The sequence below is a fragment of the Strongylocentrotus purpuratus genome, unplaced genomic scaffold, assembly GCF_000002235.5.
Source record: "Strongylocentrotus purpuratus isolate Spur 01 unplaced genomic scaffold, Spur_5.0 spur5_contig_855, whole genome shotgun sequence".
Classification (NCBI taxonomy): Eukaryota; Metazoa; Echinodermata; class Echinoidea; order Camarodonta; family Strongylocentrotidae; genus Strongylocentrotus; species Strongylocentrotus purpuratus.
In genome coordinates this window covers 619,114-691,202 of record NW_022145563.1, presented here as the reverse complement: position 1 = coordinate 691,202, position 72,089 = coordinate 619,114, and the positions used below count along the sequence as shown (strand labels likewise).

General features: G+C 37.5%; 3 protein-coding genes and 1 long non-coding RNA gene across 5 annotated transcripts; 2 read left to right on the top strand and 2 right to left on the bottom strand.

Moving 5' to 3' along the window:
• Positions 1-20,268: 20,268 nt before the first annotated feature.
• Positions 20,269-44,783, bottom strand: LOC100891383 (proline-rich receptor-like protein kinase PERK10). Its single transcript, XM_030996423.1, has 4 exons — positions 44,510-44,783; positions 22,596-22,634; positions 20,893-21,745; positions 20,269-20,517 (listed from the first exon to the last, which is right to left on the bottom strand). The coding sequence occupies exons 2-4, from the start codon at positions 22,596-22,598 to the stop codon at positions 20,291-20,293; spliced, it is 1,083 nt and encodes a 360-aa protein (XP_030852283.1). The 5' UTR covers positions 22,599-22,634; positions 44,510-44,783; the 3' UTR covers positions 20,269-20,290.
• LOC100891453 lies at positions 25,529-32,934 on the top strand. 2 transcript variants are annotated; one of them, XM_011675683.2, is made up of 3 exons: positions 25,529-26,389; positions 28,349-31,359; positions 31,727-32,934. In XM_011675683.2, the coding sequence occupies exons 2-3, from the start codon at positions 28,363-28,365 to the stop codon at positions 31,922-31,924; spliced, it is 3,195 nt and encodes a 1,064-aa protein (XP_011673985.1). In that variant the 5' UTR covers positions 25,529-26,389; positions 28,349-28,362; the 3' UTR covers positions 31,925-32,934. The 2 variants fall into 2 exon arrangements, with proteins under 2 accessions (XP_011673985.1, XP_003723310.2); XM_003723262.3 differs by lacking the exon at positions 25,529-26,389 and having other exon boundaries at positions 28,013-31,359.
• Positions 36,738-39,803, top strand: LOC115928682. Its single transcript, XR_004066170.1, has 2 exons — positions 36,738-37,621; positions 39,342-39,803. It is a non-coding gene; the product is annotated as an uncharacterized LOC115928682 (long non-coding RNA).
• A 15,531-nt stretch (positions 44,784-60,314) lies between the features above and the next one.
• On the bottom strand, positions 60,315-61,298 carry LOC585187 (dopamine receptor 1-like). The gene has a single exon (XM_011675747.1). The coding sequence runs from the start codon at positions 61,296-61,298 to the stop codon at positions 60,315-60,317; it is 984 nt and encodes a 327-aa protein (XP_011674049.1).
• Between the last annotated feature and the right edge of the window lie 10,791 nt (positions 61,299-72,089).

Here is a 72,089-nt window from a genome sequence, read left to right as displayed (position 1 = left end):
CAGAGTTACAGTGAATTAAGGCAACTGACTTCTTCGATACTGTTTATTCTATACAAGTTTTCTTTATAAATACATTGTTGTAACATACCATTTACCATGTGTGTATATCTTTACATTGTACAATGAGTCTTTATACGTTTCTTTAAACGTTACTTTATACGTATCTTTATGCGAGTTTTTTTCATATAAATTTGCTCTACCGGTAGTCTAAAAAACTACCCAACTTGAAATATTTGTAAACTTGTTTGTTTGGTAATGTACAGTTAATGATTATCTAATCGTTTTACAGGAAGGTAGGTCAAAGTCCATAATCACCTTATCTACAATTGTTGGCCGACATCCTGGATCAAAGAAAAACAAATAATATTTCCAAACGTGCAAGTATGGGATTGGCAGAATATCCATGTTTATAAAGAACAAACACTGCAAGGTACATCTTTAGTACACCTCCCCTCCCACCTCCCCCCCCCCCCCTCCCCCAAACATCAGTGAAATTTTGGCAGGCGTTTCAAAACACTACACTCCAGAGGTATTTTTTTAAAATTTCAATTTGTTGTTGTGTTTGCCAGTAGTTACTAAACTACCGGCGAAACATTGGAATGTGAGAAAAATTGATGATTTTTAGTTGCAGTGTAATTAATGCAGCTTCTTTTTCCAACGATTACCCTCATCTCTTTCTATGAGATCCGAAAAACAAAAAAACTATAGAAAGTTTGCAAATATGTATGGGATGGACAGTTAATTACTTCAAAAGAAAATTGTTTTGGGGTACATGATTTGTATACCTTTCAAAGGATTTCATCTCTGTTTTATGATAAACAATGTATACAAAACACATTCAGTCAGATGATAAACTTTTTGGTTTGGTTTCATTGAGTTCGTTAGGTGCACTCTTTGTGTATATAAAACTACCTGTTTGGATTATTGGAAGATTGTGTTTGTCATTTTTCATCAAATGCAAAGTGCTTACAATTGTATTTGTGAGTCCATGCAAAAACTGTCTGTAAATAAAGGCCTATTAAAGTAAGGTATCGTGGGTGGTACTACCAAAACATTACCTAATAACCATTCAACACACTTTTTTCCTGATTTTTCCCCTTTTTTTCCTTCAATTCCAAGGACTCCATTTGTTTATACTGGCAGCACAGGAAAATTCATTTCTAATGTTATTATATTATAATTTCTTATGTTATAATCTTATGTTTTTGTTATACACTTCTTCACCAAAAGCCTACATTGCGTGGTAATTGATATCCTTTTATGCTTGAGAAAAGAATAATGAAATTATATCTTTTGGAAAGACAGAGTATATGTTGGGGGAACAGTAATGCAATTTCATCTTTTGGTTAATGATAATGAAATTGTATCTCATCAGGGCAGTGTAATGAAGAAATTTTACATTAAATTTCCTACAGTTTTGTTTAAATTGTTACAACATGCTGTCAACAAGTTTGTTTCTTTTGTTTTGTTTTACAAGCATACATTTGCTTTCTTAGCATGCTAAGAAAGCAAATGTATGCTTGTAGCAACCAGGGGACCAGGGATTAATGCCAATACCAAGGGGCACTATAGCGCTTCGACTTGGCTTTGAACCTGGGACCTCCCGGTTACAAGACCACGACTCTACCACTGAGCCATTGCACCTAGCACCCTAGTGCATTTCATATGGTACATGTACATGAGCAGATACCATGTTTCCATTCAATAAAACATATCTTTCAATGCTACATTCACACCTATTCACAATTTATTTATAAAACGTGTTACTGAACTGACCATAAGTGATTAACTGCATTAAACCTAATTCAACTTGTCATGCTTCATGACCGGCCATATCAATTGGATATTTTGTACCGTATAAAAAGGGAATGTGCTTTGTATCTAATGAAGAGGTGCTTTATAAATGTAAAATTATTATCAATATTATGATGAAACTTTCAATGAACAAAACACTTCCACGTTCGGCAGCTATTAAAGGGGACTCAAAGGTATAACAAAAATGATTTTAATTCGGAGAAATGAAAGAGAAACAGACAGAAAAGAAAAGAAACAGGTGAATATCACATTCAAGGGTTAAAAGATAGACTAGATCAATTGTTCAGTGCCAGAAGGGCGTTAACCCTGTGTTAAAGGTATAGACCAGTTTGGGAAACGCCCCCTCTCAAAAAATGAAATGGAAACTCTTATTACCAATCATGTGAAAGAATATGTTTTGACTAGTAATATCATCGCTGTTTTCACGAAGTGACGGTAGTAAAAAAAATTGCATTCACTTTGCGTTACGATTTTCCTCACTACCGTCACTTCGTGAAAACAGGGACGATATGTGACCATACAAATTTTGCCGGGAAACTGCCTACTAATTGATATATTTGGTAAGTTATTATATCTATTTGGACTTGATAGATATAACACACGTGTCGCGCAAGTGTGCGTAGTCCCATATACATATTTCTGTGTACAAAGTTGTAACTTTACCAAGACTGGGCCAAATTTCTTATCATTTTGATGATTCCAGAACCTTGCAGTACACACCAATACTTATAGAGGATCAACCTTTTCTGATCGATTCCACAACGTTTCTTTCACGATGCAATCGCATGACCAGAACTGGTCTTTATCTTTAAACATATGATATGAGTATCACCCTTCTGGCTCCAAACAGAGAGAGAAGATGTCTAGACGTAGCACAGAGAGAGATCCCCCTCCCCCTCCCCTTCCATTTGAAGAATCACATTGAGGGAAATTCCCCAAAATAAGAATCAGTAACATCTGTATATCTTTAACAAAGCAATAAAAAGCTCATCAATAAAAAAAAATAACATTCACAAAAACAGAAAAAGCTGGGAAAGGAAAGTAGGAAATGAAACAAAGAGAAAAGAATATATCGTGGGCAGAAAAAAAATCTACAGTAAAATCCCTGGAAAATCCCCAATTTTCACACTTTGACCTTACAATTGTAGCCAGGAAATCCTGTTCTGTGCATAACAAAAGAGGACTGTTTGACTTTATCAATAGAGAACACATGAAAGAAACCATAGAGAAGTCATTGGGAAAGGCTGATTAAGGTATATAAACATGTTTGATGTAGTACATCTATTGTGTATTCTGAGGTTTAGAAATCATCTAAATGATCTCAAATATCTCAAATTGACCAAATCTCTTTGAAAAGTTATTGTAGGATACTGTGAAAAGCACCACAAACCTCATATATCACTGCACACATGACGACTAGTGGTATCAAAAATAAAAAATTGTTTGAAGATTAATATTGTTAAAAGAATAAGTAATTTGGGTTGAGCGCAGAAAACCAAAATTTTGTATTATTTCATCGATATTCGACTTCAAACATTTGTTTTGAAAATCCTTGCATAAATGTGTCTTAAATGACATCCACTTTCACATTATGATAAATGTACAATCTACCAGGGTTAGTGAAATTTTGCCATCAAAACTATTTGTAATGCAACAGTATAGACAAGGAAATCCTTATTTTGTGAGAAAAATATACAGCTCTCGTTTTTACTTCCCTGATCACAGATTGAGATAAGGATAATGATTAATACATGAATGACATGTTTAGAAACATATATTTGAATTACGTTGGATAGAGACAAAAGTAATAATGAGGCACAATTTATACATGTGAAATATCAAATTTCAGTCAAAGCTGCCTTAAAGGTTCTATGTCCCATTTGCAGGCCAAAAAAATGAAAAAGTTAAATTCCAACTGCATTTGAAAGATAATACTAATTTAGAACTTCCCTAAAAAAGGTGGGGCTTGAAAATGTCTTCAAGTGGGAAAATAGCGACTATTAGTAGTCAAATCGACTTTAGGGCTATAGAGCACAAAAGTAATAGTCTTGATTTTCAGACAATTGTACCGAATGGTCATACGTTTTATGCTGCGCAAAGATTCAATCAGTTTAATCTTGGCCATCACAAGAAGTGGGTTATTGATGTAGACAAATGCGCATGTACCCTTTACAACTCTTTTCATGTATGTTATTACCAAAGAAGAAAAAAGCCAGTCAGTCACTCAATAGTGTCTGACAGTGAAGTCTAGCAAGTAAACGGGTTTCCTTGCATAATTTGAATATGAGGACACTGCTAAGGTTTAAATTTCACAGATAGGACATACATGACATATTCATAATTCCTGGAAAGTTCTACAGCATTTGAGGTTGGCTGCAAAAGGGACATAGTACCTTTAATGTCTTATCTCTTTCAATCAAAATCATTTATATACAGTTAATTAACAACTAAATTATTCATACCCTTACAAAGTTTTATAATTTTCAAAGTATGTGAAAAGTTTATTTGTCCCAAGTTTATTTTTTTTGAGAATGTGACATATTAAAGCTTATACATCTAAAATGATTCAACAAAGGCCCTAAATACACCTAGTCCACCTTTCATTCTTGAGTTACAACAAAATAATTAAGTAGTTAAAGAGAAGGTTGAGTTCTAGGAAGAGGTGAAAAATAATTTGTGAACTTTATCATTCTTATTTTGCAAGTGTGGAAGAACATCAGTTAAGACATGTTTCCTGAAAAGCATGGCTCTTCAAATGCCTTCATATTCTAAATATGTCATGTAAATCGTAAAAATCGGGGGTAGGTTTTTTACGCCACGTGTTCGTGTAGTCCCATATATCTTTCTGTGTACAGTGTTTGTAACTTGACCAAGACTTGGCCAAATTTCTTATCATTTTGATGATTCCAGAACCTTGCAATACACACAAATTCTTATATGCTAGATGATCAACCTTTTCTGGTCGATTCCACACTGTTTCTTTCACAATGCAATCGCATGACCAGAACTCAACTTCATCTTTAACTATGTACTGTTCATCATTATTTTCCATTGTTTGATGACTTCAGATCCACTACACATCGTCCTAGTTTTCACGAAGTGACGGTAGTGAGGAAAATCGTCACGCAAAGTGAATGCAATTTTTTCACTACCGTCACCAAAAGGCAGAATAAGAGATTCACGTAACATCTACCGTATTTGTCCACAAAGACACATACAATTTTGTAATATGTGCTATATAAGAACGAACTGAATAACACTATTTATATCTGATACAAGTAATAAGACACATTATATACCTCACTTAAGAAATCCAGCCATCTGATTGGTCGAATTGCATTCATAAACTTCAACTGTTCCTGTAAAATTCCCGGTAACCATGCATAAAACATTTAATATTTTTAATAACCATGGTTATTAAAAAAATAGGTCAGCCTCCATGGTTACCCCATAGGTTTACATGTTAAAAAATGGTTTGAGCGATCGAGGATACCGTATGTGTGCGAAGGATTGGTCGGTAATTTCAATACAATTGAATCTCGATCGATCTTACCGACAATTTTATCTTGCATTGTTGACATGAAGACGAAAATAAACTTCCAAAAACAAAAAAACAACATCTGCCGATAGATCTTGATCTAAGTTCGTGCCAATATGCATTGCAAAAGTAAAAGAAGGGTGCTTTTGCGAAGCATTCATCACGCCGAAGCCGGTTTCAATCCATTTTAATGTATATATTGTACAAAACTGCCAAGCATGTGAACAGCGCGCGATGGCCGAGTGGTGTAAGGCGTTGGTGTAAGATTCATCACTCATTGTACGCAAGGGTTCGACTCTCACCTTCGACAAAAAAAAAAAAAAAAAATTATTTTTTATTTTTTAGTCTATTTTTTTTCGGCATATAAAAGTATTAATGACTGCTTTAATATTCGAGAAATAGTTGTTTTCATACGCTCTCGGGAAGGTTACAATTGGGCTATTCCCCTCGGCAAGCCTCGGGGAATAGCACAATTCTAACCTTCCCTTGAGCGTAATAAAACAACTATTTCTCTCAAAGCAGTCATTAATACTATACCATCACCTTTAAACAATGTTCTTTCATATATTTCTCAAATTACCATGAGAGACTGAAACTATATTGTGTTTCTTTATTAGTTTCTTGTCAAACAATAGTCATATCTTCAACAATTAATTTAATCGTTTTTAATTCAACTTCTGGGACAATTCTATAGGTCATAAAAATGGTATACAGCCTTTTTCTCTTTTTTATACAGATCATATTAAGAACATTAATAATGATTTCCAATTAAACACATCTATACAACAGATCTATAAGCCATGTAATGTTAATTGTTAAGTGATGTTACACAGATACAGTATATTTTCAAATAGTGCTTTAAAATGTAGATTTCATTGAATACCATCATCTTGATCCAGGGCGCGACAAACCCGCTTGCCCGACGTCCCGGGGCAACCAAATTGAGCCGTCGGGCAAGTAAATCAAATTATCACTTGCCCGATTCGGGCAAGTGATACTTTTACAGTAATTTCCTAGTGTCCAAGAACTCTACCATTCACCCGTCAACTTCTTACCCGTCGTCAAAATCCAGAAGCAAAAAAGCGATCGTTCCGATTTCGAAAAAACTTCACAGACAGCTAGCCAGCTCAGCTAGCTCAGCGCGCATGCAACAGTGACACTTCAAGCCATGAATGCCGCTCCGCCTCCACGCACGGCCGGTGTGGTAGGCGATTTGTTCCGGGTTCCGCGGAACAGATCGGCGCGCCGATTTGTTCCTCGGAACGAATCTACTGGATCGACTCGTTCGCAGATACGTTCGAAAGCCGCCGTTCTTATCCGACATTGGCCGAACGTTTCTGCTTATATAATCGCGTATATTTTTATTACTTGTGTCGAATAAACATGGTAAAAATAAATTTTAGCTTTATCTTGATACTTTTGTATTTATTGTTGCAATGAAAACCAATATTATTTATTTTTTGTCGGCTAGTACCAAGGGTTGAAAATTCAACAAAATATGTCGGGTTTTTCTTTTATTTCTTTTTTTTTTATTCTGCCGGACACGTCTTTTACTTGAGGAATTTTCTTTCTCTTCATTTCTTTTTTTTAATTTTTATTGGTCCTTCTTAATTATCAGCTCGACCACTCATTTCTTTTTGTGTTGAACCCGGCCCCCCCCCCCCACCCCACCCCGCATCTCTTTCATTTAAACTAGAGTCTACATGTACATCATGCATGCAGCCCACATGCATAATTAGATTCTGTGATGATCGAAGCCCGGTAATAGGTGGTTGACGTAACACGATGAGCAGCATTCAAACCAAATTAGAAGGCCTGATTAGAAAACACCCCGACATCTGCTTTTACAGGCAAACTAAGCCTATGGCAACAACTGCCCTTTTTGCTAGACCACCCAGTCCCCGTCGCTTCGCGACGACGCTGTTTGTGGTCAATCATTGGCCGCAATTATCAACATATTTGAACAACGGGAATCTGCATTTCTATACAAAGTTCTCAAATTGGCAATCGTTGGCGTAGCTAATTTGGAGAAGTTTGATTGGTTGCAAAGGCCGACCAGAATAGTTCATTTTGCTTTAGGGGTGTACCATGGCGTGTATTCAATAATACGTGAGCACGCACGCTCTCCGATGAGATTCGGAACGGATCGCCTGGCCGGAACCGATCGCCTGTGACTAGCGGAACGAATCTACGAATCCGGAACAAATCGGCGGGTACATATCCAGGCGATCAGTTCCGGAGGAACCGATCGCCTGCACGGAACAAATCGCCTATGACACCGGCCGTGAGCTAGCTAGAGACAGCTAGCGCGATCGTACCAGCTGCGAGCTTATTCGCGCTCTCTCTCTCTAGCTCTGCAGGCCGCACCGACAGGCCTTTGCTATTCTCTGATTGCCGATTGGTTGAATCACGCCAAATATGACGTCATTATTCTAGGGAAATGAACACGTGCGAATCGGAATGGAATAAACAACAGGGATTTTCTAGTAAGTACAAAAAGTCAAATGTTTGATATTTATTCATAATGACTGTTAATGATTGTGAACATATTATTTAAAACTCGCTGCTCATATAAATCAGATGAATGTTTTTGTCTCGTTTTCAATTTATTACTGCGGTCTCAAGATCCGACCGAGCGAGTCATTTTGATAATAGTATCGAGACCCCCAGAATATAAGCCGTTGTTGTTTTGTTTTCATGGTTTTAGCGACGTTGTTTAGTCTAGTTTTCGCATACTTATCCGAGATTTATCGTAAAATATCTTCAATATTATTATTTAGTAAGAATTTACAAATTTTGGCATGATATTTATAGCAGTGAATGATGAAATAAAAATGTCCGTACTTTATTTAAAATAGTTGATTACCCATTATTTACATGACGTTTCTTGATGGAAGAGTTGACCCAAATTATTAACAGCTGAAAATTAGCCTACGTTTCCAAATGACAGCGGCTTGCACAGACACACATGTGATGTTGCACCATGGTACATGTGGCTACCATTAATGACATGTTTGTATCATATTTTTTACAACAGGGTCATTATGCTTTTTTACATGACTGAATATTAAAAACTTAAACCTGCTTGAACCATTCTACCTTGCCGAGATTCATGTGAATCTGATTATTTATGGAGAATCAATAAAATGCGTTTTTTAAACCTTCAACCATCCTTTGTTGACCATTTTCTTTGACATATTAGGTTATTATTCAGTACAGTTACACTGTACATGTCTGTGCATTAATTTGCTATCTAAAACACTAACTTATCATTACGAGATAATAAATGCTTTAACCTCGAGTCCTTTTTCGCTTTAAAGTTTTGGGCAAGTGGAAATATTGTTTGGGCAAGTAAATTGAAAACCCACTTGCCCGACAGGGCAAGTGGTGAAAAAAATTCTTGTAGCACCCTGTGATCATGACATTTTTCACTGTTAATTATGTCATAACAAAAAAACTTTTTTTACCATTTGATGAATCACAAAACCAAATGGATAAAATCAAAGTTATGAACTCAGGTCTTGGGATACTTCAGAATTGGGTCAATTTTCATACTTGTCCTTAGTTTTACCATTTATGATAAATAATAGATCACTCACTCTCACAGGTATGAAGTTATATACTAGGATTACTGAGATCTCATGGGATTTCCTATTTGGTTCTTCAAGGGCACTCCAACTCCTTGGTGTAGGAGATGAGCTTTTCCTGTACTTGAACATTTTAAGCAATCAGAGATGTTTACTTTACTCTCGAGTCTGTCAACTACATTCCTTCTCCCTTTACATGGCTTTTTTTTATCCATCTTCTTGCTTTTCTTCTCCATGTTCTTCTTCTTCTTCTCCTACTTCTCCTTTTTTTTCCTTCTCCTTTTTTCCTTCTTCTTTTTCCCTTCTTCTTTTTTTCCTTCTCCTTTTCTCCTTCTCCTACTTCTTCTCCTTTTTTTTCTTCTTCTTCTCCTTCTCCTTCTTCTCTCTCTCTCTCTCTCTCCTTCCCCTCACTAACTTTCTCCCATTCCCAACTTGTCCCCTTTCATATTTTTGTTAATCTTGTGACCTAGTAAGTGCGCATTTAATTTCCGCATAGTTTGTATTACTTAACAAAGTTTCAAGCACAATATTAAGATTGTAACTTTTTAGTTTCTTAAAAAACGATTTGTCCTCTTTCACCCCTATTTCTGGTGTCAAATAGGCATATTTCATCGCCTGGCTGGCAGAAGGGCGTTAGCTTGAATTTCATGTAAAAAATGAAGTGTTAAGCAGAAGAGCGTTAGCACTAAATTGCCTCAAACTTTTATAAAACTGACTTATTTCCGAAAACAAATTGTGGCCGTGTTCTAATATAACATTTCTATTAGTCTTTTAAGTTTTAAACCAATTTTCGGGACGGAAAGCAGTTCAAATATAAAACAAATCTTTAAATGCTAAGCTAACGCCCTTCTGCCAGCCAGCCAACGATATATGCACAAAGAAATCCAGCCCGCAAGTCATAATCCATAACTCTTTGGATAATGTTTTGAGGAAGTATTTTCATAATAACAAAATGGGCAAAATGATGAGTTTGGAACAATAAATGCATATAATGTTGTTTATACAACACCTACGTGGATCCTTGTCATTTGATTGGAGGATTGTTGGTCACATGATATTCAATAGATGTTATATTGCACGGTCGTGCATTTTTGGTTATATTCGCCGTGCATTTATGGTTATAATTTATGCAGACTGCGTACCTCTTTGTCGTATGCGCGCGTATCCTTGCGTGTATCTGACGCGAAGGCAATCTGAATGTAATCGAGAAGGCTTAACTCCAACTTTAATTTATCTTTAATATAAGGAGTAAAGCATAATTTGTTGATTAACGTTCTATTAGATCTTCTTCGATGTTGTATAAAACAAATACTGAATGTTTTTCATTTGTTCAACTCATAACCATTCATTATTTGTATAATATAATATATTTAATGTGAATAGGAAGCCCAATAGTATACCTGTACGGGTACCTGTTTTGAGCTGATGTGAGGGTGATAACCCTATGTTAAAATAATGAGTTAAAGGCCTTGTAACTCTCAACTATGTGTTCCTCTGGATTTCATGTAGCCAAAGTAAATGTTATCGTTGGCTCTGGGAAAAGGTGTGATTTTTTCATGGAACTTCCCTTTTCTATTTTACTGTGGACATATTCACTGAACATGTGTTATCAACTACCTACATCACCTTGAATAACAAATACAATGGATGATTTTGGGAGGAATTTCCTCCTTTAATTGTTCTGTTTATTGATAAAATATTGCTGAAGCATGTGCTTAACATAGTGACCTAACCTTGTAAAGAATGGGTCGATTAAAGTTAATTTCCTGCAATTTTATTTCCTTCTCTCTAGGCCCGTCTTCACTATCTCGAGATCGCCAAATATCCAGCTATTTGAACTATCCTGATCGCAAACTATCCAGCTAATTTGCGTCTTCATTAGACCGAAGTAGCAAATTAGCTGGATAGTTGGTCGGGACAATATCCCAAGATATTTTGGGAAAGTTTGCAAAATATCCTTTTTATTAGCAAAATATCCAGCTATTTGTCCCGTGCGTCTTCACTAGACCGAAGATTCACAATACACGCTAACGCTGAGCAAAATATCTCGAGCTAATTTCTCAAGGTCGAGTTTCGAGTTTCGAGGTTGAATCTCGAGATAGTGAAAACGCGATTTGTTACTTCGGGATTATTTCCCAAATAGCGGGCTATTTGGCAATCTCGAGATGATGAAGACGCGCCTTCTGAATACAATCTTTTACAATTGTTTCATTTTCTGTCACTAATAAATAAGCCATTACAAAATATAATCCATTCACATAATAGCTCCCCCAAAAAATTGTTTCAATAAAAAGTAATAATTGGTTAGCTGCTATTTTGGGGGAGCCTGGTCGACCTACATGTAGCCTACTGAAGGAAAGGCATCAATTTCATTAATTCAAAACTTGAAGTATGAATTATTTCGATTATATTCACCATATTGTCACTTGCACTATTATCATGGTGCAGCTGAAATAAAAATATCAAAGCAAATAATGGAAACAAAAAACATCAAGTGCAACTGCTAAATCAAATAGGCCTGGAGACTTGATAATTAATTTGTGATGAGAGCACAGGAGAAGTCATTTCCTTCCTTTGCCACTCTGGCAATGTCAAGTTCTCAATTAGTGATTTCAATTACATGCTAATAATTACTTTTAGAAGTATTCTGTGGTTGTGTTATTGGTGGTTGGTGGTTATTTTACCTGACTGCTAAGAGAGCATAAATGCTTGTTAGTAAGTAACATGAGGACTGACGGCTTTAGGTCCTCTCACACAAATTGATAAAGATGTTTGACAATTGAGTGAATCAGCCAAAAGAAAAGAAATCAATCAGAACTGAAAGGTCCCAAGATTCATTTCTAAACAGCTGTCCCAGAGTGAAGTCTTTGGTCATCATTTGCTACCCTATACATGTATTTTTTTTAAAACAGAAGATTAATGAAAATTATTAATAAACCTTTTTGACCTTTATACAGACTGTGTATTACCTTGAGTTATGATTTGTATAAATATTTATATAGCATTACAGTATTGTATACATATCACTCATTGAAAATATAAACATGAGCTATAAACAGAACTTATGGGCAAAAGGTAAAAATTAATGAGGTAAATTAGATCTGATCTCTTGATAAGTGAGGCATTAATGTATCAGTTCTGTTTAGTCATATTGTATTTCTTCATACAGATTGGTTTCATGGTTCTGTTCCCTCACAACTGAAAACCGCAAGACAGTGACGAAAAGATTTAGAGGGGATGGTCACATACACACAATAAGCATTCCACACTCTCCCTTTCCTTGTCTTATCCTTCTTTTTTGTATGGGGGGGGGGGGGGGTCACAAAGGGGAAACTTCCTCTATCACCCATCTACAGTACGCCTTGGTATTATTTCTGTATTCTATTTTATAGTTTAACCTATAAAACTATATTTTTTTCCTGTAAAAATTTACTTAACAAAACTTTTTTTAAAGCTGCACAAAATACTGTAGTGTTCATTATGAATAAAAAATTTGCCTCCAGATATTGTCAAGTTCACTTTTGATATTGTAAGTGAGGGGGGGGGGGGGTGGGGAGCAAGTCAAACAGAATGTTGTATTTGCGTAAAGGATGATTGTATGAAGTAGTCCACGTACAGCTTGGATCAGAACACTCATCAAGTAAAATAGCAATATTTTCAATGTAACTTACTTTTTTAAAATAATATCATGATTAAAGATAAACTTGAGTTCTGGTAAAAAAAGAAAATGAATTCTCACAGAATCTAACGAAACTTACACTGAATGTTCAAGATTACAAATAAATGTCATTTGCCAAACAATTTTGGAAGAAAATGTATACTGGCTGAGTAATGAGCATAGAAAGATAAGGAAATTGAGGTGCCCCGACACCATTTGTGTTGTCCCATATACATCTTTCTGTGTACATTGATTGTTACTTTACCAAGAATGGGCCAAATTTATGATGATTTTGAATTTTTGATGACTCCAGAACCTTGCAGTACACACCAATACGTACATGCTCTATGATCAACTTTTCTGATACATTCAACACCTTTTCTTTCACAATGCAATCTCATTACCAGAACTCACCTTTATCTTTAATGATAGTCCTATATGTTACACAAAAAGAACCAATATACAACAGTACTTTAGATAGGTACAAGCTAGTATTATCAAAAGGCTATTAATGTTATACAAACTACAACAGACTTGATCAAATTTCAAATGCAATGACACCAAACAAATCACTGACAATAAACATTTACAACGTTAGCACAGGAAAGGATTGCATAAAGAGATCAGTCTCTATCCCGGCGGCGCAGAATCAAAATTATGTAACAATAACTAGAATCCAATCCAACGACCCAAACGTTGCCGTGTCAGGTCTTAATTTGATTTCATCAGGACTAGGATCAGTCACATATTCAACGATTTGAAATGTGAGTTGTGTTCACATGGGATGCTCGTAGTTTTAAACTTTCAGTTTGCATAACCTTGATGTTTAAAACCATGACCTACTATTAACGACAAGGGTTTAGCTCGTAAAACATTGAGCTAATTAATTGCGCCCACACACAACATAGCTTCGAACTACCTGTAATTATCAAAATAACCATGAGGTCCCTCATGGTTTATAACTGTCAGTAAACTTCAAGTTTAAAAATAATGAGTGCGTTTCACGCAGTCTTTAACTACAAAATAGGCTCAAAGTTTATAACCACAAGGTAAACTTAAAGTTTACAGATGGTTGTGTGAACCTAACTGTTGTAATTACAAGCTGGTGAAACCTCAAAGTTGATCGTTTCCACACAGCACATAACCTCAAGTAAAAAAAAAAACCCATAAAGTTAGGCCCCCCCCCTCAAAAAAAAAAAAAAGATGTTGTATTGCCCTTTAGGTGCCAAAACATGGGTCGGTCGGCCGGAAATCTTATTTTTTTTCTCTAAAAAAATGGTTATTTTTTAATATTTTATTAAAGCCCATCGTAGGTTTCAAGATTTTTGGGTCGGTTGCAAAGGACAATACGACATCTCTTTGTTTTAGGCCTTATCTATAACCATGTAATCACTATAACTGTGAGTAAACAAAATTGAGTGCATCCCCCATAGTCCATTACTTGTCTGTTTGGATCCGGAAGGGCTGACGCCACTCTGTGTTAAAATACAGGATCAAACAACCTTCCCGCTCTGAAGAGATGAACTACCAGATAATCTTGAAGTTTAAAACCACAAGCCAGACTTAAAGTTAAGCTAAACATTATTAGCACACACTCGTGTGAACCCTGCTCTACACTGTAGATAGCCTGACAACCAAGAGACACATATGGTTAGCTCCATAATGACAGATCCCCATATGTCTGACTGCTGACTAATACCGAACTAATTTGTTGCTTCCCCGCTTTGCCTGTCAAAGACGGCTGATTGTGGCCCGAGTGACAATAGGTGTGTTCATACTTCGGTTGTCATAGTGAAGCTGTACAAATTTGAATATCTCATTGTAATGTAAAGTTTTAAAAGTTCATTAATGAGTGGAAATACATTTCGCTGCTTCCCTGTAAAACTTTGAATATCTCTTTGTAACCTAAAGTTTTAAAAGTACATTAATGGGTGGAAATGCAATGATTGTGGCATGATCGAGTGGCAAAATGTGCACTTTCACTGCCAGTGTTCATGGTGATTCTACAATATTTTGTATGGTGTACCTTAATTGTTTCTATAATAATAAAAATAATAATGAACATTATTTGTATAGCGCATATCACTAACACAAAGAAAGTTCCTATCTGTACATGAGTCCATTCAGGAAAGCCAAATACTGAGTTGCGTCTCCCTTTGGCCTGCTTTGGACAGGGAACAGAGTGGTAACAGATACAGTCATTTGTCCATTTCGGAGAGTGAGGCTGTAATTTGTACTGCGTCATACAGTCAGCCCATTCCGTGTAAGTGTCAACACATAATTTGTAGCTTTCCTGCTTGGCATGTCACGTCACAGATTACAAGTGACCCTAGTGATAATAACTGCATTCACACAGCCCGTTGTCATGGCAATGCTGTACATAATGGTACCATGTCTCATAAGAACATGTTCACCCATGTAACATCATGATATTTTAACCCTTTCTTCACTTTTTTTTTCTACAGCAGTTCTCATTATGACACAATTAGTGACGATAGCCGTTGCCAGCATGTTCGCATGGCTGATAGGCATAGTAACACTTATATCTCATTGGCTCTCATAGCTATATGTCAGTCAATTCATTCAGTGCTATTCATTGTTGCTTCTCTGTTTGGCCTGTTAAGACAGTGATTGTGGCCCTATAGTAACATTACATTTGTAAGCGTGTTGACATGACCATTGTCATGGTGATGACTTCAATGATCCATATTGTCTCTCATTTCAAGACGTAAGACTATTCATGAGTACTATTCACATTAATGTCAAAAGTGTATTTCGTAATCTACCATGTAGACTTACAAATATTAATAGCAAGGCCTATTACTAAAAACTACTCTAACTTTATGAAGCAGGCCTTTGAATGATCACGCTCTATAAGTTACTGCATCACTTCATAAAGATTTATACAAATTTGAAAGGCATTCACAGCACGTGTGAACAGAACTCCGAAACAACTGCTCAGAGCAAGAAGGGCATTGGCTCATACATGTATCTATGTAATAATAAAGACATTTATAACACGCAACATATCCACCCAGAGGGTGCTCAAGGCACTTACAATGAGCTACATAATATACTTAGATACAATTATGCTTACATGGTAAAAAAAGATGATATTAGTTCAAGTTGGCCATTAGATAAGTTTTCAGACTGGCCTTGATCTACTGTAACAGTTAATGCCCTTGTGGCTCGATGTTCTTCTGATAATTGAAAATTATGCTTTTTTGTTGTTGTTTTGCATGAATTCATGTCAGAGCTACCAGTTCCCTTCAATCTTTGGTTATAAATGATCCAACTACAGTGTACCTTCGTCATATTCCCTGTACATGCCTTGTGTGAACATGCCTTGTGTGAACATGATGTCCATCACTCCAGATCGCTGATGCGAACACACCCTCTGTAACATCTTCAAAATAACTCATTCCTGAATTCAACAAGGCTTTACCTCAAATGAGTGACAGCTAGGCAGTCCAAGAATTGGCAAAGAAACCAGGAAGAAATACAATCGACATTGTTTAGCGTATGTTATATTATACATTTCCTTTGTCAAGCTTTACTAAAAACTTGATGGTGACCTCTGACCCCTACTATCACAGTCCCACTGAGGAGACATTGATTAATAGACAAAACAAGAATTACAACGAATGGCCAATATCAGTCAATTCGGCTGTCTGCCTGAGTTATTATTCCATAGTCTTATATTTACTAATCTATCTAATCCTGCAAAAGTATAATATAAAAGTATTAATATTTGTTTCGACTTCTGACTTTTGAATCTACTACTGTATTTAATTCCTTTTATTTTCCCATTAAAGAAAAAAGATTATAAAACACACAACCTACCGGTAATCTATGACTGTCAAATGTTGGGTAACACCTTAAATTCTAATTTTTTTTGACAGGCATGATTTCTGTACTGTTTCAATATTGTTATAGTGTATTTTTCTTTCTGAAAGCTTAGAATTGAAGGGGGGAAAAATATGTAATTACATTGAAACTGAAACTTCCTGACATTAAGTGCTTTTATTTATAAATGTCAACTCAGAATGCAATTATATGTACATGTACGTGTAGATTGCATCTTATTAATTGATTTCTCTTGTTGTTTAAATGTAAACATATTTTCCCTAGAGCGTTGAAACATAAATTGAGGCCTGGGTAATTAATGTTGATATCTAGCTCAGAAAGCAATTAAAATTTCACATATTTTTTGTTTTGTATTGTTTTGGTTGTGTGTTATTGTTGTTGTTGTTGTTTTCTCATTATTCTACATATCAGAAGTAAAACATGAATATATGTGCATTTTATTTTAAACCCATGGAGAAGGTTAGACATTTCATACCGCTAGCAACCCAAGTTATTTTATTTTAAGTGAATTGATATTTTCAATGTTAAAAAAAGTCCCATCGCCCAATGTTTATATTAATATTATGGTTTAATATGATAACAATGGACAATCATGGTTTTAGAGATAATTATATTTATACAGCCCACTTCCTTTACATTGTTTTCTTGATTCCCTTTTTTGCAGTGTTCATATCACTGAAACAGCATAATTTGACCCCGTTCTGTGTCAAATCATATATGCGTAAGCCTTCACTCAGTATGCAGTCGATGATTAGATCCTTATAAAGTCGAGCTGTATTGTATCAAATTGTATGCATACATGTGTAGCCTGCACAATGTCAAAATTAAATTACAAAGTCTGTCTTCAACTACAGATACTGCGATTTCTAATTCAGACTTTAACAATACTCTTTCATATCTATGTCGATATGTTAAAACAGACTGAGGGAAATTCTCTTGCAGATTTTCTTTGTAACTGCTCAAGTGATGTACCCCCTTTAACAACAGAGACAATGCCTATGAGACCCCTAAGAGGACCAGGACTAGGATCGGGGAAATCCCCTATCAAGACAATGAAATAACTTCATAACAACCCTGTATACTACCATCACAGAAGGTACAGTGTAATGTGTGTCATACAGAGCCTATAGCACAGTCAACCATGTACCCCCCCCCCCCTATGCGATTAATACAATTCTACATGCATATTTCGCATTGTACTTGTCCAGATTCTGTCCCTTTTTAATTATTTTTTATTCTTCAATCTCATGCATCCCACTCACAGTGCGGTACGTGTCTAAACTAATCACACGATCCCCCAAAACAACCGTAATCGGGCCGGGTACAGGATAAGAGGCAAGGTCTACTGTCAACGTTGAGGGCGTGTTTTTTTTCTCAGCTGTTTGGGCGTGAGACACAGAAATGGTCCACAGGCTGGACTAACACTGTACTTGATCTTCTACTGGATTCTTAAAAATAAAATCTGTATCTCCGTACGTGTGGTGCTCGACCTTGTCGTATTGTCTGCCATCCACATTTCAATTTCTGGATCTATGAACCATGTCGTATTGGACAATACCACTGCCATGGAGTCCATGTGTAACTTCCATTGTAAATGAACAAACTTTGGTAGGTAAAAAGTGAATTTGAGCTGCCTCTGAATCAAATCTGTTTACCAAGTCATTCTGGGAATACATGTAATCAATACAAAGCCAGTGAATACAACTAAAGGCTAATTAATCAGACATGACTTGGTAAACTAGCAGCCACAAAAAAAGGAATCATTTTGTTATAAATATGTGCAAATAAATAGCACCTGCATGCATCAAAGGTCCTGTGTGTATTCATTAAGCTCTGTATTACAAGATAGAAATGTGTAGTAAGTAATACACTTTACCTCATCATGATACAAAATTACAGCCGCAGTTTTATGACTTCCTATCTGAACGAGGCCTACCTCTATACATAGGATATTCCTAGATATTTGTACCAACAAACTGTAACCCATTTTCTAGGGTCAAAATATAATCTGTTTTATGGTCCCATGGCATTTATGAACCTATCTAGTACATAATTTGCTGTGAATTGATTTGATTTGATTTGATTTATTTATTTCTGTTTGATTTTCTTTTTCTTTTGCATTTTTACAAATATATAACAAACAAACAAACATTGCAAATTTACACATGACAAAAGAATATATGTAGAATAAAGTAAGGCTGGCTGTAACTAATCGAAAACATCAAACAGGAGGGTTGACAAAGTAAGCAAAGCTTGATAGTATGACTACACTCAAAGGATACATAATAATACAAATATGGAGGAAAAATATTGGTAAAAGGGGAAAAAGACAGAAAAAAAGAATACACAAAGAAAGAGGGGATGCACATCAAGATTCACAGATGTACGTGGTAGTTGGTTTTCAATTTGTCATAAAAAGATAGAAAAGAAGATGCAAGTTTGAATATGAACCCTTATATCTAACATACAATAAGGAACTGTGATTTCTTTATATGCTAATCTCTGAAACAATATACCTCCCACACATCCTATTGGACTAACTCCACATAAAGCATACAGAGCTAAAGAGATCCCAGTCTTTGTTTTAGTAAGAGTACATGTCACGGACAGAACAGGACATGGAGTACAGGGAAGTAAAAACAAATTTATTATGATATGACATAGATTGTACAAAACTTTGTTTGTTTGAATTCAGAAGGGTGTCTATGCATAAACTTTAGCACAGATAGAGTTCACGCTCTCCTGGCTTAGAACAGACAATTTATACTTTACTTAAAGGGACTATGTCCCATTTGCAGGCCAAAAAAATGAAAAAGTTAAATTCCAATGGCATTTGAAATATAATACTAATTTAGAACTCCCCTTAAAAAAATGGGGCTTGAAAATGTCTTTACCGTAAGTGGTAAAATAACGACTATTAGTTGTCAAATCGACTTTAGGGCTATAGAGCCCAAAAGTAATAGTCTTGATTTTCAGACAATTGTACCGAATGGTCATACGTTTTATGCTGCGCAAAGATTCAGTCAGTTTAATCTTGGCCATCACAAGAAGTGGGTTATTGATGTAGACAAATGCTCATTTACCCTTTACAACTCTTTTCATGTATGTTATTACCAAAGAAGAAAAAAGCCAGTCAGTCACTGAATAGTGTCTGACAGTGAAGTCTAATAAGTAAACAGGTTTCCTTGCATAATTTGAATATGAGGACACTGCTAATGTTTAAATTTCACAGATAGGACATACATGCCATTTTCATAATTCCTGCAAAGTTCTACAGAATTTGAGGTTGGCTGCAAAAGGGACATAGTACCTTTAAAGAGGTATTCAACTTTGAAGTATGATATCACTCTAAAACTAGCAATGTCAAGATCAATACAGGCATCGTTTAACAATGTTAAATCTGAGATGCACGGCCCTACGTGTTATCAGTGTCTGTGATATGGTGTAACATTGAAGCCCTAAAAAAAATTGCGCTTAAAAATGATCAAGAAGTACCTCAAAAAAGTAAAAAAATCTTTGAGTGGCGGTTTTACCATACTCGTTTCCCCCAATAGACTGTAGTGTTATGAAAACTGTTTGGCAAACACAAAATTTGGTTTTGATGTCCAATCAAATATATCTTGATGATCAGAAAGGCGATCGGTTTGTAAAAGTCATGGGGTTCCTGACTGACCTAAAGGTTTATAATTATCATTGCAGCATGAGCTGAATCCAGGATTTTGTTTCAGAATCTGAGACAAGGTTACCGGATCCCTTTAACTCATATATTCTTTCACATAGAGTTAATGACATTCTGGCTCTGAAGAAATGACATCAAATCTGTACTTACATGAGAGAAAAGGGTCTCCTGGTCTTCGGCACAACAGGAGGGAGATTCCCCTCGACGTCATCATAGATGTCCCCTGCATCGTCCGGTAACTGTTCCTCCTGTACCGGCTGCGGGGGTGGAGGTCTGGTCTTAGATAGGCCCCCACCAGGCCTGGCTGGGAGGGAGGGAGGGGTGGTGGGGGTAGCTCCTGGCTTGGGCGGTCTAAGTGGCGGGGGAGGGGAGTCTAGAAAAGGAGATGAAATAGTGAGAATATAAGAGATTACGACAATAACAACAACACTGACAACAATAACAACAGGTCAAGTTCAAGCTAGTTTGTCCTATTTGGACAGCACTGACCACTTCTTATATTTCTTTTCATACATCTGATCTCTGTATTAATTCAACTATCTAATAACTATACTAGATCAAATTTAGATCAGACCAAATATGAAGCAAATTTTGATAAAATATTAATCTGGAAACATGCAGAATCCCTTAGCAAGAGGTAACATATAGAAGAGCTACATGTACGTAAGCTTTAAGAATGCAAGAGAAACAATCATTCAATTTAAAGAAGACAGGCTAAAAATATCTGTACCAATATGGATCTCCTTACCTGAAGATGCGGGTAGAAACTTGGCTAACGATACGTTGGGCGGTTTGGCTGGTTTCCGAGGGGCATTGCCGATGATTAAGAGGGGTGGGAGAGGTTCAAGGACTGGTTTTCTCTCATTCGATTTTTTGCTGACTGTATGAAGGAATGAAGTTCTCCTAAAAGGGATATCCGTCACTGAGGAAGCAGAGGAGTTTTCTGAGTCTGAAACGGGCGGGGCAGGTTCATCCGCCCTGGTCCCATTCTTCCAATGGTTCTCCTTGTCTTCATCTGCAGCGGAAGGTGTCGGAAGACTCTGTTTCCTGGGCCTCGCATGTATATCTGTTAAACTGTCTTTCCTGGCTGGTGTTCGAGGCTTTTGTTTGGTTGTCAGTCCTGCAGGCGGCTTGGGGTTGGCATGTAGAGAGGACTTGTTCTGAACAGGGGTGCCACTCACATGTGGTGGGGTCTTGGGTTGGGAATGGGCTGAGCCAAGCGGAGAGGACGGTTCTTGCCTTGGCGGTGCTGCTGGCTTGGGCTTTGGCTTGGGTTGCAACTTGAAGCTGGGGATTTGGTTCTCCGAGGGTCTGGCGTCTGCAGGGGGCTTGGGTAAGGGAGGCTTCTTTAGCTTCACCTTAGAGATGTCCTCAATATTAACTCCCCCTCCGGGTGGGAATCCCCTCGCCATCGGTGACTTGACACCGTTACTTGGGGATTTGACTCCATTGGCAGAAGAGTTGTTAATGGGTAAGTTACTGGGCTTGGTAAGTTTTGAGGGCTTGTTCTGGACAGAGGGCTTTTGGGCTGGGGGTGGTCCCAATGGTGGCCCACTTCCTTGGTTGAACCGTGCAAGAATATCCTTCACAGAATTTTCTGACTGAAAGAAGAAAAAACACATTTTCTTAGATGTCAGAGACATAAATGCAGAGCTGTGATACAATGCATATTACTGAAGTGGAATTGTACAATTTTGTGGTAGACTAGCTGACACTAATTTTTGCAAATAAAACACAAAACATATAATTTGCTAACAGAAAAAAAACCTATTTTGATATAGATGAAGAATGAAATTAGTTCAGCACATATAGCAATATACACAAGTTCAAAGCTTGTGTACCAAATTGCAAATTCATTGTGTATGTTTTGGCAATACTTGGAAACTATGACTATACAATCATATAATGCAGCAAACTGAAATATTTCTTACTCTTTGTCTTATGTTCCTTCATTTTTCCAGTCCAGAATGTTATATTTAAAAAAACATGTCCTCCTTACTTTCTTAGTCACAAGAAACTCAATTGACCTTAAAGGGATCCGGTAACTTTGTCTCAGATTCTGAAACAAAATTCTGGATTTAGCTTATGAGTTATGATGCAATGATATTATAAACCTTTAGGTCAGTAAGGAACCCCATGACTTTTACAAGCCGATCGCTTGTCTGATTATCAAGATATTTATGATTGGAATTACAAATTTTGAAAAACGTTCGCCTGATGGTTTTCATAACACTACAGTCTATTGGGGAAAAAGAGTATGGTAAAACTGGTCACTCAAAGATTTTTACTTTTTTGAGGCACTTCTTGATCATTTTGAAGCGCAATTTTTGTAGGGCTTCAATATTACACCATATCAGACACTGAAAACGCATAGGGCCGTGTATCTCAGATTTAACATTGTTAAACGATCCCTTTAATACTCAATTTGTGAGTGAATAAATGAATACTTACCATAATTTATCACACTGTTGCACTCATTGGAAAGGATACCTGGAAGATAAATTGAGACCATATTGTATTCTTTATTTATGTCTTTTAGCAAGACATTGATCTACATTTGCCACACTCAACCCAGGGGATGTAAATGGGTACCTGGCAGGTGTTAATTCTTTGAAATGCTAGAGCGCCGTAATGGCAGCACAGCTAAAGCCGGGGTAATAATCTCCAAGTTTGGAAGCGCTTTAAAGTGATTGTAATACGCGCTATATAAAAACTGAGTATTATTATTTGATTTGTGAACCTTTATATACCTGTATGTATGGTTTCTTAATTCTTATTATCTACAGTACTGCTGTTCTAAATCTTCATGTACGGTATTATATGAGCTTCTCCATATATCAGGAGTGCAAGAAATGGCAAAATATTGTTATTGTACTGTACATCACCTGGTGAGCACAAATAAACAATACTTTAAGAATGAAGCTGAAAAATCTTATTTGAATTAATTTCATTTCATTTTTATTTTTTCATTTCCAACAAAATACAATACATAATAACCAATACAATGTAAAATGTATACAAAACATAGTTACATTGGTAATAAATAAATCTTAATAATAATTTATACATTTCAGGAAGACAAAAAAATGAATTTTAAAATTTAATTGCATTTATATTTTGAGAAAATGGAGAGGTCCACTGAAAAGCAAAGCTTGTAAATTGTGGACCCCTCAGATAATAATGAGTGTAAACAAAATATTGAATACATAATCAATTATTGACCAATCCCCCGCCCCCTTAAAAAAATGACAGATACATTCATGTACTTGGTTAAATGTTTTTAATCAGGGATCTGAAAATTAAAACTTGTTAATGTAGGTTTTAAGTTATAGCCTGTTAATAGCCTAAACGGGTGTTAACTTACTGAGGTATAATGGCCATTAGCAGGCCGCAAAATGAAAAGGTTACATTCCAACGGCATTTCAAAGACAGAACTAATTTAGAACTTCCCTCAAAACGAAAGGGCTTGAAAATGGATTTTAGTGGGAAAATAATGACCACCTAAAGTACAGGGTTAGTTGGCCCTAACTGCACAATCGCAGTGCTAACATGAATTTTCTTATCCCGGGATAGGCGCTTAGTACGAGACTAAAACAGCGTGTGTGAAAAGCCAAAAAGTTAGTCCAGGGCTACGGAAAGTACAGGGCTAAGCAAAACAAGTGTGAAAAGCATAATAGATAGATAACAGTGAAAAAAATACACGGGGGCTCGAGGCGAATTAGCCCCCGAAATGCCTAAAAGAGCCCCCGAAAATCAGAAAAGACCCCCTGTAAATTTGCATAGAGTTAAATGCAAAACAAATTTTAGAATGTTTTTTTCATGGAGGCAAGCTTGAAAAGTAGCCCCCGAAAATTTTTTTTTTTTTTTTTCCCTGATAGATAAGACTGCCATTCACACTACAAGATTCATTAAAGTCTGCGAGGTCGCTCAAAGCCAATTTCCCCGGAAAAGTACCCTCTTGATTTTATAATTGTTGATCAATTCCTTTCTTCTTTCGAGTTTCCAGATTATTTATGTATCCCAAAGGGAGCCCCCTGTCTACACCCGAGAGACAGGACGGTGTCTGGACGGTGTCTTAGAACGGACAGGACTACGCGGTAACCTACAGGATACAAAAATCTACATTTTGTCGTATTTTTATTTTTTTAATTTTTTTTCTTCATCTATTTTCTCTTTCATTTTATTTTAAGGGGGAAAAAAAAGAATAAGAAAAAAAGAGAGAAGCCTATATTTAAATTATATTTTTGATACTCTTATTTTAAAAAAAAAGAGAAAGAAAGAAATTAATATTAAAAAGAAAGGCGTTGGTGATAATAGTCAGGTTTTGACTGATTGCCATTACAACAAAAAACAACAACAACTACATGTAATACAATGATTTGTATCACAGAGAAGTGACATACTTCCCCTGTAATGATATTTCTAATTGGGCTAATAAGCATTATAAAGCAGGGGAAATTCATCAGATAAGTTTGTTAGATATACACAGAATCTGTATTTCTCACAAATTTGGAAACAGATCCTGTAGCCCCTCTTTTCATTTCCCCTCACAGGAGAAGGCATTAATTCTCCCCTATTTACCAGTGCTACATGTGCCAACAAATCAAGACGACAGTTATCTTTTCCCACATTCAATCCACAAACTGTGTTTTTAGACTGAAATACATATAAGGGAAGACTTCTTAAAGGTAAAGACCAGTTTTGGAAATGCCCCCCTCTCAAAAAATGAGATGGAAGCTCTTATTACCTATCATGTGAAAGAATATCTTTTGACTAATCCGTGATGATACAAATTTTGCCGACAAGCCGTCTACGTATTGACATATTTGGTAAATTAGTATATCTATTTGGACCTGATAAATATAACGCACGTGCCACGCACGTGCCACACATGTGTGCGTAGTCCCATATACATGTACGTGTACATCTTTCTGTGTACGGTGTTTGTAACTTTACCAAGACTGGGCCAAATTTCTTATCATTATCGATTAAACAACGTTTCTTTCACAATGCAATCGCATGACCAGAACTCAACTTTATATTTAATCATTTTAGTACATTGTAGTTTGATACAATTATTATCATCATAGAACATGGCTTTTAATTCTCAAACTTTTTGTATTTTATTTGCTTGTCTGATTTTTCTTTTTCTGTTGCAAGTAAGTTATACTCGGACCATGCAGCCATGGCCTTAAGCACTTTGGTTGCTTTATTTGCCTCTCTGCATGGTTGCTTGTTTGCCATACATGTAATTTTGCACAAAACAATGCGGCACCTGTTGACGAAAGGGTTGTTTTGTGGAACACAATGTCTTTGCAAAATTACAAATTCATGGCCTTGATTAGTTCCATGACAATTCTTTTAAAACTTGGAATCAGTTATATAAGTGCATGGCTCAGATCAAGGGTACCCTTCACTGACCTCAACTTCATTTGGAGATAATATGAAATCGGTTTCCCTACAATGTTTACAAACATTAATAATGTGATGCTAATAGTGTGAGGAATCTTACCAAACCATTAATTATGGCTTGTCATGGGTTTTTGGGGCACCAGCATGCATAATGTCATGAAAAATACCCATATTTGGACATTAAAATGTTACACGGGAAGCATGTGTATTTTTAATCTCAAATTAACAGTATTGTTTCATATTTTTTTGTCATGATTTTTAAATGAAATGAAAGAATGATATCTCTAATTGATTTCCTGTGTGTTTCATTCACTGATCCTCGGTGTTGAATATTTTTAATTGCCGTTTGAACATTATTGAATCGTACATAACCTTGGTGTCCGGCTGTTGTCCCAAAATTGTGTAGAAAAAATTTCATGAAAGAAATAGCCTCATAATGATTAAAATGTAATGTATCGATGAAATAATTACACAACAATAAAACACCATCAAAATGTTTGTGCTCACGTGATTAAAACATCATTGTGAAAACAATATTGTAACCTAGGAAATTTTCGTGTCCGGCCCGTTATGTACGTGCACATGAAGCTTACGGGTCGATTGAAAAAGTAAGCAACCTATTTTGTACACGAAATGAAAAGTACCTTCGTGGGCAAAATAAAAAATGTATCCTTCCGCCGGGAATTCGCCCAAACGCGCCGCAATAAGGCAAAGTTGCTTCGTGTCCGGCCATTTTGTTCCGAGTTATGTACGATCACCTTCACGAGCTCGAAAGCAGTACCATTGAATTCTATCAACTATTGGCGATTTCCCGGTCCATTGTCAAGTTTAAGGTAAGATTATTTCATTCCATACATATTTGAGAATTCTATATGCACTTTAAAACGATTTTTGTCGGATAAATATCCAGATTTTGTAGTGATTTGCGAGCAGTCAAACACGTGTTTGTCGCTTGTTTTGAATTGTTGCAAGAAAGCCGTACGTGTCCGAGTTATGTACTTGCAAGAAGTAGCGAGAATCACAAGAAGTGTGCAATTTTTTTGTTTCATTTTTACTTAGATTTAGTTTATTTTTATTTATTTATAAGTTCCTGAACATTTCTTCGAAATAAAATCATTTTTGGCGTGCTTGTAAATAAATTGCTCCGTACATAACCGGGACTGATTTGCGTGTCAAACGGCGATGCTTGTGTAGTGTCCATGGTTATGTACGTGCAAGTTTGCAGTAAAAATCTGCGAACCATACATTTTACGACAATTTGTGAATTTTGTGCTTATCAAATATAACAGTCCCTTCCCATTCTGCCGATTCGATTTTTTTAATGCATTTTGAAACTCGTTTTATCGCTAAATTACATCGTACATAACTGGGACGCTGTGTGTTGTCTCGGCGTGATTGCAAGTTTGATGTCCATGTTATGTACAAGCAAATAAAGGTGAAAACCTATGATTCGGTTACATTTTCGGTAAATTTTCGCCATCAATTTTATTTGTTCCATTTCACATCCCTGTTATGGAAAATTTAGTTTATTTTTTTTTCGGGATGTGGTAATTTTGTGCCCATGTTGTCCTGTACATAACATGGACACCGGTGAACCCTGCCATGACCCAGTTATCATTGTGTCCGTGTTATGTACATGCACATTTGCGGTAAAAATCTGTGAACAAAACATTTTAAGACCATTTGTGAATTTTTTTCTCATTAAATATAACAGTCCCTTCCCATTCTGCTGATTAAAATTTTAAAATGCATTTTGAAACTCATTTTATCGCTAAATTACATCGTACATAACTGGGACGCTGTGTGTTGTCTCGGCGTGATTGCAAGTTTGATGTCCATGTTATGTACAAGCATATAAACGTGAAAACCTATGATTCGGTTACATTTTCGGTAAATTTTTGCCATCACTTTTATTTGTTTCATTTCACGTCCCTGTTATGGTAAATTTTGTTCCAATTTTTTAGGGGGTGTGGTAATTTTGTGCCGATGTTGTCCAGTACATAACATGGACACCGGTGACCCAGTTATCATTTTGTCCATGTTATGTACGTTTATGATGAATAAAAGCAGTTTGAACCGAAACAGTTTCACTGAAATTAGTGATTATAATTTATTTCATGGTAATTTCACATATGATTTGTTAGGATTTGTGAATATTTTATGGAAGTTTTCAGTGCTTACCATAAGAACTAAGGTTCTGTACATAACATGGACACGAAATTCTGCTTTTCTTTTTAAAATGAAATTGTAATTTGTATGAAGTACAAAAAAGAGACAATTGGGGTTAAGGCCAGGCCTGATAATTTCCCAATTGAAATTAAATTAAATTCAATCGGTTTCCCAATTTTTTTTTTCTCCCAATTTTTTTATAGGGGGGTCTATATTTTTTAATTTTTTTTTTAAAACTAAAATTCTGCTTTTCTTTTTTAAATGAAATTGTAATTTGTATGAATTACAAAAAAAAGAGACAATTGGGGTTAAGGCCAGACCTGACAATTTCCTGATTGAAATTAAATGAAATTAAAGCAGTTTCCTGATTTTTGGGTGAGGTGCCGTTTTTTCACGACTTCGCGCGAGCGCTTGTCACTCTGCATTTGTTTGTGTTTTTTTTTCTTCTCCAAAACGGAAGCGGGCGGGGACGCTGAAAACAATTTTTTTTTCTTTTCCGCCTGAGACCCTATTTCATGTCTTTGTTGTACTAATTGATAGGTGAAATTAAGAAAGACTGTTATCCTTTTTTCTTTGTCACTCAATTAGGATTCTGATTTTCCTCATCTTTTTATCTTTTTCAGATTGCAGGCTTGCGATGGATGGTCGGGCTTTGCGTCCTAGAAGGGGTATTCCTCCCATCATGCTAACTGACCCAGTACCAAAGGAAAAGAAGAGCAGGAAAGAATATTCCCAGAATCAACGGGATAAACGAAAGAAGGATCCGGAGTTGCACCAGTTGTTCAAGGACTGTGAGAAGTTAAGACTTCAAGATTATAGGGAACGACAATCTGAAGCTTCAAAACAGCGCAATAGAGAGCTGCAGCGGGAGAGACAGAGGCGCTACCGGCAGAGGAAAAAAGATGTTGAGGTTGCCCAGCCTAGGACAAGGAAACAATCTGAGAAGCTTCGGACACAATGGAGAGAGCAAAAAAAAAATCAAAGAGCAAGAATGAGCAGACAAAAAGTAACCAGCTCCAACCAAAAAAGAAGAGAGTTCTATACTTCAAAGAAATCAAAGAAGAATGAAGATGTTAGTACGCCATCCACCTCCACGCAACAGACTCCACCCCGCAATCCGCCAAAGGACCAGAAATCAACAGCTTCTTCCCGGACCGCCAAATCCAGACACAAGAAAAAACTCTTAGACGGTCTACCGTCTGACCGGACTTTGAAGGCCGATGTCTTCTGTGCTAGTATTCATCAACAGACCCCACGATCAAAGAAGATCATTGCCAACAGATTAGGCATATCAATATCAACCCCCAGTTCTGATCTGAAGGAGTCCTTGACATATACACTGAAGCGCCTCTCGAGAAGCAAGACTGACATGGTGAGGCGTCGCATCATTGCCAATACATTGATGTCAAAGAAGAAGAATATGAAGTTAATGAAAAGTGTGGGAATTTCAAAGAAAGTTGTGCGGAAGATGACTAAAATCAGCAGAGAGACAAAGTGGCAGGAGTTCCGAAACAGAAGACAGGATGCAGTATCGGGTGATGACATGAAGACAGTCAAGAACTTTTATCATCATGGTGAAATAAGCTCAGACAACCCTAATCCACGGTCTACCATTAAGAAAAATGGGACTCTCTTGTCTAGGAAGGTAATGTCTACCACGCTGCATTCAGCATATGATCGGTTCAAGGTAATCCACCCAGAGGTAAAGATTGGGTTTAGTACGTTCAAACGCCTGCGACCCATCCACATCGTGCCCCGTACAGAAAACAAGTATCGTGAATGCCTGTGTGAATACTGCGTAAATATCGAGCTCAAACTGCAGGCAGTGGATCGAGCCCTGACATCGTCCGGAAAGCCAGAACTGAAGATCGGAAGCAAGTACAAGCTGTCAGACATGACTCTCTGTGCCAGGCAACACAATGGCCATCACTCCAAAACATGCATCGATCGTCACTGTGGAGAGTGTGGAGTAAACCGTGTTAAGGACCATCTTGAATGCATTGTAAGAGTTGAGAATATTCACTGGTACCGGTGGCAGCAGGGAGAAGTAGGAGGCCTAATCAGGACGACGAAGGTAGAGAAAAGCGGAACTGGCAGTGATCTCTTGAAGGAAATGTGCAAAGAGCTTGATCCCTTCAGCTACCACCTCTTCAATGCGAGGTGGCAGTACGAACAGTACAAATCAATAACTGCTGTTATACCCCCTAACACTGTAGTTATGTGCATGGATTTTGGGGAGAATTACACGTGCAAGGCCCAGGATGCCCCCCAAGGCTACCACTGGAACAACACCCAATGTACCATACATCCTGCTGTGGCATCTTACAATTGTCCTGACCCAAACTGCACAAAAATTGTAAGTGACTCGATCATCTTTATTAGCAATGATCTAAAACATGACCAACATGCGGTGCAGCACTTCACAAAGAAAGCTACAGAACTACTCAAAGGAGACAACATCACAGTAAACAGACTCATCATGTTCTCAGATGGAGCACCTACTCAATACAAAAGCAAGATAAATTTCACGGATTGCTCATACGGATATGAGGACTTTAATGTACCAGTTGAGAAGCACTTCTTCGGGTCGAGACATGGAAAGGGGCCATGCGATCGAGAAATAGGCGTCGTGAAAAAGTCCGTCAACATGGCTGTGGTGGCTCGGCAGGCCAACATTTCTACCCCCTTGGAGTTTTATGACGTTTGCAAGGGCAGACTTACACAGCCAAGGCACGGGGAGGACCATGTCCATATGAAGAGACGGTTCTTGTATGTGAAGAAAGGAGATGTAGATAGGAACAGGCCAGCAAGGACACATGTCAAACCAGTAAAGAACACGCGTAAATTGCACTGTGTAAGGGCGGTCCGTGCCATGTGCATAGAAGTCAGGGAACGCAGTTGCTTTTGTGAGGCTTGCAGACGAGGAGATGAGTGTACAATGAAGGAAATAGCTGGGGAATGGAGTTCAGAGATTATTCGTGCCACTGTGGCTGCAAGAGGTCCCGTTGAACTAGAAGAAGTGATGGACGTTGAAGAACCTGCCACAGACAACCCAGTAGCAGACCCGCCAGCTGATGACCCGCCAGCCGATGACCCACCTTCCAGTAGCCAGCCTACCATTCCGCCAGCTAACGACTTGCCAGCCAACAACTCACCAGCCAATGCTCTGCCAACCAACCCGCCTGCCAATGTACCAGCAGTCAATCTGCCAGCCGATGACTCACCTTCCAGTAGCCAGCCTACCATTCCGCCAGCTAACGACTTGCCAGCCAACAACTCACCAGCCAATGCTCTGCCAGCCAACCCGCCAGCCGACAACCAGCCAGCCGATGACCCACCTTCCAGTAGCCAGCCTACCATTCTGCCAGCTAACGACTTGCCAGCCAACAACTCACCAGCCAATGCTCTGCCAGCCAACCCGCCAGCCGACGACCAGCCAGCCGATGACTCACCTTCCAGTAGCCAGCCTACCATTCTGCCAGCTAACGACTTGCCAGCCAATGCTCTGCCAGCCAATGCTCTGCCAGCCAACCCGCCTACCAATGTCCCACCAGTCGTCAAGTATGGGGATTACATTAAAGTCTTGCTCTTGGCTAACAACCGCACAGGCAATACGAGGACATATGTAGGACTTGTGAGTATTCAACTTGCTCTATGCTTTTCATTTTGGTAAAATTTTAAGTTACAAGCAATAAAGAAAGAAACAACACCCTGTTTTGGATTGAAATATTTATTGCACAGTACTTTGAAGAAAACAAAAATCTCATAACATTGTAGTAAAATGGCAACAACCTTCAATTAAAAGAGTTGAAAGTTTATAATGTATCTCTACTAATTATTAAAAATTACATTCCTCTTTACGATGAATATTTAAAAAATCATTATATTAAACATGCATAAAACATCCAACATAGCAGAAACATAATGTATGTTCTTAAAGATTTGTGCTATTTCTTTATAACTAAAAAAGGAATTTATTTGTTTCTTTGTAAATTCTACAGATACATGGTATTGACCACAAGTCTAACGAGATGGAGGTGGCATTTATGAGGAGGCATCAATCATATTTCTTCTGGCCTGCCGTGCAGGACAAAGCTTGGGTCCCCTTGAACTCGGTGATGGAGAAACTTGAGCCACCAACCTATGACGCAAGAGGACATCTTCTCTTTAAATTTCTCCTTGAAGAAAAGGCCAAATAAATGACATTGTTACTTGCAAACTGTCACAGATGTCAGTTTAACCATATGCAGGGCTCCAAATAGTTTCATATGGAATTCTTTGCTACCAGAATTTTCATTTTCTTCAATCTCTCTAGTTTTACAAGAAATTTTGGGATGAAATCAAGATGGAAAATTAAACACTGAATAGCTAATTGCACATGACTATTTTGCACGCAATTTGGAAGCTATTCTGTTTATAAAATCCCAATTAAAGGGATCAGCTTGCCTTGGAAATTATTTTCCAGAATTAAAGTAGATGTACTTACATCCCAGAAATTTTCATTGAAAAAAAACAAAGTTGCTAACTGATCTTTGTCCTTTGAACTGAAGTTCCAGTATATGAAGCTAGGATGAAAGCATTACATACAAAACTTAATGAAACTATGAAATGCAATGCATTTTGGGGGGTATTCATTTGTTATTACATTGAATGGATAGTCTTAAGCATGGTCACGTTGGAATTCAAAAAGATTACACGGACTATATTTGATACTTGTATAACTGAATGAGTAAATTGGTTCAGTTCTCTTGGAAACTGCTCAAACTGCACACCTAGTGGTGCTAATCGATTAAGTATCGTGAAATGCTTAATGGTTAGGTATTAAAAGATTCAAATATCTTTGCATTAAAGCGTAATGTTTCTTGCTAGAACCTCCAGGTCTTGCTGCAATCAAGTTGCCTGGTTAAATGTTCAAAGGTGCTGGCCCTTTCATTATAAAGACGAGGATAATTAAAGAATAAGCAGTATGACTCCATATTTTCTTTTGGGGACAGGGTTTAGCCAAGCAGTGCATGCATTTGAACAAGAGTAGAAATGAAATACATGAAGGTGAAAGGGCACTATTACAATTACCTCCACCGTCCAGCTATGTTATTAACTAGCAAGCATGCTGAAGAGGGTGGTTAAGAACATAAAGGTGCATAAGACATTCAAGCTTGGGTGTAAACACACATCACATATAGCAGGGTTAGAGGTAAAGGGCAGGAGAGGTAAAGGGCAGGAGATATAAATAAGTAGATGTAGATTACATTTGTTTTCCTTTGTTTTCTTATTGAAAAAAGTAAAGGTTTATTGTTCACAGCATTTCATCTTATTAAAAGAGAAACTTAGAATGCATGGAAACTTGTCAAAGTGTTATCTGTGTAAGGTTTGCAATGGATTCTGAGATTTGGACATGAGGATGAAGTTACAGTGGTTGAGATTGGGAAAGACGTGCATGCATTGTACATAACTTGGTGTCCATATTTCTGTTTTAACAATATAACTTATTATATTTGCACTATATGTAACTTAATGGTGGCAACTTGTTTTATTTACTTTAAATTTGTTATAATAATTCCATTTACAAACAAAAAATCCAATAGCTTACAAATTATGATTTTTTTTTAGTGATACCAGGCATAAGGTGGACACCGAGTTATGTACAGTACAGTTTGTGATGAGTAGCATTTAATGCAAATAAATAGAAGTTGGGCAGTTAAGTGAAAAAAGGAAAATATGTGCATGTGTGTTGCATAGCTCTCTATAACATAAAACATTAGCATGAGAATATGTGCATAGATAAGAATGTGAGGAGAAAGTTTGTGTGTTACAAACTCATATGCGTTGTACATAACTCGGTGTCCACTTTGTTTTTTGCAATATTTTGAGAGCTTTTCCTCAACATCTTGATTTATCAGTTGTATTTTACTTACTTTATGATACACCTTAAAATACAAATAAGTTTGTTAAAAAAAAGTGAGATCTACACAGAAATAATTGCATGAAGTGGACACCGAGTTATGTACAATGAATTTGTGACAATGTGAACTTCGGTGGCTGATTGCTAGCAGGTAGAAAGTTCTGTATGCTCCAATACTTTTGGTGTGCGTTTTGCAATGTTTAAGGTCTATAGTCATGATATTACCAAGGAATGGCAATGAGTTTCAAATTTTACCTAAAATGTAACACTTGGGTACCCTTGATCAGAGCTATGCACATAATCTTGAAGCCTTTGATGTACTGTACATCTACCCTATAATGAAAACAATGTGGCACAGGGAGATTTTCGCTGTGGCATACAAAGAATTAAATTGGAAGCATTTTACTGATTACAATATAGTACATGTATATAAAAAAGTATAAAAAAGCATACACCAGTATAACAGTGCATAATGAGAATATGATGATGGTTAATTTACCAATAATATATCAATACTTCAAATATAATAATTATAGTAATAGTAGTAGTAATAAAAATTAGAGGAATAATAATAACATTAATAATAACATGATTAATAATAATTATAACGATAATGATAATAATAATAATAATAATTTTAAAAAATTAGTGGATATCACTCGTTCTTCTGTTTATAGTACGTTGTGTAAGAATTTTCAATGTTATTTTAATAGTATATGGCAAACTTTTTGCTGGATTAGCTGGATTCCAGTGAAAATCGCTAGATACTCCCCCCCCCCCCCCCCTTGCAGGTGCGGAAAGGGGAACCGTCTGTGTATGGGCAAGGTTGACAAATGTCACTTTTATTAAAGAATTTCCTATAGAACCAGTCAGGTGCGTACGCAGGGGGTGGTTTTGGGGTTAAACCCCCCCCCCCTCGAGTTTTTTTTATGTGTATGTTTTTTGTATGTTATTTTGGAAAACCCTCCCCTGTGAACCGTCTGTGTATGGGGAAGGTTGACAAATGTCACTTTTATTAAAGAATTTCCTATAGTAACAGTCAGGCGCGTACGCAGGGGGGGTGGTTTTGGGGTTAAACCCCCCCCCCCCTCGAGTTTTTTTTATGTGTATATTTTTGTATGTTATTTTGGAAAACCCTCCCCTTTTGATTTTTTTTTTTTTTTAATTAAAGACAAGGTTGAGTTCTGGGAAGAGGTGAAAAATAATTTGTGAGCGTTACTCATTCTTATTATGCAAGTGTGGAAGAACATCAGATAAGACATGTTCCCTGAAAAGCATGGCTCTTCAAATGCCTTCATATTCTAAATATGCATGTAAAATCGTAAAAATCGGGGGGCCGGCTTTTTACGCCACGTGTTCGTGTAGTCCCATATACATCTTTCTGTGTACAGTGTTTGTAACTTGGCCAAATTTCTTATCATTTTGATGATTCCAGAACCTTGCAATATACACAAATTCTTATATGCTAGATGATCAACCTTTTCTGGTCGGTTCCACACCGTTTCTTTCACAATGCAATCGCATGACCAGAACTCAACTTCATCTTTAAATTAAAAAAATTAAAAAAATAATAATAAAAAAAAAAAAAATTGCCAATAGGTGACCTTAAAAAGGTGACCTTACCCCCCCCCCCCCCCCCAACTGGACAAAATGTCAAATTTTCAAATTTCGAGACCCCCCCCCCCCCAAAAAAAAGTGTCCTATTACCCCCCCCCCCCCCCCCCTAGCTGCGTCGTTGCTATTTTTTGGGGGACTTGTTTTTAAAAAAAAGTGTACACTTACCCCCCCCCCCCCCACCCCGCTTATTCAGCGGCTGGCTAAGTCGTTGCGAAATTTTGGGCCCGATTTGAAAACCCTCCCCTTGAAAAAATCCTGCGTACGCCACTGGTACCAGTCACCAGATGGTTATTTCTGAATTCTGTTTAATAATTATGTCCCTTGTAAAAAAAAACCATGGTTTTACCATCATAACCATGGTAATACCATGGTTCACCCATGGTTTTACAATGGATCGACTGTTTTCAGGATCCAACCGTGAGTATCCATGGTTTTACCAACATAACCATGGTTAAACAATGGTTAAACCATGGTTTTACCACTGTTAATTAACCATGGTTTAAAAACTATGGTTAAACCGTGGTTAAACCACAGTTATTACACCACGGTTTCAAAACCATGGTTAAACCATAGTTTTACAGCAGTTCAAAAACCATGGTAACAAAACCATAAATAAACCATGGTTTAACCATGGTACTAAAACCATAGTAATGAAACCATAGTTAAACCATTGTATTACAATGGTTAAAAAACTATGGTTAAGAAACCATGGTTAAACAACAGTATTGCCAACGTTGAAAAACCACTGTTATTTAACCATGGTTATACCATGGTTTTAAAATGGTTCAAAAACCATAGTTTTTTAACCGTGGCAATATCATGGTTTAACCGTGGGTTCTTAACAATGGTTTTTTAACCATGGTTAAACCATTGAATAACCATTGTTAAAAAACCATGGTTAAGAAACCATGGTTAAACAACGATATTGCCAACGTTGAAAAACCACTGTTATTGAACCATGGTTATACCATGGTTTTACAATAGTTCAAAACCCATAGTTTTTTAACCGTGGCAATATCATGGTTTAACCGTGGGTTCTTAACGATGGTTTTTTAACCATGGTTTAACCATTGAATAACCATCGTTAAAAAACCATGGTTAAGAAACCATGCTTAAAACCATGGTTTTACCACGGTACAAAAATCATGGTAACAAAACCATGGTTGAACCATTGGATAACCATTGCTAAAAAACCATGGTTAAGAAACCATGATGTAACCATGGTTTTACCATGGTTGAAAAACCACGGCTATTGAACCATGGATGAAACCATGGTTTTACCACGGTACAAAAACCACGGCTATTGAACCATTGTTGAACCATTGGATAACCATTGCTAAAAAACCATGGTTAAGAAACCATGGTGAAACCATGGTTTTGCCATGGTCGAAAACCACTGTAACTAAACCATGGTTAAAAACCATGGTTTTACCACAGTTGAAAAACCATGGCTATTGAACCGTGGATGAAACCATGGTTTTACTACGGTTGAAAAACCACGGCTATGAAACCATGGTTTAACCATAGTTTTACAACTGTACAAAAAACTAGGTAACGAAACCATTTTTAAAAGTTCTACCAAGATACAAAAACCATGGTAAAGAAATCATGTGCAAACCATGGTTTTGCCATGGTTGTAAACCATGGTAACGAAACTATAGTTAAAACGATGGTTTTACCGAGGTTGACAAACTACGGTTACGAAACCATAGTTAAACCATGGTTTTAGAATTGTTCTGATACCATAGTTATAAAAACATGGTTAAACCATGGTTTTACCACAAATCAAACAACGGTCTGACCGTAGTTAACTACACTTTTGACATGGTCTCAACACGAGTATTAAAAAAAATTAAAAAAAACTACTATCATGTAACCAATGTAGTTATGACCACTATATACATAATACATGTATGACCAGCACTACTCGATTGTTTTGATGACCTTGAACTGATTCGATAATATGGAATTGTAACAATTTGCCCCAAAATAAATACAATTATTAGTGTGTTTGCTGCCATCTAGTGGTGGAATGCACACTGTATTTCCAATTTTGAATTTCTTCACTCCAGCCATTACTTTGCCGTTTCGCCAAATTTGTCTTCCTTTAAAACCCAGAATATAGGGGATAAGGGTTAGATTTACACCAGGAAAGAAGAATTGTACGAGACTAAGAGTATTCCAGAGCAAGAATTGGACAACATGAAGAACTCGAAGTAGATCTAGATTTCAATTTACCAGACAGTCACACTGGTCTACATACTACAGTACAGTCCCACACAGCCACTCATGTGTGGGAAAATATCGGTCTGCAGAAAACGACCAACTTTGCTTTGCTGCTGGAGCTATACTTTAAGGTCAACATTTTCTCCAGGAGGTGAGTAATAAGATTAAACATAATTTAAGGCTTGATACAGAATTGGGTATGCTTTCTGTAAAAATTAAGAAATTTGGTTATAAATCTCATTCTTCTTTTTGATTTTTTGTAAATTTTGTTCATGAAAAAAAACCAAACGGATTGCAATTGATGATGATAGTAGATTTACTAGATTATATTCCATACTGTACAATACTGCATCCATGAAAGTAACGTACTCCATGGAGCTCCGACGCCGATGCCAAAGGCATCGAAGCTCATGCAGATGTGGCCCGTTTATGAAAACGATTCAAACAGCGGCTGAGCGGGTTTGGTCACATGTTTTCGCAAAGTAAATACTGAAAAAGAGGTAGTCTAATTACAACTTTGACTAGACTTAACAATGTTTTTTTTTTACTCCTTTGGGCATCTTTCCAACCACTTGAAATCATAATATGAAGAAGTCTCGTGGGGGAAAAAGGGTGATTCTTTGTGCTAACCCGACGATTCATCCATGTTCGTTGATTTAACATGGCGAGGAGAAAGTACGCATGCGCGGTCACGGCGGAGCAAATATTAATATTCATGATAGGAGGGGGGTTTTCGGCCACTTAAGACAAAATCCTATTTTAGGACTCTTTACTTCCTATTATCATTTCTTGTTCAAATCATGAAGCAAATATTATTATTCAAACAAACAAAGAATCCCAGAAAAAAAATCATGAATTGCCATGACAATATCCATTTCAATTTTCACTGTTTCGGAGACAGTTATCGACCTAGCGAGACAGTTTTCGGTCGTATGTACAAAGTCAATAGGAAGCGCGCCCGCGTCGTGCGTTTCCCCGCTGATCTATAGTACTAGCGGGCGGAGCAGGTATCCCGAGCCGGAGCTCGCCATGCCGAAAACTAGTTCTGCGGTGATCGGAAATTGGAATCTGAATTGGACAGAGATATCGTGTGTGCGTTGCGGTGTTCGGCTGCATTGATTTAATACATGCGATGAGATACTTTTTAGCTTGGGACTCACACAAAATCGGGCTCTAAATATGAAAAATACTTGAAATAAAGCTCATTTTATGGTACCCATATTTCTTACAGACATGCGTAAGATACTCGATTTTTCAGATTCGGGTAGCGGGACCGCTGATTACATCGCTAAAATGTGATATTTTAGGATATATTTTCCATTGCAAATGTGGTTCTTCAGTGACTCTGGCATGGTATGGCATGTGTGGAATATGTGATATGCTATCATGGGATGTATTTTAAAGGAATTTTACTATGCATCCAAAGGACCGGCCGAAAACTGGTGATGGTCGATTACCCCCTCCTTTACTCTAGGCGCCGTTTGTCTAAATTGCTGTATAGGCCTATATAAGAGGTTGAGAAGGGCTTTGTTTCTTCGATTCATGCATAGAGACTATTCAGCAATTTCGAGTAAACAGCGCTGTTTGAATCACTTTCATAAACGGGCTCTGAGCACGTTCGTGTACCCCAAATCTCTGGTAAAGGGGTACTTTAACGCAACAAAGTCTGGCCCATATTGACTTAAATAGGTTGTTTAAAAAATCTGGCCCGTATTAAAACTACACACAGGAGATAGGGGGTGCTTTCAAAGGGGGAGGTACATTTGTAGAGTGTACATGTTGCTAATATCAACTCATAATTTTCGCTATATTTGATTTGAGAGCATATAATACAATTCTACAATGTGCTAATATTTATTTTTATTTTTCAGGGTATCTTCGGCTGCGGGAAAGTCATCAACATGGACTGTTCCAGTGAACATGCAGTCTTGATTTGTAAGACTAAACTGTCCAACAAACTTCACGGAAATTATGCAAGACATGGGTGAGAGTTTGAGAATTCATCTGTATGGGATCCCTATAGAGGAGAGCTTTTCAAAATTATACCAGTTATGCTGACCAGCAAACATTCAGCAAGTACATCCAGTACAATCGACCCTGTCACCTTTGTTCGGTCGGAAGGAATCTGAGAAAGTAATCTTCAATACACAGCTTTTTTTCGAGCAAAACTTTTAAATTTGCCGCACAGATGTGACGTATACGCCTCTGTCTGTGTTGTGAGGACCCTACGTCACAAAAAATGTCGCGCAATGCATTGTGAGAGGAACCGGCTCGATCATTCACTTGTTTTTTGCTCATTAAAGCCTTACTGCACTCCTTTTAGCTACTTGCTCCCTCTATATAGAAAACTTCCCCAATCGGTGCCTGTTGGTTCCCCATGATCCTCTATTTCTTATGTTATTTGAGAGCCGAGTTGATGAGATAGCCACCTGTCAGTGATCTCACCGTGTGGTCTAATCCCTTCTGGCCAAACTAGTACAGATGGCCTTTAAAGACCGTCAATACTACTGGGCCAGAAGGGATTTGACCACACAGCGAGGTCACTGACAGGTGGCTATCTCATTAACTCAGCTCTCAACTAACATAAGAAAAAGAGGATCATGGGGGATCAACAGGCACCGATTGGGGAAGTTTTCTATATAGAGGGAGCAAGTAGCTACAAGTAGGACAGTGGGGCTTTAAACAAAATTATTAAAAATAAGTCTGAGCACCATTTTCCAAAACCAAGTTATTTTGGGGCTGTACAGATCTTTGTCTATCTAATCGACTCAACTTTTCAGTGGAGTGGACTTGTACTTTAACACTTATTAAAGTAAGGCTGTGCATAACCGTGTAATGAAGTACTCGAGTACACTCCCAGGCTTACAGTCGAATACTCGGACGCCATGTTTTTTTTGGTTGAATTTTGTTGATATTTTTTGTTGTTGAAGTGAACTTCTCTATGTATAGTAAAATTATACCTTTACCTTCACGCGTATAATTCATCAATACAAAATTTTAAAGAATTCTTTTTTAGAATATTTATTTTTGTCATGACATCTCATCAAAACTTTCCAGATAGCCTTGCTACTGGTATGACGCAGCACTTTATAGTCATTATTAAGCTGTTCAATAATGGTTCGCATTTATCTGCCAGTTTTACCAGTATTTTATCAGCAAAAATATAAAAATGCTTGTTTTCGTGTTAGGAATATCTTTCATTCAGATTAGATTTACATTATAATAATTTGGTTTACACAACTGATATGTACATGCATACATGTATAAGCCCAAAAATTTGCCAGCGTTTGAGACTTTCCATCTATTTAGATATTCATGTTTAGAGAGAAGGTTGAGTTCTGGGAAGAGGTGAAAAAAAATTGTGAGCTTTATCATTGTATTATGTAAGTGTGGCAGTACATCAGATAAAAATGTGCCCTGAAAAGCATGGATCTTCAATCAAATGCCTTAATATTCTAAACATGGCATGTAAAATTATATATTGAGGTTCGATTTTTACGCCACATGTTCATGTAGTCCCATATTCACATCTTTCTGTGTACAGTGCTTGTAACCTTACCAAGACTAGACCAAATTTCTTATAATTTTGATGATTCCAGAACCTTGCAGTACACACCAATACTTTTATATGCTAGATGATCAACCTGTCCTGATCGATTCCACAACGTTTCTTTCACAATGCAATCGCATGACCAGAACTTGACTTTATTTTTAAGCTGTTCAATATTGGTTCACATATATCTACCAGTTTCACCAGTTTTAAATGACATTGTTTATTGTGCTCTTCAAACAAAAGCTGATGGAAGACCAAAGAAGATTGTTTTCATGTTACAATTTTTTTTCTTCTATTAAATGTGAAAATATCGAGTTACTTACTCATCCGTTCACTTGCCGATGCCAACAATTTTGCTAAAATGTATTCACTTAGTGTAATCTTTCATTGTGTGCTGAAACTAGCTTGTGTTCAAGAAAATATGTATTTGCTATAATTACTTTGTAATTAAGAGTACCGGTAGTAAGATTCCACTTGCCTGGTTAAAATGTCATCTTTAGTAAGTTTCCTCTTTACCATCGGATGACTTAGTTATGTTACATTCTTTTATATGTAACCTAGCTAAATTAGTCTAATTTTGTTCAAAATATGAGATTCAGGATTTTGGTATTTCCTAATGAGGGTATCTTAAACCCTCTGCGTAATTTTAAGCGTCGGAAATCATGTGTACATGTATGTAAATATGATATTTGTTTTAATCAAATGAAAATGATAATTTTACAGCATTTCAATAGAAGCTGTTCTTTGTAGTGGCCCATTTTCTCCCTGACTTTGACTTTAAATCTGCTTCAGCAATGTTCTAAATCTTGGGTGCTCGTTTTGAGAGGGTTTACTTATTTGAAAAATTATGCACCATTTTAAGATATTGACTTCTACTTTAATGTCATGTGAAAATCAGCACAATCCTTTTTTTGACCTATTGGTCATTTTGTGGTGTAAGGTCACATATGACATTGTCCAGTATCGTTTTGTAACAAATGATTGTAACACAGTAACCCAAAAAAATTATATAAGTTTTCAAATGAACACATTGTTAATAGTTCCAAAAGTTGAACAAGATGGGCCATATTTCCTCTTTTACAATTGTTATACCTGCTTGTAAGGGTTTCAGGGTACATCCTATATTTATTGTTACTCAGGTTTAAAGTCTTTTTGGGAGGGGTGGGTGGCTTTTAGAATAGAAGTGGTTGAAATAAAAGGCTTTTAATTCTGATCCTTAGGCCATTTTGTTCAATTATTCAAGGAGATGGTCTTGTTATTGTGTGTAGGGAGGGATATGGGTGTATAGGTGTGAAAAGGCATTTTATAAACATATGTCCATATTGATCCAGTTATTTGCAAGATGTTCATTACCATTTGTAAGTTTGTTATGTTTGTCTCATTAAGTCAGTGTTAATTACAATTTTTTTCCCCTCTCAAACAGTACATTTCAATTTCAATTGAAGAAATATAGTTATAGGTTTTTTGTATCAAACAATTGCTGGAATTATAGAGTTAAAATAGAGACCATCTGAAATGCATTACAATAAAGGGTACAAACAAGAAGGGGAAGAACTTGTTTTGACTGACTAGCCAAATACCTATAATTGGGATACAACTTGTTACCTTTCAAACAAATCAAATGTTTGCAGTTGGTAAAATTATCTTTGTATATTTGTGTGATTTTTTGGGGTCATGCCCTCTTTACAGTTTTTATTATTACAATATATGCAATAGGACCTCAACTCAGGAAAAAAAAAATCTTGCATACTCAGATACCTTGCCATATTTGTTCTTATTACTGACAGCTTTATGGTGTTGTGGTCAGTGTAATGGTACTCTTAATTGAAATATTTTAGTCTTTCCTTTTTATTCCTCATTAGCCTATACCTCATACATATAAGCTTGCTAAGTGTGTGCTGTTTACAAACAGTTTACTAATTAACTTTTTATGTGTACCGGTAAGACAGTTTATTACAAATATTTATTTGAACATGCATAAAGTCTTGCCACTTTACGTCTAAAGACTAGGATGTTTAAACACATTTACATGTATTACTCTAAAACGTGTGTGACATATATTTTATTAAAAGTATTCATCTTTTTCAACACAATTTTTCATTTCTTTTGGCAGGTCATTCATTGTGTCTCCCATCACTGATATCAAACATATATTATGTATTTCTTACACATTTAAAATAGCTTCTCTTTTCTATAAATGATTTACATTTCAGAAGTTTCACCTTGGATTCACCATGGTTTGTACCTAAAAGCCATGGTGAAATTATGGTTAAACGACGGAGAAAACATGGTAATACCATTGTTTGACTGTACCGTGGATCCATTGTAGTACCATGTTATCAAGGTGGTAATACCATGGTGAAACTGTAATACTATGGTGTACTGTAATACCATGGTGAAACCATGGTTAAACCATGGTTTTACTGTACCGTGGATCCATTGTAAACCATGAAATAACAGGAGTAAATTGGAACAGACATATTATGGTAAAACCATGGTTTTACTGTAGTTTTACCATGGTTTTGCCGTGGTCATACCATGGTGAAACCAAGGTGAAACCATGGCTTTACTGTACCATGGATCCATTGTAAACCATGAAATAACAGGAGTAAATTGGAACAGACATATTATGGTAAAACCATGGTTTTACTGTAGTTTCACCATGGTTTTGCCGTGGTCATACCATGGTGAAACCAAGGTGAAACCATGGTTAAACCATGGTTTTACTTTGCGGTACTTTGCGGTTTAACCGTGGTAAAACCATGGTTTTACTGTACCATGGATCCATTGTAAACCATGAAATAACAGGAGTAAATTGGAACAGACATATTATGGTAAAACCATGGTTTTACTGTAGTTTTACCATGGTTTTGCCGTGGTCATACCATGGTGAAACCAAGGTGAAACCATGGTGAAACCATGGTTAAACCATGGTTTTACTTTGCGGTACTTTGCGGTACTTTGCGGTTTTACCGTGGTAACACCTTGGTTTTACCATGGAAAAACCACAGTTTAACCATGGAAAATCCATGGAAAATCCATGGTAAAACCATAATATGTCTGTTCCAATTTACTCCTGTTATTTCATGGTTTACAATGGATCCATGGTACGGTAAAACCATGGTTTTACCGTACCATGGATCCATGGTTTTTTTTTACAAGGGGTAGATCTAATTGACATTTAAAAGATTTATATAAAACATTATACAATTTATAGACTGGTTAGGTCTACACCAAGAATACACTAAACAGATAATCAGAAATAACCAAGAATATAGACAAGACTAGCAGATCCATGCATAGATAAAGAATACGCTTGTAAAATTAATACATTTGTCATGACCAGATCAGTGAGACAGCTACTTGAAATTGTTAGTTGAAGCACTGTACACAGATACACTGTGTGTAAGGCTAACACGTCCTATACCCCCGCACTCATTGCAGTAGCTGAGCTGACCGGAGGGCTACCGGGTTTGTCCAACTTACCAATCAACAAGTACTGCGCTCTCTCCTCCACTGAAGAAAACTTTTATTCCAACAATCAAAACTCCTGCAAAAATAACCACGGTTGATCCTTTCCTAACCAGAGGTGTAAGAAATGTTCCTAATCATGGTATGAGTACTTTTCAGAACGAGAAAACACCGAGACAGTTACATTTTGAGCATATTTCCTTTTATGATCCGGATTTTCCGTGCTCTTGTTGTCTGCTAGTGCACTGGGCATGCTGTAAAGTTTCGTACACGAGTTGTCGGCAAACTCGAAATAAACTTTGTCTACTTCCGGGTTCTGTAAAGATAAGGTTGGTTGGCTGTTTGTGGGCTGTAGAAGCCGGAGTCAGTGCAAAGATTTACAACCACAAACTTCCCAGTTCTTTTGTTGATCCATTGTGACTGGGAAGTGTTCTGTTCTATGTTTTTAAAATATGGTATGGAATGGTATGGTATTCATTGAATCATGCATTGCAGTTACATATACTGAATTGCACATGGATATACATTGTTTACAGTGTACAATTTAAAACAGTATCATTTACATAATTATAAATACACGTAGGCCTATAACAATGTTCATCCTCAATTTCATACCAAATGTAAAATAAAAGCAAGAATACGACAAGAAGGAAATAGGGAATATGTACCTAAATAAAATTTGAAAGTGAGGAAGAGAGAAGGGGAAAATGAAGAGAAAAGAAGTAGAAAGAGAGGATCAGAGACCAAGAGATATGGTGAAGAAAGAGAAAGAGCAGGAAAATAGAGAGCTGGAGAAAGAGAGAAAGAAAGAGAGGGGGAAAGAGAGGGGGGGAAAGAGAGGGGAAAGAGGGAGTGAGAGACAACGGAGGTATACAAAAAAAGAGGGGAGAGAGAAACGGGGATCTTGCCAACAAAAAATACGAATCGACGCCGATAAAAAGATAAAGTATGCATTGCAACACTATGAATAGTATTAATAAGATGAACAAAAAATACAGACGGTAGTAAAAACCTAAACAAACAACCTCTTACAAAAATATATAAAAATACATGCAGATATAGCAGAGAAGCAAGATTCAAAATGAGAAATTGCAGACCTGAGTAAACTAATAGTATTAAGATAAAATAACGGGCAACCAGAGGCAATTTAACATAGTTATAAAACAGACAGTCCCAAGAGTAAAGATAATAAAAAATTATAAATTGAGGTAAAACGTATCTTCTCCTCACGTTCATTTTTTTCCTTCATCTTCCTTCTTACTCTTCCTCCTCGACGGCAACCTTTCTCTATTTTTTGTCTCCTCATTTTATTTTGTATTGTTCTTCTAAGATTATGCTAATATTTGTGGTCCGTTTTATTAATTGAAAATATTTTTTGTCTGTCTTTCTTGATTTCTTTCTTTCACTTTCTTTCTTTGTGTCTTTCTGGATGTTTCTGTCTTAATTTATGTTTCTTTCTTAATGTGTTCTTCTTTTCTTTCTCTCTTCCCCCCCCCCCCCCCCCTCTCCCTCTCTCACCTTCTACCTCTCTCTCCCCCTCTCTCTCTCTGTCTCTCTTTCTTTCTTTCTTTCTTTTTTTCCTTTCTTTCTTCATTCACTCTTTCTAAACAGTCTTGATTAGTTTAATTATGATGGAGACTGGGGTTGCAATTGTGAGCATGGAAATTGTATTTGAATGTACTATAGATGGCGCGGGATTTCGACAATCATGCTCCAGAGAAAAATTACCGTCGGGTTACGAAGAACCAGACGGAGACAATACAGAACAGACATGCAGAATCACATAAGAAAAGAAAGCGAGGAAAGGGAAGGAAAAACGTCCATGTTAAAGCCACTTGAGGGCGCTAGTTAATATAAACAATATGCAGCATAAATCAATCATGCAAAATTTGCTTTCACAAGATTCATAATTATACAGGTGTGTAGAAAAAGGGCTTCTTGGTTTGATTGTTCGGGTTTTTCAAATGAATGAACCACTGGCGTACCTGAGGGGGGGCAAGTGGGGCAGAGTGCCACCTCTGACGGGCTCCAGGGGAAAAAAAGGAAAAGGGGGGAAGGGGAAAGGAAAAAAAAAAGGAGAAAGAGAAAAAAGGGGAAAGAAAAGAAAAGAAAGGAAAGGAAAGAAAAAGAAAAAAGGAAAAGGGGAGAGAAAAAAGAAAAGAAAGAGAAAAAAAAGGAAAAGGAAAAAAAAAGGAATAAGAAGAGAAAAGGAAGAAAGAGGGGAAAAAAAAGGAAAGAAAAAAATGGGGAAAATGCAGTTGACTCCAGATATTTTGAAAACGTACAGTTTTTTTCCTGAAAATGTTTAACAAAGCTCACAAGTAGTGAAGGCCTACACCAATTCCTTCAATTCTACTTTTGAAAATTGCAAAATTACCCTCATGACCAGTTTGGTCGCTCGAACTCCCTTCGCTCCTTTTGCTTTTGCTTTTGAGTTTCTTCAAAAACTTTTTATGCATCTTTCCCCCTCCCCCATCAGAAAAATATTCCGCATACGGCAAAGACAAAGACAAATGAAAATAGGAAAATATAAGTGATTTAACAAATTCGGCACTCTTCGCTGGCGCGAGCTGCTTGCTAGCCTATTTTGTATTAATTGTTTTCACTTGCTCGTCCCCCTGAAAAAAAGAAAAGGATTAGCATTGCCTAAAATACAATTGCGTCTGCCCCGACTGGCCCCGACCTGCAACCATGGCAACCATAAGACCCAGTTTATGTACCAAATGTTACTAAAAGAGACTAATTCATTATTTCTCGCTCGCGAATAAATGAAATAGACATTGCTTTGAAAATTATTGTGCCCACCCTTGACCTGCAACAATATCATTAAAAATGGAAGAGTTTTTTCGCCCTCTCGCCAAAAAGGAATTGATATCGTGTTAAACGCGATTGCGCCCATCCCAACCTGCACCAATAAAAACAAGTTTATGTATTAATTTCTATTAAAAGAGAATTGATTTTTTTGCATCGCTATGATCGCTCACCAAATGGAATTGACATTCCTAACAAAATATGTGCGCTACCTTGCCTGCAACGAAAATCCCATTAAATAAGTACCGAACGTTATTTTGAGAGATATTGTTTCCTCGCTCGCCAGAATTGATGAATTGATTGATTTTAGTGATTGATATATGAGTTGATTTGTTTTTTGTTTTACCCTCTCTTGCTACGCTGTCTTTACAATTAACATTGCTAACAAACATGCTCACCCCAACCTACAACAAATTACCAGTTGATAATTATGTACCAGACGTTAATCAAAGAAAATTTGGTTTGCTCGCTAGCTACGCTCCCTCGCCAATATGGAATTAACATCACCTTAAACATGATTGTGTAAGCCCCGACCTGCAACAAAAAACCTGAAAATTATGCACCAATAACAATTAATTTTGTTTTGCCCGCCCACCAAAATGGGATTGACATTGGCTCAAACACGATTGTACCCACCCCAACCTGCAACAATGACACAAAGTTTATGTACCAATTCATTGAGGACAATTGAACCAAGTTTAATTGGCAATATTATTATTAAAAAAAGAAGTGATTTTTTTTATTCTTGCTCGCTACGCTCGCTCGCCAAAATGAAATTAACATCGCTAACGTGCCCGCCCTAACCTGCAACAACATTACTAGTTAATAATTATGTACCAAACATTATTCAAAAAGTTTTGGTGTGCTCGCTCGCAAAAACGGAATTAACATCACCTTAGACATGATTGTGTAAGCCCTGACCTGCAACAAAAAAACCTGAAATTTATGAACCAATTATCATTACAAATATTTTGCTCGCTCGCTACGCTCGCTCGCCAAAATAGAATTAACATCGCTTTAAATAATCATGTCCCTGACATGGATCAATGAAATCAAGTTTATGTACCATGTTCTCACCTTAGAGATCTGATTTTTTTTCGCTCGCTAGCTCGTGGAATTATGTGCCCCCCACTGACCTTCTACAATATCATTAAAAAGAGAAATGTAGGGGGGGGTTGCCTGCCCGCCAAAATGGGATTGAAATTGCCTTACACGCCCGCCCCGACCTGCAACAATGAAACAAGTTTTATATAGCAATTCATTAAGAGAAAGGTGTATTTTCGCTCGCTAGCTAAAATGGGTATAAAATTACCCTAAACACAATATTGTTCCCGCACCCGGCATGGGACAATTGGACCAAGTTTAAGTGGCAAATATTAAAAAAGAAGGGATTTTTTTTCTTGCTCGCTACGCTCGCCTGCAAAAATGAAATTAACGTGGTGTGCCCACCCCCGACTTGCAACAATACCGGTTTATATACCAAACGTTACTTAAATATATTTTTTTGCCCGCTCGCTCGCCAGAAGTGAAAATTAGCATCGCCTTTTTTGTATTGTTTCGATCGCTTGCCCCCCCCCCCCCCCTGACGGAGTACCCCAGGTACGCCACTGGATAGGACTTTGGCTAGTGGTGGATTCAGGGTTGCCGTTTCGAAAGATATAGAGAGGGAGAGAGAGAGAGAGAGAGAGAGAGAGAGAGAGAGAGAGAGGGAGAGAGAGAGGGGGGAGAGAGAGAGAGAGAGAGAGAGAGAGAGAGAGACTGAGTGAGAGCGAGAGAGAGCGAGAGAGAGCGTGAGTGAGAGAGAGTCAGAGAGAGAGTCAGAGAGAGAGTCAGAGAGAGTAAGAACATCTCTGACTAGCAACAACAACAAATAATGCTAACATTTAAAAAAAAAAGATTGGGTACTGTTTTGCTCGATTATATCTAACAATTAGAAAAATATAACACAAATCTAATTTTAAAAAAGCAAAAGTGTCTTCACTTTTCAGGCGCCTTTCTGGGTCTAAATGAGAAATAATTCAATGCATCTTGATTTTATTCACGCATGTTTTCTAAAAATAAAAAATGAAAAATAGGGCAGTAAACTAGTTAGCTAGGCCTGTAATTCTTCTCTCAAGTTTACCATTCAAAGAAAAATTATATATTTTTTTTTTTTTACTGAAATGACATTGTGCATTTGTTGTTATTTCTACTGCTGCTAAAATTGTTGTTTTCGTCGTTGGTTTTGCTCTTCTTCTTCTTCTTCTTCTTCTTCTTCTTCTTCTTCTTCTTCTCCTAATTATTATTAGTAGCAGTCGTAGTATAGTAGTAGTAGTAGTAGTAGTAGTAGTAGTAGTAGTAGTAGTAGTAGTAGTAGTAGTAGTAGTAGTAGTAGTAGTAGTAGTAGTAGTACTAGTAGTAGTAGTAGTAGTAGTAGTAGTAGTATTGTTGTTGTTGTCTAATTTTGTCGGTTAATTATGAGCAAATCCAAGCAAATACATACATGACTGTATAATAATCCCACAACACCTTTTCCCTTTTTTTTTAATGAAAGTAAATGGCAGATATATATTGCTGTTATTGTTTCTTTCCCCCTTTGCCGCAAAACCGTATACGTTGTTGATTCTACACTAGCTACCGTAGTAGATTCTCATATCCCTTTCTGTGCATCCTCTGAAGCTTAAGCTCTTGTGTGAAATAATAATGGTGACACATGTTGACGTCTTATTGAAATTGTGTTATTAGTTTCGTTGTCTTTTTTAATGACAAATATCACGAAGATGTTCATAAGACATGACTTGTAAACGTGTTGTTTAATAATGCACTGTCTACGCAAATTGTAAAAGCGAAACCGTGGTAACAAAACCACTTTGATTTCCCCGGAGACATGATTAAAATATATTTTTCTAAAGAAAGGTTCAACAAAATATATGCACTTTGCCTATTACTGGTTTCATTATTATTTTCATAAAAACAGTAATTAATAAATAATCCAGGAAATAGCTCTCCGTGATCACGGTAATACGTCGTTTGTTTTTCACACACTAAAATAATGTTGAGTTTGAACAAACAAGGCAGACAGAGAGAGAGAGAGAGATGAAGAATACTGAGAGAGAGAGAGAGAGAGAGAGAGAGAGAGAGAGAGAGAGAGAGAGAGAGAGAGAGGGACAAACATACATATAGACAGACAGACAGAAAAACAGACGGAGAGAGGCAAAACGAGGTAGTGAAGGGGAGAAGGAGAGAGACAGACATAGAGACAGAGAGACTCAGAGAAAGAAACAGCGGCAGAGATAGGCCGGAGAGAGAGAGAGAGAGAGAGAGAGAGAAAGTGAGAGGAGACAGACAGACCCACATTATTATAGGGGCGTAGGATGGATGCTGCTATGGAGGGACATTGGTAAGTATGTGTGTGTGTTCGTGTGTGTGCGCGTGTGTGAGCAGGAAATAGAAACATAGAAACATTTATTTTTATCTTGCGGGAGCGTTCAAAGTATATGGCAGGCTTTAATACAAATTTTTGAGTTAGATGAAATTAAAGATTTAGAATGGCGAGATATATTTGTTGGGTGGGTAGGTAGTACATATAGAATAAAAATGTGTAATACTATCATTTTCATGGTGAAGTATGTTACATTTATGTCAAGATCGGGGGGGGGGGGGGGGGCGAGTATCAACTTTAGAAAAGATGAGAAAAAAAAATTTAAGTATAGGGATGAGGAAAAGAAAATAGTAGGTAGGTGAGTATGTGTGTGGGTGGGTGAGTATGTTTGTGTGATGGAGGGGGGCAGGGAGGGGGCAGGATTGTTCCAGTAAAATTACCTCCAGATTTGTTTAAGGTTTTTTATTTTTATATAAGTGAATAACATTTACAATTGACATATTATGTTTAGGTACTTATACGTTTACTTTGTTGCTAAGTTATATATATACTGCAAATAAGTTTGTGTTTAATTATGTTTATGTAAAAGCATCAATATTGAACACGTTTATTTTATTCAATTGTATGTTATGGTTTGTATTACACATTTGGAGAAATAAAACAAAATTGTTATAAATTTTTTTTTTAAAGTGAGCGTGCGTGTGTGTGTGTGTGTCCGTGTGTTTTTTCGGGGGGGGGGTGGGCACCAGCCTTAATACGTGGATGAAACGTGAGAGAGAACGCGGCCATTAAGTGAATCTTCTTCTTCTTCTTCTTCTTCTTCTTCTTCTTCTTCTTCTTCTTCTTCTTCTTCTTCTTCTCCTAATACTTATTCTACTTCTCCTCCTCCTTCTCTTCTTTTTATTCTTTTTCTTCTTCCCCCCCCCCCTTTCTTCTTCTTTTTCTTGTCTTTCTTCCTTCTTCCTTTTTTCTTCTTCTTCTTTTTCTACCTCTTCTTGTTTTCTTTTCTTTCTCTTTCTCCTCTTCTTCATCATCACGTGAAAGATGAGCGTCCAGTTTCTACGCCATTCTCTGCACAAAACTAATCCAGAATAGGTTAGCTTCAATCTTTGCGTTACCTTGGAAACCGAATAGGCAAACCATAATCCATAAATATTACTTTATAACGGTAATATAATTATATGAATATATTATACTGAGAGGTTATTGACATCGCGTTTCTTATGTCTGGGTGTAGTCATTGAAATCAGAGATATTATCTTTTTAAACAAAATTACCGCCTGATGGGTAAAGATATATATGCAACAAGGTGTATGGTCCATGGTGTAACTAACATACTAATGAAGGAAAACACCTCTTTCCCCTCGAAGAGCAAGTCCGATCCATTTGTAAGTTGAATTAAATAATTAGAGAAAAATCAAAGAAACAAAAGGGTGAAAGTTTTCACAAAACCGGATGAAAAATAAGAAAATTATTGAATTTTATGTATTAGGCTTGAGACATTGGTCTGTTTGCAAGTTAGCGAGTTTTTGATGTCATCCTCACACTATTCCCCATGTTTTATTTATGACATTCTAATTTGTCTTATTCTTGTAGGACGCACCTGTATAAAATGTCCTTTGTATTACAGTAATGTTGATTTTGCACATAGATTCAAGCCACGTTTTACATTCTTAGAGCAGACAAAACGATATACTTTGTTGAATGTATGTAGAAAACGGATAGAAAAAGGTGAGGGGATGACTTCACGGGTTGTGTAAGAAACCTGTTTGCAACTAATCATATGAGTCCGTATTTCGTAAGCATCTAATAAGCCAGTTCACGGTTGCAGTCTGAGCATGAGCAGATAAAGGTCATTGCAGAACAAATTTTGAAATACACGGAGACGAAATACTGGATACGGGCTCATGAAAGTTATGTAACATTATTCATTCATGCACATTCAGTGCACTCCATGATACACAGGTGGAAGTATTCTTCGAAAAGGATTCTTTGAAAAGGGGAAACAAAGGATATTTATATAGCACCTCCATCGCTGTAGCAGTGATTATTTCAAAATGTACAAAGTGGGACCTCTTCATGTTTCGAAGATCTGTGGATATTCGGGGTCATTGCAGTAATGTGCTAACCGTGAACTGGTCTATTATCTTAGCTCCGAATCTTAGCCCTGAATCATATCGATTTCAATGACAGCGTAATTTCATTTGCTAGGGTAATGGATTATGGAAATAGTTTCGCGTGTTGATCTCAATGAGCGGTCTGCGATATTCGAGAAAGAAAAAGAATGAAAACCCCCGCGAAATCAATTACTGCTTAAAATCTTATATTTTACTGCCTTGACAGGGGAGAGAGATATATGGAAACTTTGTCAACAACCCAAATGTGATATCAAGATTCTTGTTTTTATGGTATTCTAGGTTAGTTACTATGGCAACATACTTCCACTTTCGTCACTGTATAATACACTCTTCATCACAATCCCTCAAAACCCTACCCCCGATCAAAGGCCTCATTGGTTCGCTTTTCATCTATCAAGTAAAACCAGTGCCCCATTTATGTCTTCCATTACACGCTAGACCAGGGGTTCTCAAAACTTCTTTTTTTTTACGGTCCAGATGTGATAACTATGAGAGCTGTAAGGTCCGAAATATGGAATGCGATTCGCCTGAAAATTGTTATGGTCGATCGTGTACTTAAAGTTCAACTTAAGTAGAACAATGTACATAATGATTGCTGGATAGCCGGGCACTACTCAAACATTACTCAAATATGGTTCAGACTTAGACAATCTACTCCTAAATTGTACAGTAATGACACTTGTATACTGAAGATAATAAAGGTTTTTTTATCCAATGAGAACTGTTACAGTTTAAACAAACAGAGCCGCCAGTGCTTCCACTCGTTTAAATAGAGTTTCCGAAAAGAGAACACCCAATTTCCTGAATTTCATGGAATTTTTCTGAACAATCATGAGCAATCTTTGTTATTATATCATTTTGAACATCATAATAATTTCAATTTTTAAGCTCATTCTTGATTTTAAAAATAGCAAATGTAAATATTGTTAACATTGCATAATTTCAATCTCAATCGTCAACGTTCACACCTAAATATATACTGAAGTTGTATAGAACATTGCAAAATATTAAATTTGATCTGCTTTGATCCCTAACCTGCATGGGGCTTTGACTTTGTGCCCCACGCCGGGACCGATTCCCTAGGTTGAAAAACTAGAGATAAACTAAATAAGGCAAATTCTCTGGAAAAACCTAATGGCAAATCGTCCCAATAAAAAAAATCTATTTGAATCTCTATACCTCCTACAAAACAAACACCAAACTATTGTTCTGTATTAAAATTTTCACTCTGAAATTTGTGTCGTGTATCTAGTGTCTGACAAAGCTAGAATGGCTACCACGCCCATTTCCCTCTCTTATTATGCCTTTCTGAACATTCCTTTCCTTCTCAATACAATAACTTACACCTGCCTATGTTATTCAAACCATCCCGCTTCGCGGAATCGTGGCGTCTCGCCACTCCCATTACGTAATCATTACAAGGATCCGCATATACAACATTTTCCTGCTATACGTTGTACCGCAGGAAAATACAAATATCCTACATTCCCGTATAGATGATGATGATGATGATTATTAGTAGCGACTTTTAGATGTGCACGTTGACAGCTTTGACTGCAACGTGTGACGTCATTTTAAGGCACTGCGCATGCGTCACGTCGTCTCAGTCGGCGATCGAGAATGCGTCAACCTTGATTTACCTAAATCTAGTACGGTACTAGTATGCCGCGTGCGCATAAAATATACAGTTCCTCAGGTAGACAAAGGAACATCAATCCCTTCCCTGCTATTATGTAAAAATATGTAGAACAGGTGTCACATGCATATTCACCTGTTCTACACATTTTTACATAATAGCAGTGAAGGGATGTTTTTTTGTTCGTCATTTTCATAGTGTTACTTCCTGCATGCAAGTTTATCGTCGAGTACAATCTAAGATTTCTAATTGTAGTCAACATGGGCAGTTGAGTACGTTGACACGCATGATCAGTCGGCGTTCGTCGTGTTCTCGTCCACTCAATCTAAAAGTCCCTAGTATTGAGTTTGAAACGCACTGCTAGTCAAGAATGGTAGAAGAATCCATCTGAATAAAGAGCATTAATCCTTCACTGAATATGGATTATTGCAATTGTTACCTTTCTTCACTCCAGTGATCTAGAGCAGCAAACAGCAATAAATTGTGTAAATAATAAAAACGTCCACGGGAGTGGTTGGTAGAATAATATACAACTCATACAACAAAAGGTTGTCTTGGTAACCACTTCTATCATTACGGATGGGGTGCAGAGGGGGCAGAGCCTATGCCGGTAGTTCTTGGATTTGTTTTAATTTAGAAAATTCTAAATAGTCCTCACGAGCAACAGTATTTGCCATTTCCTCCTTGAAAGTCACACAGACCCTTTCATTTCATTTCGGAAATAAGCTCCCTTTCTCAATTTTGCTCGTATAGTACTTTCGTCTGCAGACTTCTTAGGCACATGTCGAGCCAACTCATCGGAAATGTAATCTGTAAGTGTAAATTTAGGTTTCATGTTCTTCCTCCCCCCCCCCCCCCTCTCTCTCTCTCTCTCTCTCTCCCTCTCTCTCTCTCTCCTTTTCCTTCACCCTCTATCTTCTTCTCTTTTACATTATTTTCTCTTTCTTTTCTCATTTTTCCTTCCATCGTTCTCTTTTTCCCCAGGCATTTTTCTAGGCCTCCAAAACAGAAGGTTCACGGTTGATACGCCCCCCCCCCCCCTCACCTCCATCCCGACCAGCCAGTAAATTAAACGTTAATGCAGGCAATACGCCTAACCTGCGCCGCGATTCGGTTAGTCCGTTGCCGACCCGTTACTCAGAATAGCAATCTTCATTTCATAAGTATGTTTCTTCTTTTCCCCCTTCTCTCTCTCTCTTTCCTTTTCCTCTCTTCGTCTCTTCTGCTTTTTTTCCTTCTCTTTCATTATGTTTTTAAAACCGATTCGGCCCTCACCTGAACCCGCCATTGTTTCTAAAGCTAAACAAATAAAATGATAAAATAGTGTCAATTTTCACTTTTCAGGATATCTTACATTCCTTTTGCCTTTTAATTTGTTTCTTTTAATTTCGTTTTAAACCGGGACTGCACTACTTGTAGCTACTTGCGCCCTCTTGAGCCGTCAATTTCAAAGCGGTAGGCCTACCCGTGATCCCCATGGTCCTTCTTTTTTTACTGAGAGCTGATTTGATGAGATAACCACCTGCCATTGACCATCCATGGAGGTATATTCCCTCCTGGCCAAACTAGTACAGATAGGCTTTAAAATAGAAATTCTGTATTTTCCTTAAAGGTACTATGTCCCTTTTGCAAGCCAAGAAAATGAAAAGGTTAAATTCCAGTGGCATTTGAAAGATAATACTAATTTAGAACTCCCCTTAAAAAAAATGGGGCTTGAAAATGTCTTTAAGTGGGAAAATAACGACAATTAGTTGTCAAATCGACTTTGGAGCTATAGAGCCAATAAGTAATAGTCTTGATTTTCAGACCATTGTACCACATGGTCGTACGTTTTATGCTGCGCAAAGATTCAATCAGTTAAATTTGGGCCATTACAAGAAGTGGGTTATTGTAGAAGACAAATCCTTTACAGCTCATTTTATGTATGTTATTACCAAAAAAAAAGAAAAAGCCAATCAGTCACTCAATACTGACAATAGTGTCTGACAGTGAAGTCTAGCAAGTAAACGGGTTTCCTTGCATAATTTGAATATAAGGACACTGCTCACGTTTAAATTTCACAGATAGGATATACATGACATATTCATAATTCCTGCAAAGTTCTACAGAATTTGAGGTTGGCTGCAAAAGGGACATAGTATCTTTAAAGTAAGGCAATTAGAAACTCAGTCCCAGGCGGTCCTGATCGGCATGCCCTGTGGTCCAGACTTTGAGAAACCCTGCTCTAGACCATTAACAAATCATGTATGCATTTATTTATTTATTTCAACCAATCTTAATTCAGTGATTCGTTCATGTAAAATTTGTATGGGGCATGGCAATGGGGAGCAAATATGTGTTAAACATCATGTAGGCCTATAAAGGTATACAATCATGTAGCCCTATGCATTTTTTTTTTCAGCCAATCAAAATTCAGAGATTCGTTCATGTAAAATGTGTATGGGGCATGGAAAAGGGGAGCAAATATGTGTTAAACAACCCCCTCCCCCCTTCCCAAACATTTTATTTGTTGATTGTATTGGTTTTCTTAGACTTGTGCCCGTAAAAGAAACTGGCGCCTTCTATGTCATTTTGAAACCCGGATGTACAACACAATTTATAACCAAATGACCAAATTTTACATCATAACATAAAAATCATTTTTAATGAACTCTTCGGGCCGTGTGGAACGATCTGGAAGATGAAAAGTGTTCGAGAGCAAAAACTGACAAGCACAATTCATGTAAGAAAGATATAAATATTTATTAAAAAATACCAACATGGCATACAATTTGGTTCTAACAAATGAAGAATAAGATTTGTAAGTATATTGTCACTCAATATTTTTTAAAGGTAAATCATACTATACGCAATGATTCATATACACGTATACTTCGGTGAGAAAAATATTAACAAGTATTTTTCTGATTACACAATATTTGTGGCATGGTTTGTTATTTATGGGCATTTATATACATTTATAGAAATGAGATGAAGTATCTACACTGTTGGTCATAATGGTGGAATATTTATTTTCACCCCAATTTATTGAATGATTTTGACAATGATTTATTCCTTATAGATCTAGATAATAGTATACATTCTCAGATTTTATTGAATGACATTTGGGGAGTGTTTGTTGTGCGTGACTGCTAAAGCATGTGTGTGCTACTATGCTAATCAACTAGGGGACCTACGTGATTAAGTCATATCTGACAGTAACGTGGATGTTTTGCATTTTCTTTGTTTCGACGCCCCCACAAAAACAAACAAACAAAATGCAAAACATTTTCAATAATTCATTGCATTTTCTCCCAGTCCCCAACAGGAAAAATTCCTCTGTAGGGCCATGCATTATGGTTCAAGGCATGCCCACATAGAAACAAAAATTATGTTGGAGTTCGGGGCAAAATGCAATGAATTATTGAACATTTATTGCATTTTCTTTGTTTTTTTGTTTTTGTGGGGGCGTCGATGTACCCTAACGCTTGCTGCGTATAGTCATGAATCATTGGCTAAGCAATGGCCTCGTTATTGTGAACCCCCAGGATCAAAACCGTGTCGATGTGCTATATTAGTGCCCTTTTATGAGGCATTAGTCCCCATTACTGTCAGTTATGACTTATGGACGTAGGTCCCCTAGTTGATTTGCATAGTAGCACACACATGCTTTAGCAGTCACGCAAAACAAACACTCCCCAATTGTCATTCGATAACATCTGAGAATGTATACTATTATCTAAATCTATTAGGAATAAATCATTGTCAAAATCATTCAATAAATAGGGGTAAAAATAAATATTCCACCATTATGACCAACAGTGTAATTATCTCCCACAAATAAAGTGTCTAAAGCCAAGGAATGGGCTCATTTATGGGCTCGATGGACTTGACTGACACCTGTTTGTTGCAAAGTTCAAGCTTTAATTATTTGTTTAATACTACGTTATTCATTTCATCACCATTATTTTATTAAAATTGCTTTTTTTTTTCCCTTCTTTGCCATGACAATTACAGCTGCTTTATATTAAAAGAAAAACCCGTCAAAGCGATAAGGAAAGCATTTAAAGTTTTTAAACTAATCAACATAAACAAGGAACGAATAAATTAAATTCTAAAAAGGAAAATTTCTAGGTTCAATTTTACCCCCACCCCCTCCTCCCTCCTTGTGATGAACAGCTATGCAAAACTAGCTATTTTTAACGTCCTGTTGAGCATGTTTGGGTGTAAGGTATAGGGGCATCTTTTCGCCAGGAGTCTGACGATTTCTTCCAAATGTTAACCTTCTAGTTTCTCAATTCTGTGCGTAGCAAGCGAGCAAGCAAAACATTTGACATGATATACACAAATTACAACGTAATTTCTTCATCAAAGTATTACAAATCGACCGCCACGCTGCCCAAATGTTAGGTGACGGTATATCACGGTCCGAATATTGGAAATTCCCAGCCCGGCCCCAGCATCCCGACCTCGTAGCTACATACTGACGAATTATTCATTCTATGTGATTACAGATTCAACTCACATGTCTATGAAAATGGAAACTGAAATTTCGAATTAAAATATAGGAGTTCGAATATTGCATTTTTACTCTCCCGAGATTCACGTCAGTGATCGCTCGATTTTTGTTATAGAGAGAATATTTTTTTTTACAGACAGCCCATACATGTATTTGTTTGCATCTCTATCATTTGGTTATACATTCGAAAAAGACTTGAACATATTATAACATGGCTGTGTTCTTTTTAGACTTCTGTAAACATTATGGTAAATCTTTAACGTTTATTCATGCTTACATTATTTTATCTTTTGGAAAAAATATGAACAAATGACCCTAAAGTGAACAAAAAGTATATATCAGTATTGACACAGGAGGATATAATTTTGCTTGTACCAAACCAAGATGATTCTATATTAATGAATTAACTCGTTGCACCTCACAACACAGGAATACTCAAAGCAGCAATCGGACCCTGTTTCATGAAACTTGTTATCAATAACAAATGCTAAAATTGTATGACAAACTGACTCTCAGTCAATCGGGTGCCACGATTTCAATAGCTTATAACAGCTATTGTTACTTGTTATTGATAACACAAGTTTCATGAAACAGGGTCCTGTATTAAAACAATCAAACTAATTATTCGTTACCATAAGAAAGAGTTGACATCGAAGTAGACATGAGGTTTAAATGTGAAGATGTCCGTAGATTATTACTGTGGTCATTTTGTGTTTAATGAATCTCCCTTCACCTATACATTCTGTTCAATATGCGCATAAATTAACATAATTTGTACATGAATACATGAATACATGAATATGTATAAGGTTAGCCACACGTGTGGCTAATATCTCTTACCAATGAATAATTTTGAGTGATGTAATTTCTTCTTCAAAATAAACATTTATAAAATCGAATAAAACACCTCACTGCCAGATGATCAGGTGGAGGTAAGGCTACCTGATTGATAATTTCGAAATTCTCCGAAGAGGGGACTGTAGCTCCTTACCTCTTTCTACCCCGTATAACGATACAGTTGTAATAATAATAATAAAAATGATTACAATAATGATAACATTAATAGTAATAGCAACAATAATACTATAATGATAATAACATTAGTGATAAAAATAACAACACTGAATCTGATAGTAATAAAAATTTTGTTTATCTTTTTTCACCCAGGGTAGTCTCATCAGGAATTGATACTTATCACTCCGGGTTGCCCTGCAATAAGATTGTTACCCCGGTTTCATTGTATGAATCAATATTCCTACCGGGTACCAATTTACTTCACCTGGGTGGAGAGTGGCGAAAGCAGAAATACAGCTGTTACAGGATAGGTAATTCATCTTGTTCGAGCCTCTGTATACACCGCAGAAGTCCTTGTTTCTTCAAACTGTGTAGTTCAAAGGGATGCGACACATCACTCTTTTCACTGCTTCTCGGAATCGTTTGTTAAAAATGCTAAAAATGAAGGCGTTCATCCAACTATTGGAGAGCAGCAAAACAGTTGAGATATACCTGGCCAAAGGTAATGTGATGGCGGTTTTGTGGCTGAAATGCGATGCGGAGATGATGAACCACGGAGATATAGCGACGAAAAATGTGACAGTGGTGGCAATTAAAACGAGGAGACCTTTCCTATTTCCTCGATGTTGTATGGTAGCGGCATTTTGGAGGACAACTTGAGGTGGATTGACTCTAGGAGAGCGTTTTGATTGACCTGATGAAACAAACATGACCTTGACGTTGGTGACGGTTGCGACAATGACGGATGTACAGCTTATGAGAAGGCTGGGGACGAGGCAGGGTCGAAAGGCGAGTCGCGTTGAGGAAAAGTCGGACAGGCATAGGTCGGTCTCGGCAAAGCCTCCACGGAGAGTGCTAAAGGCAGCGTTGGTGAGGACGATGGAGCAGATGACTGCGAGCACGACCCGGAAGCGTTTCATGGTGACCAGGGTGCAATAGCGAAGAGGGTAGACGACTGCGATGAAACGGTCAATGCACGCGCAGGCGATGAGGAGAGCAGAGAGACCGGTCAGCCCTGTACAGGCTGCCCATCCCACATAGCACAATATTTGGGAAATTAAGCCTCTATCCTTCCCGACGACCAGCCCAATCATAGTCAACCCGCAACAGAAAATACCCGTGAGAAAATCCGTGACGGCAAGTGACTTAAAAATGAATTGCGTCATGTCGCCGAAGCAGTTCTCCACTTTGTGGAGGATGACGATGATGAAAGTGCTACTGATCAGGGTAAGCACCAAACAGACTCCTAGAACTGTGACCTCGGATATACCCAGGATTGATAGGTACTCCCCGTTGTCGTATTGGTTTAAGAACGTTTCATTAAGGGAGCTTCCATTTTCGGCCATACTGACGCAACGCCAACGCTTTCCTTCTAATCCCTTTCCAACACTTATAGGACTCCAAAGGTATTTACTTGCGGCACTTGATAATTTCCTGAATAGAGCACAGCTTACTCATCTGCCATACGGAGCAGCATCTGTATAGTATTCCTCAAATTGTATTGTAATTACAAAACTAAGCAGAGACAGAGCAGATAAAAGTCTGACGCTCCAATCCAAAACATTTTCAACTGTGGGAACAGACATCAATCCACCAATTCAATTGCCGGCAATTCGACTAACACTAATGTTACAAAGTCATGCGACGAAAGTTGAAAGATAGTTACCTCACTGCTCCTCAAAACCTTTGGATCAGCTGCGCTAAAATGTCACTTTACGTTCGGATGGTACAAAGTTAATCCAATTGAACTAAGAAATGTTTTTCTTGCTATTCCTGGTGTATTATGTTGTTGTTACTATGCTCGCCAACTCCAAACTCCTCTGTAGAACAACCAGCAAAGGGTATAGATAAACTCCACCAATATATCACTCGGTCTGTTGTTAATCAGAATGATGAAGATGTTTGAATAATATGGTGTACATCAAAAACACGATTGGTTGATGAAGAAACTAATTTTCAATCCAGCCAACTAGCAGAGAAACACAGTGTATCAGAAAATTGTCACATACAATCCTCCGTTAGCTATGAGTTCTAAGATAGACCACCTTATTTTCAGCAGTTTTGAAGAAACTCAGTCGAGCGCTAACAGAGCCTCATTGTCCCTCTTTAGAATTAGTCTATTGGGAGGCTCTTAATCAATAATTGCAGCTCATGAGGTTGCGAGTTTCCGAGATAATTGGAGTTCTGATTCAGTTACATAATACCTCACTTGTATTGTATTGAATTGTATTGTATTCTTTTTTCGTCGTTTAAAAAAACATCAACATCACAATCATAAAGACACACTTATAAAAAAATAAAAAAAAGGAAGACGGAGGGATGGCCCTACTCGTTTACAGAGGGGTCCCTATAGACATAGAAAACATGAAAATAGATAGTACAGAAGTAAGGAAAACTTACAGCAAAATAAGAACTTACAATAATGATAGGAGCAAATTCGAGTAAAACAAGAAACATGAGATAAAAATAGTATACTGTTTTCACACTGCCAATATTTTGCTTAACCCCGTACTATAGTACTGTTTTCACACTGGCAATATTTTGCTTAACCCCGTACTAGGGTTAAAGGGTATCTTAACCCCACCTATAGTCCGGGCTTATTCCACTTTCTTTTCACAATGGCAAAGTGTTGCTTAACCCCGTACTATAGGTGGGGTTAAAGGGGGGTCTAATACTGTTTTCACACTGGCAATATTTTGCTTTACCCCGTACTATAGGTAGAGTTAAGGGGGGGGGGGGTCTTAGCCCCACTTATAGTACAGGGTTAGGCCTATTCAACTTTCTGTTCAGACTGGCTTTTACCAAAGTGGGCTAAAGTTGGCTAACCCCACCTATAGTACGGGGTTAACTAACCCTGCAAAATAGCAGGGCTAACCCCGCAATTGTGGTGCTAACTCCTGCTAACCCCGCAATTGCGGTGCCAAGCAAATGAATGAGAACAGAAACGAAAAATAGTCCGGTACTACGCAATGCGCAGCGTATCGCAGCTGGCCGGATGCGAAGTATGTCCAATCATAACATTCACGATATCCGGGGTTAACGAATTGCAGTGAGAACAGCGTGAATTTTCTTATTCCGGAATAGGCGCTAGTACGGGACTAAAAACAGCGTGTGAGAAAAGCCAAACAAAATAGTCCGGGGTTAAGGATATAGTACGAGGCTAAGCAAAGTACGGGGTTAAGCAAAGCCAGTGTGAAAAGAGTATCAGTGGTGGACACGCATCGTCAAATGCACGGTATACGCAAAACTGGCTTTGTACAAAGTTATCTAAAACGTGGAAACATGGACATATAACCTTGGAACTTCAAAGAGGACATAAAGACAACTCTTCAGGAGATATCATTATTTCCCTCTGGTTTGTACTTTCTAAGTAATCTGTGATTGATAGTCGTTTACTTTGTGTGTCTACTTGGAGTTTGAAATGAGGGATCATGCAATCATTCACCTGAGGGATCGGCTTGACAGAGTATCAGTATGGCTACTACTGAAGGCTACACCAATGTGACATTATCAGAAGGAGGAGCAGGAGGAGGAGGGGGTGGAACTTGGTTAAACATCACGGCCCTCAGTATCACCCAATTAGCTACCATACTTGGCGGGATTTGCTCGTCAGTGATGATCGTCATCAGTAACTTTCCTGATAATATTAAACAAAGTCAAGAACTGCTTTGAAGACATGCAGCAGTTCGTGTTTAAAGCACTTGCCGTTACGGACTTACTCACAGACAGGCATTTTGTGTTCCGGACTAACCATGATAACGATTATCTTTGGTGTTAACCAGCCATTTTCGTCGGCGATGTGTTCTATAAGAGGGGCAGCGTGCACAGGATTGACCAACCTTTCGGCTTTACTCATTGCCTGCGCCTGTTTTGACCGTTTTGTTGCTGTCATCTTTCCTCTTCGCTATTTTAATCTTGTCACGATGAAACGCGCAAGGATTGTTCTTCTGGTCGTATGCACGATCGCCGCCTCTAACGGGGCCTTGAGCTTACTACGGGGCAGGACGGTCGCCAAACACAACTTGTGCCTGTCAGATTTCTCGTCCGAGCGACTCGCCTTTAGACCAAGCCTGGTGACAAGCCTTCTCATCACTCTCCTCCTCACGTCCATCTCAAACATCAAGGTCATGTTGGTCGCTTCGGGTCAATCAAAATGTTTTGTAAATGCTTCCCATAGGAAAATCACAAGCGAGAGTGACAGTACCAAGCAAGACGCCATCCAAAACCGCCGTAGAAGCCTCAAAGGCCAACCCTGTGCACGTACGCTGCCCCTCTTATAGAACACATCGCCGACGAAAATGGCTGGTTAACACCAAAGATAATCGTTATCATGGTTAGTCCGGAACACAAAATGCCTGTCTGTGAGTAAGTCCGTAACGGCAAGTGCTTTAAACACGAACTGCTGCATGTCTTCAAAGCAGTTCTTGACTTTGTTTAATATTATCAGGATAAATATGTTACTGATGACGATCATCACTGACGAGCAAATCCCGCCAAGTATGGTAGCTAATTGGGTGATACTGAGGGCCGTGATGTTTAACCAAGTTCCACCCCCTCCTCCTCCTGCTCCTCCTTCTGATAATGTTACATTGGTGCAGGCGCGGATCCAGGATTTCTTATGGGAGGGGGCCCAACTTTTTTTTTTTTTGCTCCCGAAAATTTGAAAAACGCGCCGGCCAAAAATTCGCTCAGTGGGGGGGGGGGGGGGGGGGTAGTGAGCACATTTTTTTTCCTATTTGCACCCCCCCCCCCCCTTGAGCGCCAGGGGGGCCCCAACCCCCAAAAAAGGTAAAAATCACGTGATTTTTCATGATTTTTTTTCTCAAGGGGGGCCCGGGCCCCCCCCCCCCCGGATCCGCCACTGCATTGGTGTAGCCTTCAGTAGTAGCCATACTGATACTCTGTTAAGCCGATCCCTCAGGTGAATGATTGCATGATCCCTCATTTCAAACTCCAAGTATAGTTACTACTGTCGCCTTCTATGTTGCTATATTACCTTGGTGTATAGTTTCTGGGTCGCAGTTCAGCCAGAAAACTTCGATTGCGTCACCTATGGCTAGGTATGTGTCCAGTCTTTTGCTGGTGTCTAACAGTTGGATGAATGCTGTGATTTTTGCTACTTTTAACAAACAGTTTCGGAGAGGAGCCAAACGAGTGATATATCGCACCCAGTCGGACGGAGAGTTTACGATAGTGGAACACTCTTTAACATAATCCAAAACCTTATTCGGTCATTCCACTATCTAGTCTGGGAAACAGAAGTTAACACAATGTATGCATTCTTATGTTGTTGACTTAGGCTCTATTTTGAAGTATCAGGATTATTAATTTTCTATTTTTTAAACCCCGTTCATACTTTGTGACGGAAATACTAGTTCATGAGGAGAATTTCCGTTTGGTCCACAACCAGTTCGCCTACTACCCAATAACATATCATTTGGTATTATGACCATTTAGGCCAAGGGCCTTTTGGTATAATTTCAATTTGGTCTCATCTCCAATAAGTCTACTAACTATTTAGTCTATATTACTCATTCGGTCTAATATCCGGTCGGTCTTATTCCCAACTTGTCGAATATCCATTTTGTCTACTCTCCATAAGGTCTGATAATATTTTGATGATTATCATTATTTATGATTTATGAATCGGTTGGTACACGAACTGGTTGTACACAAAACGGCAAAACCCCGTTCATCATAATGTAATTAAAGGGAAATTTGAGTTTGGGTATAGAGAGCGCCACACAAAATATATTTTTTTTGGTGAGATAATGAAAAACTGAGTGTCAAATGTAAAAGGGTATACAATTTAAATGACAAAATCATCTTTTTTCGATCAAAATCGTTTCAGAGAATGCTGAAATATCATTAAATTGAACAATTTCTAATACATGTATTATTTTGTGGGGCTCCACAAATATTTGATAATTTTGAACCAGCCGTTGAAAATACGAGATATAGCTTCTTAAACGTTTTATTCAAGCCATTGCGGATGTTGGCTTTTTGTTGGCCTTTTCGTGCTGGTTATAATACGCACAACCAGCCAGTCCGTGTATTGTTATTATTAATTAATTGATTAATTAACGATCACCGTATATTTTTTGAAAGTGGAGCTAAATTGTTATGTTCGGATTTTATCTGAATTTCACACATTTTTTGGTCTAAAATTACCTTCGTAGCAATTCTAGGTCTTAAAATGGCACTAGAAATATCGTAAATAAGAATAAGAACAATAACCATGCACTTCGAAGGCATCTGTGGTCTTAAACAAGAACTCAACTGTCCCTTTAAAACAAAATGTTCATACGTATGAGACGCTCTTGGTGAATAACCATGACATAGTGAAATGCGATGTAGTAAAGCCTCTCTGCACTAGATTAGACCTCCATGCGTGGTCAATGACAGGTGATTATCTCAAAGTTACCCAATCCCTTTAAAATGATATTTTAATTTGGCAATGAACTAGCCTTCGACATGATTTTGGCCTCACCTGGCTCCGCCACTGTCTAAATGTAATCATTTTTTCATTTGTGTAAATGCATTAAATATATTCTTACGTGACTGGTTTATAATTTATATGTGTATATGTTATTTATTGTTGTTATGTTTTTATCAGTTACAATCAACTTCAACTTGAACATGAACTGGAACATTTTCACTTTAAGCAATATCCATAACTTGAAGTTTTGTGTTTTCTTAAAAATAAAATTCCACTTGTGTGAGTGAAAAATTCTCTCAATTAGTACATCACGGTTGTAGTTATTCATTCATTTACTTATCAATACATTTACATATTGATTCATCTATCTATTTATGTATAAACGTTTATTCAGGATGAGCAAGAGTCAGATAATTATGTTTTACATCTTGGTCCTGACTAGGTGAATACAATAAATGCGATAAAAATAGAAAAAGCATGCAACCCAAGTATTGAAACTTACACACACTCACGTACACGCACAATTACACACACGCACACTCATATACATATTATAAAACATATAATGTTATTGTAAATACATTTGTTTTTCTTGAGAATTAAGTCTATATATCCTATGTTTCGACGAATTCATGTTCATCAGGGCAGAAGTATCTTTCTCCAAGTACTGACTTTACCAACAGCTTGGGATACTATACTTTTATGTTTCAGTTCTAAAAATAATCTTTGAGGGCGAGTACAATGAGTGTCTCTTTTGTTAGTCAAGCAAGTTGAACTTTGCAATTCAAAGGTAATCTTTGCTTTAATCGTCTTGTAGGACAACCCTTATAATAAAATTGTTCTAGTGTATCCAGTGCCATTGAGTTTGCAGAACCTATCCATCCCGCCCCTCGCTGTGGTGTGACAATATGGCCCCTCTGACAAATACTTAATCCGTTTTTAATCCACATGATGACGTAATATGCATTTACCCCTGTCCTTGTCTCGGTCTCTGTCTTTTCTTTTCTTCTCTCTTTCTCTTTCTCTCTTACTATTGTAAACTAATAGAATAATCTCTTGACAATCGATCACAACACCAATCTTCCAAATCACTGCCTAACTCACTAGTCCTCTCTCCTATAATAGGGGGTTTTCGTTTGTCACGTTGACATAGTCGACGTCAAATATGTGACGTCATTTCCGCGATCTGCGCATGCGTCGGGTCGTCTGGCGTCGTCAGGCCACATTTGCGAACCCGTTCATCGATGATTTGAGGTTCGTCAGAAAACTAGTGACCCGTCGTCAGAATGACGTCATCTTGCTACATCGCAGCGTAAATCAGAAAGTAAAAACAGAAAGAGAAATTGATAGAATGATTAAAAAACAAAGAATAACATAAGGAAAGACAGAAAAAAAGTGTGATAGAATGATAAAAACAAAGAATGACATAAGAGAAGATGATAGAAGGAAAAAACAAAGGCTAACATAAGGGAAGACAGAAAGAGAAGGTGAAAGAAGGGAAAAAACAAAAAATAACATAAGGAAAGACTGAAGAGAAAGTGTAAGAAGGAAAAAACAAAGAATAACATAAGGAAAGGCAGAAAGAGAAGGTGAAAGAAGGAAAAAACAAAGAATAACATAAGGAAAGACAGAAAGAGAAGGTAAAAGGAAAAAACAAAGAATAACATAAGGAAAGACAGAAAGAGAAGGTGAAAGAAGGAAAAAACAAAGAATAACATAAGGAAAGACAGAAAGAGAAGGTGAAAGAAGTGAAAAACAAAGAATAACATAAGGAAAGACAGAAAGAGAAAGTGAAGGAAGGAAAAAACAAAGAATAACATAAGGAAAGACAGAAAGAAAAGGTGAAAGAAGGAAAAAACAAAGAATAACATAAGGAAAGACAGAAAGAGAAGGTGAAAGAAGGAAAAAAACAAAGAATAACATAAGGAAAGACAGAAAGAGAAGGTGAAAGAAGGGAAAAAACAAAGAATAACATAAGGAAAGACTGAAGAGAAGGTGAAAGAAGGAAAAAACAAAGAATAACATAAGGAAAGACAGAAAGAGAAGGTGAAAGAAGGAAAAAACAAAGAATAACATAAGGAAAGACAGAAAGAGAAGGTGACAGAAGGAAAAAAATAAAGAATAACATAAGGAAAGGCAGAAAGAGAAGGTGAAAGAAGGAAAAAACAAAGAATAACATAAGGAAAGACAGAAAGAGAAGGTAAAAGGAAAAAACAAAGAATAACATAAGGAAAGACAGAAAGAGAAGGTGAAAGAAGTGAAAAACAAAGAATAACATAAGGAAAGACAGAAAGAGAAAGTGAAGGAAGGAAAAAACAAAGAATAACATAAGGAAAGACAGAAAGAAAAGGTGAAAGAAGGAAAAATCAAAGAATAACGTAAGGAAATACAAAAAGAGAAAGTGATAGAATGATAAAAACAAAGAATAACTTAAGAGAAGATGATAGAAGGAAGAAACAAAGAATAATATGAGGAAAGATAGAAAGAAAAATGATAGAATGATAACAACAACAATAACATTAGGAAAGACAGAAAGAGAAAATGATAAAGAATAGACAATGGAAAGATAGAAGAGAAGATGGAAGAAGGAAAAACAAAGAATATCATAAGAAAAATAGAGAGAGTATAATAGAATAATAAACGAAGAACAAAATAAGAAGTGAAAGAAGGAGAAAATGAATAAGCGCGTGCGGGGCCATTACGTCATCGTGTAGAGAACGTGTGTCAACTTAAAACGAAAAAGGGTTATAAGGTAGTGAACAGGACGGGTGTCTGACGTCAATTTGCATCGTTAGAGGACGTGAACGCCGTCCTCGTCCACACAAACGAAAAGCCCCCAATGTCTCTCCTACCTCATGCCCACAGAGCTCTAAAAATCACACGTCTGACACAGTATAAGTGCAGTTCAGCTCTGCATCAGTTTTATTAACCCAGGCTGTACATGTGCTCCATGCAAATTATATTCAAATATAGCACAATAGAATTTAAGAATAAAAGTGAATATTCATAAGAAAAAGGAGAAGAGAACCAATGATAAGTAAGAAGTGGAAATACGCAAATGAGAAGAGAACATACCACCTGTTCTAACTTGAAGAGTTTGTGGTGGAGATGAATGGTGGAGATGAATGGTTGAGATGCATGGTTGAGATGCATGGTGGAGATGAATGGATAATATGCAAATGATGTGAAATGAATATGTATGGGTAGAAGAGACTAGAGAAACAAATAGTAATCGTGACAAATAAAAGAAGGGAATGAGTCTAATTTTAACTCTTAAACTATCTCTGTCTCTCATACCTTTGATATCATACCTTGGATGTAGCCATCAAGTTATACAAAACTTATTTGCCCCTCGGTGTCCGCTGGTGGGTTACTCTTAAATTTGGCGTTGTGCAGTTACGAATGAACATGGACAGTTGAATAGTTCATCAGGATTAAACTTGTCCTTCTTCAGTGACCAGTACTTATCCTGATTTGATTTGAAAGAATTGAATGATGGACTCTCTGCTACATAATGATGGGAGACCATTCCATTCGTTTACTATACTCTCTGTGAAAAGAGCTTTGCCTCAATTTATATTTAACGTGTTTCTTTTGTAGTTTGAACTGGTGACGATGAAAGAGATTAGTTGACTGGAGGTCGTCGATTACATGCATAATCTTATAGACATGTAGCATGTCGCTTCTATGACAATAATGATAATAAAGGCAAATTTGGATGCTCTACTTCTACTTTCTACAATGATACTCATTAGGATCCATAAGTCAGGATGTAGAGCTGAGGAATCAACTTAGGGGTTGAAGACTTCTGAGAGGTTGAAGGAGTCTAGTTGCACGACGTTGAACTTTTTCCACTTTGAGAATATGTTTCTTTTTATAAGGCAGTGGCGGATCCAGGGCCTCCCCCCCCCCCCCCACCCTATTGGCGGCGCAAAAAAAGGGGGGAAAAGAGGAAGAAAAGAAGAGAAAAAAGAAAGAAGAGAAGAAAAAAGGAGAAGAGAAAAGAAAGGAGAAGAGAAAAGAAAAGAGAAGAGAAAAGAAAGAAGAGAAAAGAAGCAGAAAGAGAGAAAAAAAGGAGAAAAGAAAAAGAAGAAAGCCCCCCCCCCCCCCCCTCCCTCCCTCCCACTCCGGGAATCTCCGATAAAGGGTAACTTTTCACGCAACAAAGTCCGGCCCGTAATACACAAAATCCGGCCCGTACTGACTTTAGACATCGGAGATAGAGTGGTGCTTTCAAAGAGAGGGAACATACATGCGCGTACCCTAGATAACATCGAGTAGGTGGGGGGGGGGGGGAGAAAAGTCGGTGAGAAAGAGGGGAAGACAAGGAAATGGCGCTAAGTTACAGTAACGACGAATAAGGGAAAAACTATAATCGGGAGATTTGGGGTCATTCCAGAAGGCTTGGGAAACGTTATTGAATAGAGGGGGCAGGGCCGGCCGCATAAAATCTCGAGCCGCGGATTCAAAGTTAAACGTTCAAAACAGCCCCTGTGCTTCAAAGGTCATCACTCTTTAGTGAGAAATTTGAAAAGGGCACTATATTTTGGATGTCTTTTAAATAGAAGCTATATACTCAACAGTCAAATTTTAAATTAACGGTAGGGCCGCTTCACAACTCTTATTTTGCCCTTCATTTGGATTCAGCTCGTACCAACTCGCTTGTGCTTGTATTTGAACTCATGTTGGTAGTAATAATAATAATAATAATAATAATAATAATAATAATAATAATAATAATAATAATTTTTTACAGTCCATATTTTGTAATCTTTTATTAAGTTAAGCCGAAAATGGAAATTCTTTTTTCCCAATTGATCGTGAGCCCGGCATGCACTGAGCAGCGCCAGATCGACGTTGCTCTATCCCTTATTGTTGAACGCCAAACAAGGTAGCAGCAACTCCCGTCTTTTAACGTCTTTTGGTATGACGCGGCCGGGGTTCGAACCCTCGACCTCCCGGTTGTGAGGCGGACGCTCTACTGACTTAGCCAACATACAGGTGCATGGACAGGGGCAGGGGCGGCGATCCTGGGCCCGGTAGGGGGACACGTCGCCCTGGAAATTTAGAAATACAGCTAGAAAGACATATAGCGGAAAGAATTATTGGGCTAAGGGATTTTTTAGAATGCATAATTTCAGCATTCAACATTGCAAAATCTCGCTTGGTCGCTACGCCCCGGCCCTCGCCCGATAACACAAAACTATGATATGATATGATATGATATGATATGACGCTCCCGGCCGTGATTTATCCATGGTTGGTGTAATAGATCTTTTTTTCCTTTCGTTTCTACTAACCTAATTGTGTGCTATCACAATCATGATTGTTTCATGTTCCCTTTAAAGCAGGCGTGTAGCCAAGGGCGGTAGGGGCAGTAAGAGGACATAAGACAAAAAAGGAGCAGACAAAGAAATATTTTTGAAAATTCTGACAAGTCGAAAACGGTACAACGAATCGTCTTCTTTCTCTAATAATGTAATGAAATATCAAAGCTTCCGCGCTTCGCGCAGTAGGGGGGGGGGGAACTGAATTCAGACAAGGATTGAAATTCAAGAATGGTACAACGAATCGTCTTCTTTCTCTAATAATTTAATGACACGTTAAGCTTCTGCGCTTAGCGCGGGAAGGGGAAAGACTGAATTCAAACAAGGATTAAGAGTCGAGAATGGTACAACGAATGGTCTTCTTTCTCTCA

Excerpts from the sequence above, each read along its gene's own strand:
- LOC100891383 (XM_030996423.1), bottom strand. Across the intron at positions 20,518-20,892 it reads GTTTCTACCCGCATCTTCAG|ACTCCCCTCCCCCGCCACTT; the intron begins GTAAGGAGATCC and ends CTCCTTTTCTAG.
- LOC100891453 (XM_011675683.2), top strand. The coding sequence starts at position 28,363 with ATGGATGGTCGGGCTTTGCGTCCTAGAAGGGGTATTCCTCCCATCATG. Across the intron at positions 31,360-31,726 it reads CGAGGACATATGTAGGACTT|ATACATGGTATTGACCACAA; the intron begins GTGAGTATTCAA and ends TAAATTCTACAG.
- LOC585187 (XM_011675747.1), bottom strand. The coding sequence starts at position 61,298 with ATGGCCGAAAATGGAAGCTCCCTTAATGAAACGTTCTTAAACCAATAC.